This window comes from Cupressus sempervirens, chromosome 8, assembly GCF_028749045.1.
Source record: "Cupressus sempervirens isolate cs-2001-9-10 chromosome 8, ASM2874904v1, whole genome shotgun sequence".
In the NCBI taxonomy this organism is placed as follows: Eukaryota; Viridiplantae; Streptophyta; class Pinopsida; order Cupressales; family Cupressaceae; genus Cupressus; species Cupressus sempervirens.
In genome coordinates, this window is record NC_143125.1 from 797,569,217 (window position 1) to 797,641,305 (window position 72,089).

Here is a 72,089-nt window from a genome sequence, read left to right on the forward strand (position 1 = left end):
ATCCATGGTGGGTGCTATGGCACTATCGAAAAATCTCTTTTCCTCACTGTTAGCAACATAGCGCCCAAATGAAAAGTGTTACTGCGGCGACATCAGTTGTTAGGTGGGTCCCAAGTATGCTCCGTTGGATACCAGGGATGAATTTGTCAGACACATCAACAATGATAAATCTTTTCACTAGCTAAGGTATGACTATGCGAAATGTGAGTCCTGCTTCACTTGGTGAGCCGCAAACGAGGGTTGTCAGACAAGTCGGCACGTGGCCAGTTTCTATTGGTAAGTCAGATCCATCTTGCTTGCCATCAGATCAGTCTAGATCAACGATGGGCACTATCTCGCTATGGAAAGCTGCAAGAATTTTAACCATAGCAACATAGCACCTAGGCGACACGTGGCACGGATGATGTAATGGGCCCACCATTCTCCAAAGCAATATTATGGCTCGTCCTCAGTGGCAGTTTTCAAGTGGGTCACAGTACAATGGCAATTTTTCATTGGTCCATTTAGCTAGCTCAGTGTGTGGTTGTACAATTTTGCTTACGACCTTAGATCTAAGGAAATCGATGGTAGGGGCTATCTCGCTATGGAGAACTACGAGGATGTTATCCATAGCGACATAGCGCCCTTTCGCCATGTGGATCAGTGGGACTAGGCCTCGCCAAGATGGATATGCCAGGATGTGCCAAGTGGTTGCCAAGTGGATTCATGGATCAGAAACCTTATTCAAGAAAGCGTAGATCTTCCATGATCGTTGATCTCATGGAGATCAACGATGGGCACTATCTCGCTATGGAAAGCTGTGAGAATTTTAACCATAGCGACATAGTGCCTCAGCAATATGTAGCAAGGTGGGGCCGAGTGTTATGAAACTACAAGGATGGTACCAGTTCAGGCTGAGTCAGGCGCCAGGTGTGCTGAAGTGTTTCGTGGGCCCAGAGGTTTTAAGGAGATAGCACAGTATTACGACGAGTCTTCACGATCATTGGATCAAAGAAGATCAACGGTGGGTGCTATCTCACTATGGGAAAGTGCTCAGAGGATATGCATAGCGAAATAGCACCTAAATGACACGTGTCTGAGTGGGTCCAGTGGAGGCAGTAATAGTTTGATGTGCTAGCAGTTAATGTGACTATCGCGGTTAGCGTTGCAAGGTGGCACGGTTAGTAATGAAAGAGATGGTCAACTCAGGGAGACTTTGCAGGGTGGCGAAAAGATAAAAGACTATTGGTCCATGTGGTTCATCCCGGTGCTAAGATAGGTTTACTCACTGACTTTGTTGATTCATGCACCAAAAAGTGATAAGAAGTCAGGGTTTTTTATGCGATCTGATCTCTGTAATCAATCCCAACCACCAAAAGTGAATGTGAATCATGCAGGAACACTCCACCTCCAATCCAATCTATCTACCCAGTCAGAGTGGCTTAATGGCATCATTTTTGTCTTCTCAAGGCATTATTTGACACAGAGGATCAGATATCATTGCGTCTGGATCTGTACCCAGATCAAATTTTCTTCTGGATCCCCATGATTGTTCTCTACAAGACTTCAATGTAGTGGTTGTAGAATAACTACAATTAGAGGACATCTCAGTTATGCCTGCACTATAAAGGAAAATTTTGTAGATTTTGTTCAAGTCGATCTTTCTCTGTTGTTCTCTACTGTTGCTCTGCAATTCCAGTGTAAAAATCCCTTTGCCTCTGAATTGCATGATTTCTGCCTTATCTCCTTCAGCCATTGGTGTGAAGTGCAAGAACTCTTTGCCTCCACTAGTGTTTTGCAGAAATCTGTAATCTGCATGACTGTATCCCCTTGGCCTATGAATGATAATATAAGTGAATCTCTCTTCCTTGTGTCGTTCATCTTGGTCTTCTGATCTGCATGTGATTATTAGATTAAAGCAAGTCTGAATGTGTATATCCTTAGTTTCATTCTGGTTCAATAGTGCATATATGGGCAGAGATTGGTCTAAACACTCTATTTTGGTGCATCACCTCTTTAGATTAGACTAGGTAGATTTTCTTTCATGCTCTCCTTCTCCCTTTTCATCTCCAAGAGTAGTTAGGTGTGCCCTGATAGTAAGAGGAAGCCGGCCTTCTCCAGAGACTCAACCTCACAATTCAAGTCCCACAGCTTGGAGGTTGTTTCCATGTTTCACTAGGTTGTCCTCATGCATAAGCTTTGGACAAGGGTGCAAACCTAAGTGACAACAGTTTCCTCTCCATTGAGGATACCTTTGCTAATAACTGTGGTTCGACCCAACTATCTGAGTTGAGAGGTGGTATTCTACCTTGGCCCTTGATGTGTCAGGCACCCCTGAGTATGTAGATCAAGTGGTAGTGTGTCGCCAACAAAAGCTTCTGTGAGATTGTATTCACCACAACCTTGGTAGTTGATCTTAACCATGGAAAGTGTGGAGGCTAAAATGGTATCTAGATCATGGTAGGTGGTAGAGGAACTCGTTGTGGTGTGGCCAATTTCAATTCCAGGACAATGGTTGGTGTATGAAGCTTCGACCACATTAAAATAAGAAAAGGGTTCAAGATTAGCATGAATGGTTACCTCAATGCCAATATGAAAAAAAATTAATGCATAGATGGTATGTGGATGGAATGGCATTTATGGCATGAATCCAAGGTTGGCCAAGGAGGATGTTGTATGGAAGGTTAAGATCAACTATGTGACAAACTATTTCTTGAGTAGCTAGGCCAACTCTGAGAGGGAGCAAGATGGTTCCTTCAATAGTGCACTCCAAGTTGTCATATCCTTTGATGGTAATTACATGATTAATGATACCTGCATCAATGTATCATGCTTGTTTGATGAATTTTAAGGTACATAGATTTAAACTCAATCCATTGTCTATCATGACCCTTTTGACCGCAAAGTCAAAAACCATGATAACTATGCAAAATGGAAGTATATGATTAGGTTCAACTGCTAGGATGTCAGAGGTTTTGAAGGATAGTGCACATGATGTAGAAAGGTGGCTGACCAAGTTATGAAACTTAGTAGCATTTATGTTAGTGGGGATGCTTGACTCATGGAGAGTACTGTCAAGGATCTCTTGATAAAGTGGGCTTGTTCGTAAGAGATCTAGAATGGAAATCTAAGTTGGTGTGTTTCCAAGGTGCTCCAAGATATTATATTGTGGTCTTAATGGGGGTGATCCTAATGAAGGTTCTCTTGATGGAGGTGGCCTTGATGGTGTAGATACAGATGGGCCAGCTATATTGAGTCGAGCTCATCAAGTGGTAATCACACATTGGGTATTTGGGCCTTTGATGTTTATAACATTGATGGATGGCTCAATTTGTGATATGTAGTCAATAAGGTTTTTGTAGTCCAAGTATATCAATGTATAGTTTTGAGATTGATCTCGGTTATCACCTTGTTTTTTTTTAGCATTGTTTGGTTTGTTGGCAGGAGTATTTGTAGGTGCTTTCCTTGGGTTTGTGTTATAGGGAAGAAAAGCATTTTGATATATCATTAAACCTACATTGGGTGAGGCTTGTGTCCCCACTGTGATTTCTTTCTAGTAAATAAGGTCTTAGACATAGTCTTTGAGTTGCATGTACTTCAGGGTGGTATGCCCTTTGACATGATGGAATTTACAAAACTCATTATCCTTATACCAAGATGCTCTAGACTTATTGGGTTCCAAGGGTTGTGTTTGTGGATGTCTAATAAGATTATCCTTGGCTAGTTTCTCAAAGATGGCATCAAGAGGTTCCCTCAATGGAGTTTATGTATGGGGTTGTCTTTGTACGCGTGGTTTAGGTCCAACTAAAAGGGTAATAGCATTAGTCTGATTTTGATGGCTGGGTACTTGAACCTTGTGTGGGTTGTTTTACATAAGAGGTTGTTGATAGATTGGTGGATGTTGCTGGTAAGGTTATTGTTAACAAAATATGGTAGGTATGTTAGCTGGTGCCCCAACAATATGAACATGTCAAGTGTCAGTGATGCAATTGGTCACTGTGTTTTTATTCTTATTTCAATACCATGGTTTGTCATTGCTTGGGCCTCAGTCTTGGGTGTTTTCCTTATAAATTATGATGACACCATCTTTGATGATCCCTTGCTCAAGTCCCATCCCTTTTTTCTTAATGTCCTTGTATGTTTGTAAACATTTCATAACCATGTGATAGGCAAGACTAGGATGTCCATTGTTAATGAACATTTTGACAAGGTGACATTCTGGGATGGTACATGAGATCCTAGTTGTGAGGGTTTGCCAACATTGTAAGTATTCTACAATGCTTTCTCTTCCTTTTTTCTTGGTATGAACTAGGTCTGTGATAGATAAATCAATCTTGATGAGATGAGCATATTGAGCCACAAAGACTTTAGAAAGATCAACAAAGGTTTTAATGGTACCTTGGGGTATATGATAGAACCATTCAAGGGCTGGTCCCCCTAAGATTTTTGGAAAAATTCGCATGAGGAAACATCATTATAGGCCACTTCTTGGCAATGCATGTAGAATCCTTTGAGATGTGTGACTAGATCACTCTTCCCTCTAAGTTTATCAAACTTGGGGATCTCAAAGAGTTTAGGAAATGGTGTCATTGTGATGGTTTTGTCAAACGGTTATGGACAATCATTTTTTAACTTAAAAGTTTTAGATTCTATCCCATCTTTGAGGGCTTTGAGAGCATTTTTCATCTCTTCCCATTCAGATTTTATAAGCAGAGTAACGAGTGCCCTTGGTCCAAGTGCCCCCAATCTGGGATATGTAGCAGATGTTGAAGGTTGATATGGGAAACCCTAACTACCACATGGTGGTTGCGAAAAAATAGGTTGTATGACTGGTGGGATGGATGCTATGGGTTGTTGGAATGTAGTTTGTTCATATTATTGCATCTATCAGGTAAACTATGGATGGGGAGCGTAAGTATGAGGTTGTTGTCCTACTAGATAATTCTGAATGGATACCCAGGCATACTGTTAGCATAATGATTGCAGCTGAAAAGATGGTAATGTTGGCAATACCTGGGTCATGCTTTGGGAATGTATACATTTCCCAGTATAGGTTGGTTGTTCTCCTGGTTGAGAGAACAACTGAGTATTAATAGGGACAAGGTAATTAATGTGGGGAAGAGTTTTCATAGAAAGATATTATAGTGGAGGGGCGATTTGACTATTGCCTAAGGGTGGCACAGAAAAATAGTTGGTCATGGATGGTAGCAAGTAGACTTGAGGAGTGAAGGATGAGAGTGACTAAGGTATGGGTGTAGCGCAAAAGGGGAGGCTAGTGGCAGGCCCTTGTGCCATACCAACACTCCAAGGCCCTAAAGTAAATGAGGCCAAAGTAATTTGGCTCGTAACAAATGGATTGATAGTGATGTTGGGTGGGATGGAAGATGAGGTATTTGACCCTAGTGGAGGCATTCTGATAGTGAATGGATTGGATGTGTTTTGAGATGGAAGGGAGAATGCAGTATTGTTGGGTGTCAAAGGGGGATTTGTGAAGTGGGGAGATGGGTGGTAGAAGTAGATGTAGATGATACACTTGGGGTTGGTTTAGATTTGGTGTGTACTAAGGTTTAAGTGAGGATGGGATGTGTGTTTTTTGGAATGGGAGTAGTCACTTGGGTTAAGGGTATATTTGGGTTTGTTGGTTTTGTCTGTGGTGGTTGGTACCCACTATTGGGTGAAGAGAAAGTATTATGAGGGACAAAGGACCCTAAGGATGGTGGTTTCCACCCAAATAGAGGATGGGTAGGATCTGTAATGTTGGTAGGTGGTGGGCATCCAAACTCAAAGGCACCAACATTGTCCCTTAAAAAAATTTCCATGATGTTTTCCTTATTTCGATCTATGATGGCATTAATAATGGTTGCATGACTAGGTTGATTCATGAAAGCATCAATATCTATGGAAGAACCTATCTCTTTAGGGGTTTGTGGTGGTGGATTTGGTGGTGTCGTGGAAACTATGGGCTATAGTTGAGCTTGAGCTATGCTATTGCTATGACTAGGATCCATCTCCTTCTTTTTCTATGTGTTCTTACTTGGTGGTGGCATGAAAGGATAACTTCTCTAAGGATAAAATGTGAAAAGGATGATGATAAATTTATGTGAAAAAGTGGTTTTCCTAAGTGTGACTAGGGTGGATTGATTTCCTAAAATGCAAAGAGGGGTGGGTGCAAGTGTGTTTAAGTATACCTTAGGTACCTAAATGAGATGGCAATAAGTGAAGGAGATTGTCTTTCCCTTAAGTATGATCTTAAAAATGTGATGGTGATATCAAACCCTAAGGTAGCCTTATGTCTATTTTTGGGGGACAAAGAAGGATCAAGTGTGTAGCCTAACCTTTGGCTCAAGGTGATGTAAGACATAAGTGACAACCGATCTTAGACAATGCTTAGTTTCAAGGATAACTATGATGGTGAGATGAGTGGAAATTTTCTTTAGGGAAACAAATCCTAATGAAGTAATGCTAAAATGTTTCTAAGTGGATAAATAGTGGAGGGTTTTTGAAAACCTAAGGTTGATGTCAAAATGGAAGGAGGTGACTCTATCTTAAATGCTTGAATGGGGTAGTGGTTTTATGTGAAGGACTAAACCTATGAGGAGATAAGTGCATAAGTGTGTGTGGAAAAAGAAGGACCTAATCAGAGTGCATAACACTAGAGTTGTTTATAAGGCTATGGTTGACACCTTGTCCGAGAGTTAGGTTCTGAATTTTGTAATCCCACTTAGTTTGTAATGCAATGTCTACACCACCTTTCTCAATTTGGTTGAGTTTGGAAATCCTTGGGTTGGGGGTATATTTCTTATGTTCTACTTCTATTTCCTTATAAACTAGTATTTGTGGAAGTTTATCTTTTTTGAACTTGGTCTTGGTTTGGCCTGACATGAGATAACTCTAGGAGATTTGATTGCAACTATGGGGTTTTATAGGCAGTGACTACGCTGAGTATACTTTTCAACCTTGGGTTGGAAACATAAATCTATTGAGGAATAGCTAAGTTTCCAGAAATGGTAAAGTAGTGAAGTGGGGTAAACTAAGCATTAGAATTTGTTGTGAATGAACTTTCTAACAATCCTTTTGAACCAAGGTAGGGAGGAACTATTTTTGAAGACAAATGTGTTATTTTTGGTCAAGTAGGATAGCTAACAAGGATAATTCTGAAAAAGGTAAAGCTTTAAACCAATGAGGCAAAAGTTGTTGTGAATGGACTTGCTAACAACTATTTTTGAAACAACAAGGAGGGGATCTTTTGAAGACAAAATTTATTATTTTCGGTAAAGTAGGATAGATAACAAGGATAGTTTTGAAAAAGGTAAAGCTTTGAACCAATGAGGATAAAAAAAAATCGAATGGACTTGCTAAGAACTATTTTTTGAAACAATGAGGGAATCTTTTTGTCGTGATGGATTATGAACAAATGGTTTCTCAAAGGACAAAGCAACTTTGAGAAAGACAAACAAGTGATCCCTTTAGCAAAAGGATTTGATAGTAACCATTGAATTGTGTATGTTTTTATAAATGTTTTTCACGAGTCTTGAGCACAAATAAGACACTTCAAACACACTCTTTATCCCTAAGGTCAATTTTTTTGGTTGCAATATGCTATTCAACAGACCACAACTTGGTGTCTCTTGATTCTAGTGCAATATGTCCCTCTAATTGAAGAGGTGAGTCAATACAAGAGTCGATCAACAAAGGATACACATCAAAGAATCTTCAAGGCATGGAAAATAGAAGTTGCCCTTCTATGGGAACAACGACCCTTGGAGATGAAACCCAAGTGGTCTTATGCCTCTACCAGGAGAGCACAATGGATAAAATTGAGAATTTTTGACTAAAAAATGGTTGTAAATGGGTTTGTGGAGTCTCGCCAAATAGTTGTTACATGTGATCCGCTTAAGAATCTATTCAGACATGTTGAAATTGTGGGAACATTTTCCTACCTCAGGCTACCCCTAGAAACACACTACCCGAACTTGGGTGATAGAGTAACAAAGTTTACCTCTCCCATCATTTATATACTAGCTAGAATTTTTATCGGTTTGAGCTTCTCACCAAAGGGGACATGCTTCCTAGAGGTGAATGAACTCATTAGAAACACTCCTAGGTTGTTGTGGATGATCTTGCTAACAACTTTCGGTACATGTGTCATGAACTTTAAGGTCTTAAGATGCAAAAAAAGAGAGAAGACCAAGATGTGCTAGAGCACACAATCTGAAAACATGCAAGACACTTGATTCATTCCTATTTGGATGCTTAAGTGTGTCCTAAAAAACTAGTTTTTGAAGACACACATGAGCTTAGCATTCAATAGTTCATTCCAACTTTATAGTGATGGTCAAAAAAAGGAAATTGAGTCAACTAAAGGTAAATCGCATGTGAAAGCTTTGAAAAGGAGGGAATAAGAACAAATTTATCCTTAAGGCATTCAAGATTTTATGAGTTCATTTTAAGCACTAAAATTGAGGTGTTCGCACATAATGTTCATTTGCACCTTTAAATGAAGTGTTCATTGCATTGGTTCAATTTTAAGTACTTGACATTCAAGAGTGGATTTGTTTAATTAAACTATCCAAGCATTCTAAAATATAGGCATGCATTCCACAAAAAAGCGAAAATTATTTATTTTAGAGCATTGAGAGATGCATTTTCTAGAAAATACTTAAGGAAGCCTGCAAAAACTTGTTAGTGTTCCACTCCAATAGATACCTACAGAAACAAAGTGAAACTAGTGATCCTGCGGGTCTAAAATGTGTTCTCGCAGTGTGGGAATGAAGCTGAGAGGTAGCGAGATTGTTGTGACGAGAACTGGTGAAACCATAGAAAAATGGGCCACAAGAAAAAAATCACAGAGCAATCTTGCAAAAAGGTGATCTCATAGGTCTTTCTGGGAGCATTCCCACCAATGTATTTGCCTGCAGGTTCGACAGAGGAGTGAAGAATTGGGTAATCCTGGTCAACAAGAAAGTTCAAGTGTTCTCCCAGGTTTGTAGGAGCAATTTCACAGGTAAAGACAGGCATTCCCATGGGAATAGAATCAGCGGCATAAGAGAGGTGCTATAATGACACATTGTAGTTTGTTTCAGAGTAGGGAGCGACCCCGCCTTCATGGGAATGCATTCCCACGAGTTTAGGTAGTGATCCTGCAGCTATGGATTAGCAATTTCACATTCGTGGGATCACGAACAAAATGTGTGAAAACGTTTCCTAAGTGGAATTTTCTTTTGTCGCTAGGAGTGTGATTCCTAAAAAGAGATTTTGGTGCCTGCAAAAAATATTAAAAAACCACTTGCATATACAAACAATTACACAAAATGTCAGTTCGTTGGTTCAAACATTAACAAGCAAAAGTGAGATTGTAGTGACCTGAATGTGGGGTCCCATCGAGCATGCCAAAATGTATCACCTAATTTAGTAGTGCCATATTGAATACTAACTAATAAACAAAAGAATTCACCCAATTAAACAGTTAACACTTATGATAGGAACAATGTTATCACCAAGAAGGAAAGCAAACCCAGAATGGTAGGCTCTGTATGGATGTAGATATGTCCCTCATGGATAGAGGATGTATGCTCACGTTGTGCTCAAGCTTCCAAAGGATGGGGGTTTTTACCAAGTGTGTAGATGGGTGGAGGTTTCAACAATGGAGGTTTGGATGTATTTCAGCATGGTGATGGTGCAAAATGGCTATGATGGAGTAGTTAGTGGAGCATTATAAGGTTGCATAAAAGTGGACTGATGGATTGTGAAGGGGAAGGGCTTTATTTATAGGCTAAGGGGTAGAGAAATGGAGGTTCAAGATGCAAAAATGGAAGAATGGTGAGGGAGGGCTAAGATGCTTTGAAAGGGAAGCACATGGATTGTGCTTGTTTGGAGCAACTAGGGGAGTGACACTTGTCACAAGGAGGATGAGTGAGAGGGGATGAGATAAGGGTTTGTCAAAGGGAGTAATGAGGGAGGTTGAGTATGTAAGAGGGATGTAAGAGTCATAAAGAGGGATGTAAGATGCATTAATGGCATGTAAGAGCCATTAATGCTCTTAGATGGGGATGGAAGAAGATAATGATGATATTTTGACTTTGGTTTGGGTTAGCAAGTCTTAACCCTTGCTTAAATTTGTCCACATGTTTAGGAGGGGGATTAGGATTAGCTTAGGAAGGGGGTTAGGGGCAAGTGGCTTAGCTTTGATGGGATGGGTTAGTTAGGAGGCTAAGTGAGGTTAGTATGGGTGAATGGGTTGGATTAGGGATAAAGGTAGGTCTTAGGGATGTTTTAGGGGTTTGGATATTTTATTAAATAATTTATTAATAAGATGGGGATATGGGATTAAATTAAATAGATTTGATAATTTATTTAATTTAATAGAGGAATAGGGATTTAATTGATAATTTGATTTTGGGTTATCATTTGATTTTATCAATTGGACTATAGTTAATTACATAAATAAATAAACTAGGGGATGATGATTAATTAATTAAATAATAAATATTTAATCGATAATGTCCTAGGAGATGACTAAATACGATTACCTAGTGATGTAATCAAATTTAAGTGTCTACACCAGCAATCTCTTCCATTCTCTGTGTGTGTGTGTGTGTGTGCGCGCGCGCACATGCACGCTCGCACGCGTGTGAGTAAAAAAAGAGGTATTGTAAATTTGTAGAGGGGTAATTCAACAAATAAGTAAGAAAAATTAGAGAAAAATGCATTGATTTCTGGAGGACAAAATCACTTCCTAGGGAGAGTGGAGATTTTATAATGAATTTTCAATTGTTCCTTCTCCAAAGTCAAAAGTTATTTCACATGGAGAAATCTAATTTTCTTTTTGATTCCTTGCATATTCTTCTATTTTTTATTTTATTTTGTGGGAAGGATAAATGACAAAACTCAGAGGAGCAAGTTTGTCAAGATCAACCTTGATAAAGAATGGGTAGACAAGATTTTAAATAGAATTAAATCAAAATTTACCTCTTCTTTCTTTGAATGTAGGAAAAAAAACATGACATGAATAACATGTCATCATCCACATAAGGAATAGTGTGCAGATATACTATCAATGACACTTGCATGCTTCCATACTTAATGGCACAAACTATTAGTTCTTTGTGTCAAATTCTCATAAACCAAATCACACTACTACAGAAAAAGGAAAGAAGTTTTTTCATATGGAATAGATGTTTTCCAAACCCCAAACCAATGTCTATGATGTCCCATTCCAAAAATGGCTCTTCAACTTCAACAACAAGACAAGAATCATAAATTGAAAGCCATGTTTTTGAAGCTCATGAAATATATATTTAATTTTTGTAAAACATTACGAAAATAAGCAATCTTGTTATAACTCTTCCATTTCATTATGCCACCAAGTGAGTTTTAGAAATCATGGAGTTCATATTATTAAACATGAGCCCACTAGTAATAAAGCTCCCTTTCATAATGTGAGGCTTAGGCTTCTAAATATGAGTCACCTATTATATTAGCACTTGTGAATCTTAGGCTTAGGCTTATAAATATTAGTAATTTTTTTTTAAAAGTATCATTTGTGAATCTAATATTTATTCTGTGCATATGTCAAATTAGTAAACATTAATTTAATGATATATCAATGAATTTTTCATTATATGAATTCAACATGACATTGTTTTCCATTGTCCAATATAAAGTGAATTATATTTATTGCTAGGTACAAGATTATGAAACAATCCTAAATGTGAGACTAATAGTTTTTATATTTTTGAACTGTCACTATGCAATAAGAACTTTGTGAAGAATTGTATCGCAGTGGCCTATTGTAGCCAATGTTTGAAGAATACACTCGTGAAGAGGAGCTTTTTTTAGATATAAAAAATCTCTTTTTACATATATGTGTGTGCACAACCCCAAGGCTTTCATGGAGAAATATGAGTTGTGAAAGGGTAGGAAAAACATGGTAAGAAAGAAGTATCTCCATCCATGAAAAAATAATTCAAGAATTCATGTTGGAGAACGAAAAGGTAAATGATTGTGTGAATCAAGAGAAGAGTGTGGTGGTAATTACAATACATAATAATTGACAAGCTCATTGTGTAAGATTAGTAATGACATTGTCGAGATATGAATTCATAGATCAAGAAATAGACTGCATATGCCATTTCATCACAAGACTTGAATTAAGCATACATTCTAGTATGTGCATGTGAATTAATCATTCCTCTTTCAAGAGAACCTAAGTTGAAATCCATTGAGATTGTAAGTTGAATAGTTTGGTCATTCCTAATATCAAAATGGATAATGCCTTGTTGCTAGAAAGGCATCCATAGGCCCGAGGATGATATTATCCCAGTTTTTGCATGGTGTTTCTCTACTATCAGTGAAATGCTCATAGCCTAGTTAGAGTTACTTGCATTATATGTATTTTCTCAACCTTCTATTTTTTAGTTAGTTTTCTTGTGGAAATGAAGACATTGAAGTCATTTCTAGGTCGAAAACTATTCTTTTGTCAAGAAATGACTTTTTGATTTTTCACTTAGTATGATTCTATAGATCATCGACACACTAACTCATATAGGTATCTATTGTTTAGTTCTTTGAAGATATAATGAATGATGCCACTTCTGTCTAATGAGATGTGTAATCAATCTAATTAAATGATGTAAGATTTAGTAGGAAAACAATGTCAAACAATATCCTACGTCATAAACAATATGAGAAAAGGCACTTCTTTAGTGCACATAACATAGAGGAAAGTCTAATCATGTACATTGTAAAGATAATAAAATGCCCAATTTGAGTGAGAAAAAGGAGATTTGTGTCCTTGGGTAACTTCCCCTAGTGCATGAGATTTGTGAAAAGACCAAGAATTTATGCATTTGGGATGACTTGGTGAACTATAATTATAGGAAATATTGCAATAGTCAATCTTTCATTTTGAACCCTTATTTGTGAATAAATTTGATGGTTTGTTTGCGATAGATTCAATCTTCACAACTCACTTTTATTTGTCCCTGCACTAACAAGCAAATCTTTTTATATTGTGGGTTATTATCTTCCTTATGTAAATGCCTCCAATTTGTCATGTTCTAAAAATAATGTAACAAATTAGAAATAATGTATTTATAAATATTGAGACATTAATGTGGTGTGGGAATATACCCAATTTTGTTTAAGAAGAAAACTAAACCTTCTATTTCTCTTGTTCTTGCTCATTGTAGTTGTAAAAAGAGAATGTTGGTTATATGAGATTGCCTTCTATTCTTTTCATTTTTGGAGATTGTTGTTCTTGTGTGGCCATGTCAATTGATTTTAAAATGTAGGAGAGCTAAGTTCTTTTAGTATGTTTTGTTGCCTTTTTTTGGTAAGTTTTCTTACAAAAAACGGGCAAGTTTCACAACCAATATGGTTATGATTATTTGACTTTACCCATATTGGTTATGAATCAATCACCTTTAGGATGTGTTAGAGATGTTAAAGTGGTCATTATAGAAGACACCCAATGTTGAGCAATCAAGGTTCTTTGAGTTCGTCATATTCAATTTTAACGTAAGTCATTTCCATTTTTTTCTTGATGTTTCTTGCTCTCTTCTTCTTCTTTTGCTTTTGTTTTTTCTTTTGTGCTTGTTCTTTCACGAACACCGTTTGGTAATGTTGCCTTTTAACTGTTGTTGTATTTTGAGTCCCTTAGGCCCATTTTTGGTCTCTTGTTGGACATTAACAAATTATCTTATCTTATCTTATCTATATTGGAATTCAATGAAATATGTCAATTATTATTTATTTCTAAATCCTTAGCAGGTAGTAATGTGTAATGGAAATGCACTTTTTTTTCAAGGATGCAAAGTAGACCTTCATTGCCTCCTTTTTGTAGATTTGACTCATAGAATCTAAAATGTAGCTATTGATTTTTGTTAGTAACCATTAGTTTTTAAAGAAGGAATTCATATAATTTTAATAGAGTAAATACTGTAGAAGTACTTGAGCATACCCAAGGTTTCTATTTGAGAGCTAGTACAAGCAAGGTTTTTCTTTTTTCCTTATATTATTGCATATGACATTTCTCTTTTTAAATTGTCTGTTAGTAATTTTTTGTAGATATTGCAATATATGTTAGGAATTCCATTTTTACAAGCATTTAAGTGATATAACTTATAAATGAAGTAGACCTTTTTATTGTGAATCAATGTAAATCTTCTTTTTTTTTGTTCATTTATGTGTGCTTTATTCCTTTGTGATATTGGTTATATTTGCATGTAACTACTATTTGTTTCTCTAAACCTAACATGTTGGTCGTACTTTTCCTTGCTATTTTGAGATCAATTGCAGACAAACCACTTTTTTTCTTCCTTATAATGTTGTGTGGATTCTTGTTCATTTTGGAATAGTGATCAAAAGAGAATGGTGCTTCTATTGAAGGCCTTGTATGTTTTTTACTTGAGAGATTGCAATAAAGGTGCGATCATATTGTTTCATTTTACCAATATCAATCATTGCCTACTTGAGTGAAAAGCCTTGTGATTTGTACATAGTGAAAGCCCATGTCATTGATAGAGGAATTTTCCTACGGCTCCCTTGGGTTATGGGTTGTACTCATATAATTTTTGGGTTTGTTTCATCTCATAACATACCATTATAATTGTCAAATGTTATAGTCACATATGTTGGTAACTATGGTGGTTTTAATCTTGTATAGTAGACAATATCTTTGACCTCTCCAAGTGAGCCATTTACAAGACCAATTGTGATCAACAGGTTTGTTTTATAAGACCAATTGAGATCTACTTAGTAGTACTTGTTAGGATAGTTGCTCATCATTATCGATATTACCTAGTTGTGTTGTGTGTCTAGTGCAATGCTCAATACAATAGGTACATTTAGTTGTTGCAACCTTTTTGTTGGGAATAGGTGTATTGATTGGTTGAAACCTTCTTGTTCAGTTGTCATTAAGTGCTTGTTCATACGTGTCATTAATAATTTCCAATTCGACTAATTTGGTTATGTATTATGCATATTTTGTAAGGTTTCTTGAAATTGTAGTTGTGTTCGATCACCAGCCTCTTGTTTGTAAATTGTTTGTAATGTTACAATTGTATTAAATTTGTTGGGGTAGTTCATTAGTTTCCATAACCTAGAATTAAAAGATAGTGGATAAAAGAACGATGTAAATTGTACACTGGAAATAGGGAATCACTAGTCTAAGTGTGTCAATTAGGGAATACCAAATACCTTTTGAACACCACCAAAAATGTTTATAAGACTTAATTAAAATAGTACAATATCCAAAAAAATGTTAAATAAGAGTTGAAGAAAGAGAAATTGGAGAGCATTAGATAGCAACCACATAAATATTCCCTAACAATTAGAGGGCTTCATTGAAATAAAAGAACAAAAAATTAAATATTTTCTCTAAATATTAAATGACAAATACATAGTGCTCTATGTATGAATGTTATGTACCTTTGCTACTTTAAAATAGTAAATACAAACCCTTTCTATAGAAAAAGCCAACAAAGACAATAATCAATACATTAAATGGCCAATTAACACTTTACATTGTAAAAATAGACAAAAACAATTGAAAATCAAATTTGAATCTCATTCAAATGAATATGTTGCCTACCTTATTGTGTGTCAGTGTTCTCAAGTTTGTGGTTCTTTCAAACACTTGATCCCTATATTTATAGGTAGGAATTCAACACAAGACATATTCATGCCTAGTTTTTTAGACAAATTTTAAAAATTCAAAAAAATAGACAAACTTTTTTATATTATCATTTTATATATAGTTTTCATAATTTTCTCAACTAATACCAAGCTTTTTAAATTATTTATTTTAGAATTCTTTATCATGAATATTTATTATTCTAGAGATTCAGGAATATTTTTAGTTTTAATTTTAATGTTAGTATTTTCAATTAATAAAATAGATTTTTTTATTTATTCTTTAAATTGTAACAAAATTTTCTTTGTTTTATTTTAAGAATAAAATGATTAGCAATGTATTTATTTAAGTTTTAATATAACAAGTGTTTTTGAAACTATTAAATAAATGTATAGAAGATTTTTTTTCTTTTTGGTAATACAATTTTTTTATTATTACTATGGAAATTTTAGAATATTATTATTATTTATTTAAATTTTAATATTGTGAATTAAAAAAAATGATAATTTTAATTTATTTTTTGAATTAATACAAAACAAAGAACACAATTTTATTTAGTTTTATTGTCAAAATAATAAGATATATTTTATATTTTCTCAATTATTATAATATTTTACTATCATTATAAAAAAAAAGTTAAGAATATTATTATTATTTGATTGGTAACATTATTATTGATTTTTTTTTTGAAATGTTGCTCCCGCTCACGCATTCCCTGCTTCCGCCCACGGTTTCTCCTACGTCTGGACTTGTGGCTCATGGGCCTGTTCTGGCACCTGTTCTAGGGCCTTCTGCCTCCTCCCAGTCCTCCTTGGCTGTCGTTGTGTCTGCTTGCGCTGTTGTGCCTATTTTGCTGGACGGGTCTGTCTCGAGGGTTGGTTTAGGGCCTCCTATCAGCTCTCCCTTGGTGGCTTGTTCTAATGGCGATGGCTCTGGGATGACTTCTCTTGCACTTTTCGGGGGTAGGACTACTTCCTATGCCGACGTGGCAGCCTTTGAAGCGAGTCTTCATGGTGCTGCTCACGTTGGTTTTAGGCCTTCTCGCCATCGTAAGGTTGTTCCTGTATGTGTTTCTAAACCCATCATGATCCTTTTAGACATTGATACCACTGCAAATATTCTTAATATGGAAAAGGAGTTCTCTTCCCTTGCTGCCATTTTTGGTTTTCGGGGTTTTTGACCCCTCTGGCTGATCTCCATGCTTGGATCTCCAAGCACTAGGAACCTATTTTAGACCATGGTGTTTAGATTTTTCCTAATGCAAGAGGTTTCTTCATTGTTAAGTTTGCTAGTCCTAAGGACCGGAAGTCCATCTTGTGTCATAACTATTTTTCATGGCAAGACAGATATCCACTTATGGCCAAACCATGGCATATGAATTTTGATCTGCTCTCTGAATCCTTTAACAAAGTTCCTATCTGGGTCCGGCTTCCGAACCTCCCAATGCATCTCTGGATAGACTATGTTTTGGAAACTATCAGGAATCTCTCGGTGAATTTTTATATGTCGACTCAGCCACTTTCGATGTTCTCCATTCGATGTGTGCTCGAATTCTTGTTGAGATGGACGTCTCAAAAGGCCTTCCAAAAAAGATTTGTTTGGCCTATCCACAGGGCTCTTGGACTCAAATGTTGGATTACAAAGGTATCCCCTTCCACTGCAGAAAATGGCATATGACAGGACGCATTGCTGCTTCTTGTGTTGTTCAAAAGTCTAACCCAAGGCGTCCACCCTCCTGGTGGGCTGGGGTCTCCCCTGAACACTACATGGTGCTTAAGCCCTCGAACATGTCTTCGGTTATTTCCTCAGAGGCTGAGGATGATCCACATGTTGTTGACATCCTAGAGCTTGAGGTGGCAATGGATGTCAGGCCTTCTCCTCTTGTTGATTCGATGCCAGTGGTTGCTAAGGTTGGCAGGTTTTCGGGTCTAGCCTCTGGCCCCTCTCCTAGCCCTGCCCCTGTCTCAGCTGTTGCTCTAGTGGGAGACCAGCCCTCCTCTCCTAGGGAGTTTTTTGCTGGTCCTGCTCCCCTTGGCTTCCACTCTTCTGTTTCTTCTAGGGATTGGATTGGTGCGGTGGCTAGGGTGGAGGATGGTTGGATCGAGGTAAAAAGAAAAAAGATTAAGCCCTTCATCCCGCCTTTTGATATGTATCTCTAGTTTAGCAAGGGAGACTCCAAATCAAAGGGAGTATCTTTAGCTCCCTTTCTGTGCCTGGCCTTTTTGGAAGTAGGTCCTTTCTTCGGATCTTTGCTTCCTTTCTTGGTTCCAGCTGGTGATAGGTTTCTCTGTCACCTCGGTCTTACCCTTTTGGGGGGGAGACCTGTTCCTCTTTGGTTAGCCGTAGTTTTGTTTCTGTGATCATTGGATATCTATAGCGGTGTACAAGGTTTCAGGCACCCTTCAAAACCTGTTTTCCTTAATCAAAAACATTATTATTATTGATTGAACCATTGGGATCAAATTTGGGGGACCCCATCCCCTTGGTAGAACATTACATCTCCATTTTTATATTGATTGTCCATTGTGCAATACACAAAAGCATATTATGCTCTATATTCACACCAAATCAGACCCCATCTCTAGACCATCAACAACAAAGCCTAATATCTCCTTATATCCAACTCCTTTATCACTTTGATCTCCTTATGTCTCAAATCAACTCCCTTATCACTCCAATTGCCTTATATCTCCCGATAACTTCCTTATTGCTCCAATGTCCTTTATCTCTCTCACCTCTCATCGTTGACATCTAAGAGTGCAATTTGAGAGGTGTGTAGGATTTGCGGAATAGAGAATCATGTGGTTGCAACTCCCCAAACAATCACCGTGGTGGATAAGCTAGCAATAGGTCCATCAACATCAAAGAAATCACCCTACTCAGTAGGCATGAACAATGGGCATACACAATGAGGCACACAGTCAAGTAATTGCACACCAACCATCATCACAGGTGGAGGGCACACATGAGGATTTGAAACAAAGACCTCATACTACCAAGGCTCATGACATTACTGTCACGCTGCGGGGTCATCCCCAATTTAAAAATATTATTATTATTTATTTTAATTTTGATATTTTTAATAAAAAATAGATAACAAGATCTTTTATATTATAGTCAAAGTAAAAATAATAATTGTATTTTTTAATTAACACAAATCTTTTAAATTTATTAGTATAGAGATTTAAGAATATTATTATTAATAATTTTATGTCAGTTCTTAATTAATAAAATAAATGATGTTTATTAAGCCGAGAGGCTTTCTATAGTGGCAGCAATCTTCAATATAAACATTTTTCATTTTGAAAAAAATTCGACGTTCATTTACATGTCAAAAAAAAAAATAGAAATAGACTAAATATAATTATAATTAAAATCGTGAAAATTACAAAGAGGAAATGGAAGTAAAAATGAGGTAGATCAAGAGTCTCGAATCATTTCCTTGCGCCTCTTAGACTCACATAAATATGCGATGATGAAAATTATAGGATTATGAAAATAGGCACCTCGATAAGGATATCTCTCAGCTTATTATATATATATTATAAGCTAGTTTTATTACAAAATAGAAAGGTTGAGAAAATATTTATTTAATGTTTAATATAAGAAGTATTTTTAAATTTATTAAATTAATTTTTTTTTGTATATTTAATTAATAAAAAAGATAATTTCTATTGATTATTTTACTTTAAAAAATAGATAACAAATAACACAAAACCAACAAGAGACTCTCCAATCAACACATTAGCTCACGAGGGTTGTAATGATGGGCTAACATCATCAAACTCTTAACTCGTGCTAGGGAAGGGTGATATTACACATGGTCCATCAAATTCTTGACCTTCTCCTACATCAAGTTGCAATAATTTTCTTTAGAACCATATAAACTCACCAGTTATCCAATTGACAAGATGGTACTACTATAAGTGACTAGGCAATTGATAACATAATGCTCAAAAGAGAAAGAGGAACTTGGGACCTCAATTCTCAATCACAATGGGAGATGAAGTTGTTGAAATGTGCCCATGTTTGTAGGCAACCAAAATATCAATGAATGAGCTACATTTCTATTATTTGGCACTTTAGCCAACAAAATTGGATTATGATCACTACAATAGAATTAGAGTGGTGGCTAGTGTGAAATTCCAACACAAGGTGCATCTTGAAGATTTCGAGGCCAACATATCAATGATTACAAGATCAAAAGGAGAATGTTTTCCACAATACCACTCAACATGATTGGAGCGTAAAAAAACACTCAAGTATTAGATCAAGTGGAAGAAGATATGAATGTGATCCAAACTAGATATGTAATGGAAAGGGAGAAGACCATCTATCATATGATTGGTCCAAGAAGGAAGAAATTGAATCTTATTTGATATGTGCATGGGTTCTAAAATTCACAAAATGGCAGGTTGGGTATCAAATTAGCAAACTGAAGACAGCTAAACATAGCCTAACTTATAAATTGATGGGGCATTAGCCATTGTAGGATGATAGACCAAGGTCACCATCAAGAGTGAAAATTGAAGGAGAGATTCCATTAGGGTGTGTTGAACAAGAAAAAAGAAAAGGTATTGAAGTGCAAACAAGAAAGAGGCCCAATTTGCACCATCAAAAACCCCCAACAGAAAAGACAAAGATTGACAACAACTCTATCGTCACCTAGTTAAACTCCAAACTTAGAGGAGAAGTTGAAACAAGAGAAGAATGAAATGGGAAGATTAGATGACTAGGTGGGTACAAGATAGAGAGAGCATCAAGGCTTGCCAACAATTTGACTAAGGAGGATATAGAGAACAAGAGGTTGTCAAAGAGGAAAGCCTTGGGGCCATATTAGAACAAGCAATAATGGAGATAGAATTTCATTTGGTAGAAGAAAATAATAATGAAATAATGGTATAGGGACAGAAATAATTGTCAATCCATGATCAACATGCTACTATTCTGGATCGGTTAAGACAAAGACTGGAGAGAGAATTCATGAGAAGGAAATTGAACCAACATTAGAATTATAGGAAAATCTTGAAATGAGTCAACAGGGTAGAAAAATAAGGCAAGGCCAAAAAGTCTGCAAATTGCAAAGTTAATCAAAGATGAATTTGAATCTAAGACTTTAGAGATCATAATACATACAATCGACAAAACTAAGGACTAATTTTTTGTAGAAGAGTACAATGTGATAGAATTTGATCTAGGACATGTCTCTAGGGATGGGTCATTAAATAATTCAATGACTACCCAAGCAATGAAGGGAAGATGAGGAAGTTGGAAGGAAACTACCAAAAGGCAAAAAGCAAGAACATGGCTTTTATCTAAGTATCTAGGTAATGTATCCCATCTGGTGAGGGAAGAAAGTCAAGCCTTTGTTCCTCCTATAATTCTTCTAGATGGCTCAACATAAGGTATTAAGAGAATGAGGCAAAATTCTCCAAGTGTTGAATCTTGAATAGAATGTATCCTGAAAAGGCATACAAATTTATTGATTAGAATGAAAGAGCACTAACCATCCTCTCAAGGATCTAATGCATTGATGAGTCATAGGATGATGATTGTATTTATCAAGATGAAGTGATCTCACACCTATAATCTTTAACAAAAACTCCCAAGAAAATGTTGGTTGATGGTAGAGTGCTTAGAGAAGAAGCATATGATTCTACTTGTTGGTGCAAAACAATATTCATGGCGACATAAATATTAAAAAAATTCAATGAGGAATATGCTCAATTGAGAAAAGTTGTCAAGAATATTTTGTAAAGAATCTCCATTACAATTGCAACCTTATTAAGATTGAGATTGATTGAGAATATGATACAACTATAAATAACATAAGAAGCAAAAATAGTGTTCTTTCAAATAAAAAATTTCACGAAGTATGACTTTGAGAACTTTCCCATATTCTTGAATGTTATGCACATGACTCAAAACCTCAAATCTAGATTGGTAGCTTTAGCAGGTGTGAACAATAAATTACTATTCTAGAGTCCAAGCATGATAGTGTAGATGAGTTGGATTTAGTATTGTCTAGATTTCATACATTTAGGGGACATAATCAAGTATAGCATGTTAGTGTAGATGAGTTGGATGTAGTATTGTCTAGAGCTCATACATTTAGGGGACATAATCAAGTATAGGCTATTCTTGCAAAGGAGCATTTAATGCATAGGGTTCATTCGTGTTGCCCTACTCTCTTATTGAATGAGGCATTTGTTACCCCACTAAGGGAGTGGTTTTTCTTGATTGGTCCATGTGCACCCATGCATTAATTATAGATCATCTTTCTTTGCCCTAACCCTAATTAAGACTAAGGTGACACAATCTAGGTTTGGTGATTTCTTAATGTATCTTAGAGCTTGCATATTACATGTTCCCTCACTTAGAATAAATTTATTTGAGTCCTTAGATAAATGTGATGGGTAATATTGTATGGTTAAGTTGGCTAGCTCATGCCTTTTGTTCTTAGGTAAGTCCTAAGTGGAAAATTGGTTATGAGCCTTAACCTAGATGCTTTATCTCTTTGATGCACATTGTTCATTTTGATGGCACTTGTTGGTAGATAGAAATCCTTTGCACAACCCTTGAAAATTGCACTAGCTTTGCCTAATTGTGAAATTTGGAAAAACAAAGTTTAATAGATTCCACCTCATCAACATTCATCTTTCAAATTCTTAGGATTGAAATAAAGTTCCTAGAGCAACTCTCATTTACTTTTTGTATATTTGTGAAAATAAAAAAGTACTCTTGTTGCATTACCATTTAAAAATTCCATAGCCACTATTGTTTGAAGCTGACTTGAGGAACATAATGTAAGTCCCCTCATATGAATATATCACATTTATCATTCAACTTCTCCAACCTAGAAGGAACTTGAAAATTACCCCTATGATCTTTGTGTAATCTTAGCATATAGGAGAGGATAAGATGAAACACGTCAATAGGTCTCAATGGGCTTATTTGGGATGTAAGCTTCATTCAAATGATGAGTACATTTAAATAGTTATGATGATGACGAGTACATTTAAATATTAAAACCCATTTGTATGTTCATACAGGTATCAATTTGGTGCTTAAGAGCAAATAAACCAAAATAAACCTTCGTCCAAGCCAATTTACCAAGGTTCAAGCCCCCAAAGGCAAGTTTAGGCCAAGCTCAACACTCTAAGGTGACTTTGACAAACAAGATCCCCTACATGTGGCTACTTAGCCAGAGGAAGCTTCTAGTTTAAATTAATACTTACCAGTATCTTTGTAATCCGTTATAATAAAGACAGAGATTCCAACATCTATATAATAATATATGCTTTGATGTTTCCATTTAATAAAACCTATCTACACTGTCTAAATTGTAGGAAATCAAATCAACAGTAGTAAAAATGTAAGATATTAAACTAGCAGGAATGCTAAAACACATTCTAGTTGTAAATAATAGTCGTAACAGTTTGTGATACCGAAAGTTTCTGTAGAGAGCTCACCCACAGTCTAGCAGTGAACTGGTGTGACCTCCATAAGGAATGTCAATATCAACACCAATCCACCCTCACTTATACACGAACATCTTGTTGCAAAACATCATGTATGTATTGTTGATGACAAAATGAGAGAACATTAACAGAGGGTAGTCTTTGCATCTATATATACAATAGCAAATTAGCCTAAAATATCAGCATAGCTGTATTTCAATTATTCAAATAAGCCAAGGTATATCAAATGAATCTTTGTTAAAACTGAAAAGAATCATTGCACCACCTGCATGCCTTTTGACTGTTTGTTAAAACCACTGTTTGAGATATGTGATCAATGATATCTACAATTGTCCTGTATAAGCTCAGCACAGCCCATGACTCTCAGTAATCTACTAGCTAAAAGAATGAATTCAACACCTTAAATGATCACAGATACACAGTATATCGTTGATTAACAACTTCTGTAATATGTCTGAAAGCAATATTGAATAAGCTAGTCATCCGGTTGCCAGAAGCCTGAATGTTATGAGGGATGATAATCCAATCAACAACCAACTCGCAAAAGCCAATGAAGCTGAAATTTGGTACCTGCGACAATCCGTTTGTGCACAATACCCTAGATCGTTATCAAACAAAACAGCTACTCCTGCTGTAGAGCATGCTGCTGCAAATGAAAGTGTAGCTGTAACCTGTGGTGTGGCAAAATTGACAAAATAGAATTCTTAATACAGCTCGATATGATGGTAATTTTGTTTCCAATACTGAAAGCATGTTAATAAAGAAAAGGATTGGAAGCTCTATAAAAATGACCATGTTTGCATACCCAATCTCCCACCACAAACAGGCTAACCAGCACTGGATTCCGTAAGCCTCTTTTAATTAATAATGCATACGCATCAAGAGTTGCCAATCCGAAGCTCCACAAGAATTGTAAACCCATTGCAGCAACCAAATAACTGCAGGAATAAGAAAAATCCTTGTAAAAAAATCATTAATATCTGAAACAAACGAAAGCATCATGGTAAATTCTGACCAATGGTTTTTTGTGTAGCTCTGTTTTAAGCTTTCAATTTTCATTATGCATCCCCATGATTAATTTACCAATTATAAACCAAAATCCAACAATTGTGACCAAATTTGGTAGCAGAATATAAATCTGCATCCCGATATATTTAATATGTAATCACATAATCTTTATGGCAGGAAATAGGCCTTCTTGATTATATTTTTAATTTAAGAGAATTAAAATTAGGGATCCATGTTTATTCCATCTATAATCACTGACATTGCTTGTGACCTCTCTCAAACGTTCAAAAAATTTGTCAAATATCAACATTTGTTAAGAGGAGGATTCAGTACATTTTTATTTTTTCACTCAGGGTGCTGCATGAACATTACAAATAATATTTCTTTATATTCAAAGAGTGGAGATGATATTAATATTATGACAAGTTCTTGATGTGCTTGAAAGATTGAAGCTTCACAAGCCTTTACATTTCAGATAATCATTCAACTTTGTAATTTACCTCAAAGGCACGGATGGGCAGGAGCTAGACTCCCAGCAAGTAAATTTCATGCAAACTATTAACAAAAACAGGAAAAAGCTTCACAAAAGAGGGTGCAATGGAAAAAATGCCGCATCAAATTTTTCTAGATTAATGTTGGATCACCTCCTGATGCTCTCTAGCATCCTGATGATGTGTCACAGGGCATGCCCCAAAACATTTGCTCAAAAAAACTTATACAGTCAAATCTAGAACAAAAACAACAGAAGAATAGTACAACAACAGAAGAATAGTATTACCAATACCTTAGTAATTGCAGAAAGTTGTGGTTAGAAAAAATTTAAGATATAGACAATGCACCTTTAGGCATTTGCAACCAACAGAAGGTTTTACAACTGAGGCTGTCACACAAGATAGGATTTAAGCTTGACATTCCTAACACTAATAGGCTTAGTTACCACGTGTGCTCCTTCCAGTTCAAAGCTGGCACTCCGAGTCCAGCTCTTGAAGTATATACGCTATGATAATGATGCTATGATTACAAGTTCAGTTGTTATTGTTGTTTATATGATACTATGTGGCATGCTAATCATAATTCATGCTTCTAGGCTGCATACACACATACACACATATAGATAGATGTAATTTTTACATTATATTTGTAATTTTGTACTAAAGAACCAAACTTCATTTCATATTCTGACTATACCACAGAAACGTGTTCTCAACCCAAATCTGAACCAGAAACCTAATCAGTAACTTGGTAGGTACTAATGCTTTAGCAATGTGCCCCACCAACATTTCTAGAAGATTTTACATGTCCCCTAAATCAGGGATGGGGGGATGGGGACAAAACATCCTCCAGTCAACCCCTTGTGATGAGGCTCCAATTTCGGAGCATACCTGCGATCATACGAATAAAAGCTCACACATCATAAATCATAATAGTGATGTCCACAACTTGTATGTGATAAGTACTTGCTGAGTATTTTTTCATCAATTCAAAATTGCATAAATTGAAAAAAATGTTCAATACACAACTACACATCATTAATCATTCATGACATAGTTCATCATATTCAAGTGTTCATAGAGCTTATAATCGCTGCTTGTTGTCTACTTTAATTGTTTAGTCATAGATCATAATAAATCTTGCATATCATGGATTCATGATTATAGTAGCTAGAAAAGCCTTAAGACTCAAAGCATGTCACTGTGGCTGTAGGCTGCTACATATGCTGCAGCCTCTTCTCATTTGAAGAAAGGTCATACCCTCTCATGTAAGATTGGGCTCTACTTGACTACTAAGTTTTGGTATCACTTCTAGATATCCTGCAAGTTAAACTTTGATGTGGTTGATGCCTTTCATCTTGTTCCAACAATAATACCACACAACTTGTCATGTTTCTACGTCTAGGGTTGAGTGCATCAAAATTCTCAGTTTACAGGTGCCATATCAAAAAACAAGAATTTTAAATCTTACATAAACTTTAAAAAATAAAGATTATAAAATGTAAATCATAGTAGCTATAACATAATAGGGATGTGTTTATAAAAGAGCAATATAACCCTGGAATTAGGGAGAAGCAAAACAACAATCTGAAAATAAATATACACAGCAGGTCTATTGTTAATTTGTTAGATTACAATGTTATACATTGTAACCTGCTGCCAAGCATCAATTCCAAATGATAATGTTCAACATGACAAAGAAAAGGAGGGCAGAAGTTGTGAAAAAAAGTTTTTGAGTGCTTTAAAGTGGGACTGTCCCTAGCAAATTTGGGCAATTTGGAAGCAGCCCAAGCATCCATTCACCATTCCTAAGTTGTTAGGGCATGCATAGTGGAAACACAATAGCATATAAATTTTGCTATGAAAAATACTACAATCAGAACTTTCATAACAAGGCTGTCCCAAATCACTTGCCCCTCTCTATTATCATTTTCAGTGGTAGATTGCAGATCTAAACCATCAAAATCATTAAACCTTGGCTCAAAGTCAGCTACATGTGATGATAAATCGGATTTGATCTCAAAAAATAAAATCAGCACCACCACCGCCATCCTCCATGCATGCATTGTGCTCTAAAATTAAAAAAAAATCACAATCAATGGAAATTTGTCCCATGTAGGATAATCATCATACATGCGTGTCATCACATCCAGATCCTGTGTTAAATGGGCGATTGCTTTGTTCAAAGAAGACATGTTCACTGTGCTCCAAATAATTGGATGCCTCTGGAGATCTGAGAAATCACTCTCCAACTCCCTATTACTGTCATCATCATGGTCATTCCTCTGCATAGGCTTCATTTGAAAGTCAAACCAAACACCAACTATCATCATCCGAGTAAAATGTAGAATCATCATCACTGGCTGATTTGAAGAATTCATCATATCTGGTCTCAACACGCCCATCAAATGAATGTATATTGTATTTTGCAGAGTAACGAGAATCGCGCTGAAATCGCGTGAATCGCCAATTCAGCGATCAGATTCATGCACCCCGATTTTTTTGGAGTCGGAAATCGTGATCGGCGATTTCATCGGGTGATTCGCCTGAATCGCATGTATCGGCGATTCACTCAAAAAATCGCCTGAATCGCCATTAGAAATCGCCAAAAATCGGCTGGCAACAACATGCATGTTTAGTTGGAAATAATAAAAAAATCACTTATGTTTTTTGCTTTCTTTTTTACCTTTCCTCTTTGTTATAACCCTAAAGGGCCTTCTAATTGTTAAGCATGACTAGAAGAGAGGAGAAGAGAAAAGAAGAACCATAGGTTATAAAAAAAAAAAAAAAAAAAAACGACGACAAATAAAAAATGTTTAGAATGCATAACGGATGATGCCCAAGGGAAGGGAAAGACATAATCAGGTAGTAAAACATCAGCGGTTCCCAGAAAGAGTGTGGGATCAAAAGAAAATCACAAAAACATTGTGTTCCATATAGTTTTGTGTGGGTTTCAGAGTGCAAATTTGGTTTTGGCGATGGGGGCGCTGCCCCTCGACCCCGCCCTATATCGCGACAGGGAGCGCGCCCGGGGTGCTGCCCCAGGACCCCGCGAGGGCGCTGCCCCTCGACCCCGCTGGGGGCGTTGCCCCCTAGACCCCCAGTCGCTGCGGTTATCAGTCGTGGGAAGTCTCACCAGTTGATGAGACCTGAAGCTGTTGCAGGCATGGAGTGTCTGTGGTGGAGAGAACAATAGAGCAAGCCTTTCGAGAGGGGTGATATGCTTTGAAGCACTTGGAGTAGGTGTTGGATGTGAAGCTGTCTTATAAAAACTCTTTACCCCATGTGGTAAACACAAACTTCCATGTTTATATATGTTAAGTTTCAACTTCTATTTGATGATGTTGTAGTGTGTTTAAGTTATATTCAATAAAGGGTGCATGAAATAAGTCTTAAATTGTTAAAATCTCTACATTTAAAGGGTTTTTTCAAATTTGCCGATTCACCGGCGATTCACCCCTGATTCACGATTCGATTCGGTCGTGCCGATTCCGATTCTCGTTACTTTGGACTATTTTGACTATCCCAACTTTTGCACTGGTATTATCAACTTGATTTGATAGTTCCAAATGTGCAATCAAGGCTGGTGTTTTCTCACTTAAGTTGCACACATCATCATCCTTAGTAGCTGCATGCATAATTATAGAATCATCTTTTCAAGCTCTGAACATATTCCTCACGCTCCAAGACAAATCTCTCCATCATTGTTTACTGCATTAGTTTTCTCAATAGCCAAGAAAGGTTTCAGCTTTCTCTCACACTAATTGAATTTACTCATTTTATTTACCAAAACATTAGTAGTTTTAGAAACATCTTGTTCTTCCCTTAAAATAGCCAACATAGACATAACTAATTAGGAAATAGCATCACTAATAGATGGGACCATAAAAGTATTCATGGCTGCAATAACATCTTCATTGTATTCGTTCAGATTGTGAACAAGAAATAGTGAAACGGGTCCATAGATTAAATCATTAATTGCAAATTAGCATAAGATTGCTCAATCTGCTTTCTGCAAATATTTTGAGTACGGCAGTCCCAGATAAGTGATGACTTTTGATGTGCTCAATATCCTGGAAACTACCCAAATTAGTTGGATTACCTCATTCATTGTGTTATCTTCCCAGGGTCTTTAACTTCCTAGGGTCTTTAAGATGCTAAATTCTCGTAGGATCAAAGAATCAAATCTTCCTCACAATTTCACACATTAAAATCAACCCTCAATAAAATGCTAGTAGATAATGGCTTGCAATGCCAAAAACAAGAAAACTCCTCAAGCATCTAGCTTATAATGCAGGGATGCCCAGAATGTTCTATTTGCTGATCATTTGGAAACTCATTGCTGGTGAAACACTGGAAAAAAAACCTCACCAATTTGCAAACCTTAATCTTTGGATGCACTGTGAAATACCTATAAGAAATCTCCAACAAGTACAAACCAAAATAAATCTTCTAATACCACAGCTGAACTTCTTCAAGAGTACAAATCACAAAAAGATCAGAAATTCATATAATGAACTCAACATACAAAATGAGCTTTGCGTCCCAGATACTCCTTTTTAAAAATCAAATGCTTTAAACAAAACCCCCACTCTGGAGCATTGCTAGAGCAGACCTTCTTGGACATGTGAATTGCATCTTCCACTTAGAAGCCATCTACCGAACAGTACCTTTCTCAAGGTAAACAGAGGAATTAACCAAATACTAAATACTACGCAAGACAAACCACATTCAAATGCCTTAAACAAAACCCCCACTCGGAGCTCTGCTGGAGCAGACCTTCTTGGACTCTGAATTTAAATATTAATGCCGACAGTGGCAAATATATGGTAATAGGACAGAAGAAATTGCATAGTCCAATTGGGAATATGAGTGCATCTCTCTCATTAAGTAATACAAAACAGCTTGTGGCAGAAAAAGCCTTCAGGAAATTAATAAATAAAGCAGTATATCAGAGCTTCAATTCCTAGAAACCCAAAGATAAGTCAGGGAATGGACAGGAGGCTCACCAGAATGCTGTGTAACTTGAAAATTCCTCGCCAGTTACCATCACAACAACTGAAGCCGCAGCAAACAGAAACTGCCCTACACGGAGAAGAAGACCACCACATGTCCCTGGGATTCCAGGTAAGTTCTTCATTGCAATCCCAAGAGATTCTTTCTCAATTACAACACGTCTAATCAAATGCAGGAACAGATAATTACCAGCATCCAGAGTCTATCAAATTTAGAATAAACTTCTACTGACCGAACCAGCGTGATGAAGTGCAGAATTTTCTCTGATATGTGCATGTAATGTCCTCTCATGACCAAAACAGCAAAGTATCTCGCATAAAACATACAAGAATCTTAACAGTCTCAATATTACCCCAAAAAGTGTACTGCTAACTGAAAACATCATGTGACAACAAATCACACTTCCAACTAAGGAACATTCAATCTGCCTTTTGAGTGACTGCACATATTCACACGTGATGATTGCCCCGAGCCGATGATCAAGTGTATCTTAAACTGAATTAGTCATACCACAACAAGCAGAACACCTTCCTGCAACTCCAAGCAATCCAGTTTATGGCATATCAGACACATCAAACATTTGAGCGCAAAACTCTTTCAACAATGCTTATTACAGAACTTTCGAAAGCAAAACAAAGAGAAATATAATCGTGAATCACTCAAATATGCAAGGAAAACCCTACATTAGTTGCAATATTCCATTAAATACTGTTTTGCAATTAATTTACTAGTTTCACAACAAAATTAGCAATCTTCCACGGAACATATATATCATCGAGCTTACAGATAGATAAACAGGTATGCTTTTTTATACAGTCAACTACACCAAACAGTCTATGGCACAACAAGAATACAAAGCATTGCCGAAGAAACTGTTTTGAAAAAGGAAATAGCTATGCTGAGATCAAGTGTCGGCTGCTGTCTTGTTTTCCCTGAAGATTCTAGTCAATCAACAATAACACAGTTCGACACAAAAAGAACCTCCAACTCTCTCAATTCACACATTTTTAACAGCCACTCAAACAGAAATCCTGCCATGAATAGGTCAAATGTCCCCGAGAAACCCTAACTTGACAACAAACTTCCACTCTAACTTTGTTTTTCAGAGAAATCAACTGGTCTCAGCAAAAATACAACTGGATTGACAATATTCGTCTTACTTAGCAATCGCAAATTAAAATTTTTAGAAGATGCTTAAAAATCACAAAAAATCTCACTCTCACAGGTTGCAAATCTCTCAAAAACCCTAAATAAAATCCAGAAAATACATTACATTATAACTAACAGTGAGATGAATAGCCTCCAGAAGGTTGATACGGTAAATGCGTAAAAAATCCTCATGGCTATAAATCCTCATACTTTTAAAGCACGCCATTAAATATACCAGAACAGAGCCCATCCATATAATAAACTCGATTTATGTGAAAATCTGGGCTAAAAATTACAAATGCCTCTGCAACACCGAATCTCAGTCAAATTTCAGATAAACCAGTTAGACATATACCTCAGAGTCTAGCGAGCTTAGACTTGATGTCGGATTTATCATGGTCGCGCCAATATAGCTGTCAAAAGCATCGAATTCATCGCTGACAAAAAAGGCCTTGAAACCCTGAAATTTAATAACTTCAGCTGCTGACACGCGAACCTGAGAAAGAATACGGTTTTAAAAAATAGTTGGAAAACAGAAACTACGGCTACAGTTACGGAAACCGTATAATCTTACCAGTATTTATACCGACCAAAGTGCATGGATTTAGAGAGGACTCCATAGTGGGCAACCTCGATACAGCACCTGAATTGCACTATTTATTGTTATAATTTTTTTTGGAGGAGGTCTTTCACAAATAAGTTTTAGGTATCGAATACCTAAAAGCTAAGAATAAGGAGCATCCACACTGTCAAATTCACCCGGGGCACGATCTTGGCCTCATCCTTTATGATGTTTTCAAGCCTTACACTCAGCAAGACTGGATCCCTAGTGGGCTCTTTGTGAGCCATTCAACTTCACCAATAGACCAAGGGTTCATTGACATTGTTATAACTAGCACTTGCACTAGAAAGAGGTGCAAGAGGTACATCGATAGGAATTTAATTTGAAAGTATAATTGAACTTGCCCACGCTTGCCTGAGACCTCTTTATCTAAGAGCTAAGAATAAGGAGCATCCACACTGTCAAATTCACCCAGGGCACGATCCTGGCCTCATCCTTTATGATGTCTTCAAGCCTTGCACTTAGCAAGACTGGATCCTTGGTGGGCTCTTTGTGAGCCATTCAACTTCACCAATAGACCAAGGGTCCATTGACATTATTATAACTAGGACTTGCACTAGAAAGAGGTATAAGAGGTACACCGATAGGAATTTAATTTGAAAGTATAATTGAACTTTTGCATGACAAAATTATAGAAAGCAATCTACTAAATAGTAGCGTGAAATAGAGTTTGTGGCTTTTGCAAGTTCTTAAAAAGCACTATACTAAAATACATGAAAAAAATTTGTTTTATTCCTAATTATAAATCGTATCTATTTCAAAAGGTGAAATGTTATAATTTGTGAGTGAATATTTTTCATGAATTTAAGAAACAAAGTAATTTAACAATCAATACTTTAAAAGTGAGGGTAGAGCTCATTCTCTTAGTCTGACAAAATATTTTAAATGTAAAATGCAAAATCAATAAGGAACACAAGATCAATACTAAAACCAATCAATGCATACCAAAATTGATCACATAAGGTTGCAAAACATAAAAAACTAAGCTCATGTGCAATAGATTTCAAGAGTTAAAAGATAGTATCATTTATTCTATTGAAAGAAATACTAATAATTATAAAATAAAAGCTTAATGAACTATTGGTCCTCAGATACACCATTAGGGAGGTATACGGGAGAATGTATCAATCAATAAAGAACAAAACAAGTCAATTCTAACATGAATCGGGTTGTTTCCAAATCTAATGTTTGACTAGGTAAAAGGGGTTCCTTGGAGATCAATATCAAGAAGGTCATTCCGATCCAGGAAGTCCGCTAGGTCATACATACTCTCAGAGAAGTCCTCCAAGTCGCCCATCCTCTCTGAAGGGTACTGAGGGGTGTTAAAGTCTCCCATACACAACATGTTCTCAATCTTCAACAAGTCAGCAACTTCGTTGCCTCCTCCCATACTGAAAGGCGCCCATTATGAGTGTTGGGGACATATAAATTAAACAAGTTCCATTTATGAGTTTTAGAGACAAAGCCAACAACAATGAAATGGGGGTTTAGGAGGACCTCGCTACCCATGCCAATATCATGATTCCAAAGAGTTGTTATCCCCCCCAAAGAACCTGTCGCTACGCTATAAGAGAATTTTGCATCCAGCCAAATGTACTCATCCACTTTTGAAAACATTTGCATTGTCATTTTAACTTTCTACAAAAGAATCATGTCCACTTTCAATTCAATGATCTTTTGTTTGACTTCATACTGCTTTCTGGGGCTGTTAAGCCCTCTCACATTCCATGATATAATATTCATTTTTTCTGTATTTGTATCTCCTCCAAGGTCTTTTGTTTGTCTTGTGCTATATCTCTTACTGTCTGCTTCTGACAAAGGATCTTGGTTGGTGGTCTCCCAATTTTCATAGCCATTCCAACATTAGCCTTACTTGCTCCCCTTAATTTCCTTTTGGGTATGGTACATCCAGCATTACTATCCAGGGTGCAATCATCCTTGTTAGCATGGGCCTAGATAGGAGAATGCACTTCAACAATACCCGGGATGGAAACCACTAAGGTACCATTTAGATGAGGTGAACAATTCCCATTTTAAGAGGGCTTCTTGAGTGGTCTAAATTCCTAACCTTCTCTAGAAGATTCAAAAAACTATTCATTATTCATTGTTAAGCGACTTAGTTAACTCGATTTTGTCTAATGCATTTATTTTGAAAATCTTAGGCCATTGTTTTCTGTGAATGCGTATCTTATTAAGATCTAGAAGCTGCCACCTTTTTATTGTATGATGCTCTATCAAATCTCATTTCAAATCCAACTTATCGTATGATTATAAATACAATAATTGTTCTTACACAATTTATACTAATAAAACTTTATCAAACAATACACCTAAAAAAACCTTTCTTATGCTAAACAATAAAAAAAAAATTATTTACACCAAACAAAATTTGAAATCTAACGATAACATATAAAATGATTTTTAAATATTTCTCCATAAAAAATAATCATTTTAATCTATACAAATTTAAAAAAACAAAACTTCATAAAAATAGTAATTATAATTCATCATTTTAATCTACACAAATAAAAAAACAAAACTTGATAAAAATAGTAATTATAATTCACATAGTTTACAAACTACACAAGCTATATACAACAGTAAACCACCTATAACCTAGAAACTACCAAACGTAGCACGTGGGACCAAGCAAGTTGGTCAAATTTAGAATTAATTTCTATGAGAATAACCTTGATTCTTCCTTAAGCAACGATTTCTAAGGTTTTTTTCTTGTACGTCTGCAAATTAATATCGGTGAAATCTTCAAATGCAGCATTGTTCCAATTGCTAAGGTTTTTTTTTCCCTCTATGATTGGAAATTAATATGGCAAAGTCTTAAAATGCAGAGTTGTTCCAGTTTCTAAGGTTTTTTTTTAAATCTCTACAACTGGAAATTCATGCCTCTATAGACTTTCAATGCAGCACTATTCTAGTAACAAAGTGCATGGTTCTCAGAATGGTGCATTCCAACATAATTGTAGCTTCGGTACAAATCGGGAGTTAATCTACAGGGCATGGCGATGTACCATTCCATTAGCTTCTTTACATCTTTGCGTACACAAACCAAAGAATGCCCCGTTGAATGCGATCATTGCACCTTTTCGTTTCCTTTGAGCTCTTGTCCACCTCTATAACTCTATATTTATTGTCATTAAATGTCTACAGTGGAATTGTTCCGGCACTTAGAAAACCCTTGAGACACAGAAGCCCTTCCTCTGCACACTCTAAGGCTTCGTCCACACAACACATTGGGTGATTGTATATGGAAATCGGGATAAGCTTCTTTTCCATGATCAATGCTAGATCTAGCCAAGCCAATCCTCAACATGGTAGCCGCCTCCAATGCTCTACTTTGCCCCACTTTTGCTCTGATCTATGGGGAGACTCTGATTTAACCCACGGTCTAACTACTAACATGCACTAAGATCCTTTAGCTGGAGATCTCAATAATGGTTGTAAAGCTTTCAATAATTGCTTTATCCAATCCATGGGTCACTTCTCTGATCAAACCCTTTACATTATTTCAACCTCCACCAAACCGCACTCAACCCAACCTTCTTCTTACACTGTTCCCAAGAAGCAACATATGTATATTGAGAAGTTTTTTGACAACTATTTTTCCGATGTGAGACAATTTCTGGCTAGAGGCAACTCCAAAAGGAAAGCCTATCGGCTAATTATTGATATACAATAAATTATAGAAATGAAAGTCTGAATGTTTGGGCACTACATATACCTAGAATGGTTCAATAGTTAGTTGTTCCAATGAGTATGGGATTTGGTGGTCTAAAGGATTATTTTTCCAATGGTATGTTAACACTTGTACCATAAGGAGGTACAAGGGATGGGTTATATTTTAAAATAAAAAATGAAGAGATAGTATACACACAAGTAACCTCTTTGGAAGTTCACTAATTTGAGTCATTTTTATAAAATTTAGAATTAGCTAAATTTTAAAAGCATTGAAAAAGTAACTTGACATTCTTGAAATTGTCTTGAGCATTTTTATGTGTAACATGAATCGGTATATAAGTCATTCTTGTACATAATAGTATCTATTTTGAAAGAGCTCAAGTTGTTGTAGTGTTCCATTGTGCTTTTAATATGCCCTAAGAAAACCTAGCATTCAAATGCATGGGAAGGCATAAAAAATAGTTGTATTTGTAACTATAAATCCTCTCTTGTTTCATCTTCTTGATCATTAAAACAAAATTCTATAATTAATAAGCAACAAAATATTTCATGAATTAAAGAAAGGTGATTATTTAGTTTGTACTATTTTGTACAATAAATTATTATTTCTGTAGTGTGGTGACTTTGGTCATAGGGGTGGTGATATTATTATTTCAAATCCAATTTAGAAAAATAATAACCACCATTTTAGCAAAGTATTTGCATTTTCTTGTATTAGGGTTTTAATTTAATGGGTTGTAGACATGGCATCAAAATGTCGAGTCTAGACATTCAAAATTTCATATTCAATGCAACACATTGAAATTTAAGTGTAACAATAATAAAATAGAGAAATGCAAATTTTTTATTTCATTGTTCAACGGTTTCATTACAAACAAAGGTTGAAATGATACAAAATAAAATGATTTGAACAACATAAGTTTCTTACACCTACATTTATTCTCATTTAACATATATAGTTTCTTACCATAGTTCCACAATCACATAACTCACCTCGATAAAAAAGAGTAATAATTGTATGTTATCATTACTCTTTCATTACATTTGTTTGTGCCATAGGCAATAGTTGCACTATTTCATTTTATAAACTATAGTTGTATTTAGTTATTCAAAAATCGTGTACTTTCTTTCCTCCACTTGTATGCAGTCACACGTGTTCTTTGTTTGTGCTGCCCCTCAATAGTTGTACTATTTCATTTTATAAATTATAGTTGTATTTAGTTATTCAAAAATCTTTCACCTTCTTTCCTACAATTTTAAAATAATTGTATCAATTAAAATAGAATTTTAAAAATTATTATATTTAGATATTGAAGTAGTAAATAATAAATTGATTAAGAATGTATTAAAAAAAAAAAATGATTAGTAAACAACCAAAGCCTTATATTATATTAGATAAGCAAAAAGATTACAAGATTCTTCGTTCTGATGAGCACTAGTAGGAGAGAACAGAGTAAGAAAAATTGCAGTCTAGCCCAGGATTGAAGTACTTTATTATACAAATAATAAAAGGGGCATACCTGAGTGAGAGAAAAGATCAAAATATCATTATAATACTTAGGTGAAAAGCAAGGTAGCGATAATCCGTGAGAAGAAAGGATCCATGAGCACCAGATAATATACATTCCTTGGGGAGGAGCAAGAGACCTGCTGAGAAGAAAATAATAGCAACAAAACTAATAGCCAAAAGGGTTAAGCATTAATCAAATAAAAGGACAGAAGCGTAAACCTAATTAGGATAAACTTGTTAGGAGATAAAGGCATCCAAATTCTTTGTCTAATAAATGAGAAGTACCTTATGTCAATGGGTTAGTGAATAGTTCTAGATTGAATTATTAATGACCCCAGGCTGATTAAGTTTTATCCAGTTTAAGATTTGTATTGATGTAATTATGCCTATTATTATTCTTTACTAATTTTGAAATTTAACTTTATTAATGATTTTGTTGCTAATAGCTATTTTAATATGATATTTATTAAAAAATCCATATAAGCCTCAGCAACGCTTTGAAATTTAAGAATTGATTATCGATAACGAAGTGATAGATGAGCATGCCAGAGCCGAATTTATCCCTCTCATCTGTTGTGTTAAGATTCTAAATTAATGAATTACAAGTGAATGTAAACTAAATGAATCTTTAAGTATATAAATAAAGTAGGAGCAAGATTTGACCTGGTTATTTACTCAAATTTGATGACCATATATAGGCATAAAGGATGATTCCATACAAAGGACTGATCCTAGGCCCAGTGATTTCAAAATGAATTTACATAAGATAAAGGTATACTATTAATATGAATAGAATTTTACATAAGTAAACAAGCCATAATCCGTCAAATTCTGAGAAAGCCCTAGACTATATATATTCTACTTGTTGCCTAGGTAAAATGCAACAAGTCAACACCAACTATAACCCTAGACTATATAGGGCAATGTAGTAGGACAAAACCTAATATAGCCTTAAACTTATATATCTAGGATTCAAGCCCAATGGTACATAGAGAGAGGGAGAAATAGCTATAGTAGAGAAAAGACATAAGGCATGCTCATAATCTTGACTAATCTTCTTGAGTCTGCTTCCTGAATACCATAATGATCTTTGAGGCTTCCTGGATGTTTTTAGCCCTAGAGCCAGGTGAGAAATCATAGATATTCCTCATTTTGCTTGATTTGTAAAAGTTGAGGAGGCAAAACTCAACAACTTTCAGGTTAGAGAAGTCCAAATCTGGGTGAATATACACGTCGAAGGTCTACAGATAAGTTGTGAGTCACTCCCTTGTTGGGTCCTCTTTAATGCCTCTCCATTGTAGGAGGAATTGCACACTAGCCTCCATCCTTGGCCATTCTCAGAAGAAAAGAATGTTATCTCAGACTACCAAGCAAGGGTGCTTAGGGACAATAGCAATTTCAAAGCTACTTGATTGGTGAGCCATGTAGGCTTCTGGCAGTGAGATTTTGAGTTTTTCATCAATGCTAAAGACCACTTCTTCTACACCTACTAACTAGCTCGAATCAAATAGATTATAACAAATTCTGATAATATCCCATTTCTCTACTCTAGCCCTAGCTAGGCATCCAATCCATGATCCTAGGATGTCACTGTTAGTGCTTCATGAAGAGTCATAGTTGAAACCACCTTCCCCCAAAACCCTACTGACTTCTACCCTACTCATGTCATCTATGGGCTTGAGTAACTGGCTCCATTTTTTGGGTTTAACTAAACCACAAAAGGCCATGGTTCTATTTTTAGATGCATGATACAAACAAATATTGGTATCCATTCAATTGGGGGTGACATAGAACCTAATTCAGACAAGGTGAGGAGAATATGGAGCATAGTAAATCCGGCCCACATTTATAAAATAACAAAAGGGAAGCATCTAGAGAGTCAGGTGGTGACACCATCTCCATGCTACTAGATGATTATTCCTCCACTCTAGATCATAATTAATATGATGCCAATAGTCACGATATCTCTGAGAAGTAGATTCAATTTTGCGGAGATATATGAGCCAAGATTTGCACCAATAGGGATAATCATAAATCCAAGTGTCGAGGGAGATTGTATGAAGGGACTATATCTTATGATAATTATCCTTTACTAATTATGATTAAATATCAATATGTTTTCTCCATCTATACCTTTATTTGCTGAATTGTCTGCTTCAATATTGCCTTCTCTAAATATACGTGTAAATCTAATTTCTTCAAGTTCTTCCAATAATCTTATGGTTTTTTTTAGTCTGGAATTTAATATCCAATTAGGATTTCTTCCTTTCCTAAGTGCATTTAGGACAATTTGAGAGTCTCCTTCGATTATAACTTTTTTGATTTTTAATTTAATACAAAGTTTTATTCCTTCTTCTACTGCTTCTAGTTCTGCCATATTGTTAGAGAGTATTCCTAGAGGCTTTGCTCTTTTTGTGAGCTAGTTTCTTCATTCATCTTTGATTATACATCCTACTCCTTTAGTTCCAAGGTTACCTCTAGAAGCTTTGTCAAAGTTGAGTTTCTTCCAACCTTTTGGTGGAGGTTCCCATTTGCATTCTTTTCTAGCTACACTATTACTTTTTTATATAACTAAGGGGTGGGTTGATTAGATGTTTCCAATTTTTTATTATTTTAGTATCTCATTCTAAGAAGGAGCCTTCTTTCTTTGGTGTTTTCCTGAGATGACAGTTGATGACTTCTACAATGCTAGCCTCAATTTTGTTGTAAATAGTTGGAAGATTCAATTCTTCATTCATAAAGATTCCTCTATTTCTTTCCTTCCATATTTCCCAAACTAAGATTGCAAAAGTGATATTCCAGAGCTTTCCATTAACTTTCTTGTTTGCTATCTTTGACCATCCTATCAAATGGTCTTCCCATTTTTTTTGGTAGAGGAGCTATGCAATTTAATTTTGATTTGAGCCATAACCAACATTCCTTTGCAAATTTGCATTGGTAAAGAAGATAATTCACAGTTTCTGATTCTTCTTTGCAAAGAGTGCATCTTGATGGACCTTCAAATCCCATCTTCCTAATTCTATCTGTTGTTAGGATTCTTTTTCGGAAGGTTGTCCATAGAAAGATACCTACCTTGAGAAGATCTACTGAATCCCAACAGAGATTTATTGGGATATTTATTGCTTCCCATCTTTGTGAATTTATAATTTGATTGTAACCCTCCTTAACTTTATAGATACCATCTTTAGTAGCTGCCCATATTAGTTTGTCCTCTCTATGTTTGAAGTTAATCCAACACTCTCGGAGGATATCTTATAGGATCTCGTATCTACCTGATTGAGACCACAATTTGCTAAGGATTTCCACTTCCAAGTTGTTTCCTCATTAGATTGGTCCAATTGAATGTAATCTACTACCTTAGTACCCCAGATTGTTTGTAAATGACTTTTTGCATTATAGGTTAAATCTAAAAGGTCAATAGGGGGAAATCCATTCTAGGAATCTTCCCAAAAAAGAGCTTTATCCCCTTTTCCTATATCCCATGTTGTGTATTTGGTTATTAGGGGATGACATTTTAATAAGAATTTCCATGCTACTAAACCTCTTGGAGGGTTCCTGGTTCTAAATAGTGATGTACTATCTAATGCATTCATATATTTGTTATACAGAATTCTAGCCCATTTGCTATCCCTTTCTTGATACAATCTCCATATTTGTTTTGCTCCTAGTGCTTCATTCTACCAATCAAGATTTTTTTATTCCTAGTCCTTCTACTTCTTTTGGCTTGCATATTTTTTTCCATCTTATTAATGTTACCTTCTTCTTGTCTTCTATATCATTCTAGAAGAAGTTTCTCAACTTCTTTTCAATTTTCTGATTCATATTCTTAGGTAATTGTGAACATGATAGTTGATAAGTAGGTATAGTTGATAGAACAAATCTGATTTTGGTTACTTTACCAGCTTTGGTCAGCCATTTTCCTTTCCAGGCTTCTATCCGATAATCTTTTTTATCCAATGCTTGCTCCCAGCCTTGATTATTTTTATTTCTTTTATCCAGATATATTCCTAGATATTTACATGGGAAGGTACCCTTCTTATATCCTAGTGCATTACATATATATTCTTTACTATCTACTATTATATTTAAGAAAAAGATTTCAGATTTTTCTGCATTGATTTTTTGGCTTGATGCTTTTGTATAAGTGTTTAGAAATGTTTTAATATAGTCTATCTCTATTTTAGTGCTTGCTCTAGCTAGAATTGTATCATCAATGAATTACTGATGTGTGGTATTAGCCACATTTTTAGTGACCTTTATACCTTTAATTTTGTTTTGAAGATGTGCTAATTTGATTGATCTCCCAAAAGTTGCTGCCATGATGATGAATAAAAAGGGAGAGATAGGATCACCTTGTCGGAGCCCCCTAGATATACTAAAAATTCCTTCTAGAGTTCCATTAATAAGAAGTAAGATTTTAGGGGTTGAGATGCATTGGAAAATGATGTTGATCCATTGATTCAAGAATTTGAAGGCTTCGAGTGTTTTACATAGGAATCTCCAGTCTACTTTATCATATGCTTTTTGTATGTCAAGTTTTAATAACATGCATGCTTCTTTATTCTTTGATGTTGAATGAATTATTTCTTGAATGATTGATATACCATCTAGAATAGATCTCCCTAGTACAAATCCTATTTGTTCTTCTGATATTAGTTTTGAGAGATATTTTTTAAGTTGGTTAGCTAGAGCTTTTGAGAAAATTTTATAGATAGTATTGTAGAGTGCAATAGGTCTGAACTCACTTGGTACTTTAGCCTTATTTTTCTTAGGAATTAGAGTTAGGAATGTGTGATTAATTTCTGCTAGGAGTGTTCCCCCATTCCTTAATGCTTCAATTTCTTTCCATAGGTCTACTCCTATTATTTCCCAACATTTTTGGAAGAAGAATGGTTGGAATAGTGATTTATCTAGATTAATATTAAAGAGACTTGTTTTGATTTCTTCCAATGTGAATGGTTTATTGAGAACTTTATTATCGTCTGTTGTAATAACCTTTGGTATTGCTTTCAACATTTTCTCTTGTTCTATTATGTTGGAAGTTTCATAATTATTAAGGATATATTTGAAATAATCAACAAAAATTTCTGCTACTATATCTGGATTATCTATTAACTAACCTTGTGAGTTCTTGAATTTTGCTATGTTATTATGGGCTCTATGCTATAGGGTAGTGGTATGAAAGAATTTTGTATTGCGATCTCCTTCTGCCAGCCATTTCTCCCTAGATTTTTGCTTCCAATACACCTCTTCTTTAGCTAAAATTTCTGCTTGCTTTAGTAGGTATTCTTTTTCTAGTTGATATTTTTTGTTATTCATACATTTTTTGATAACTTATTTATTTAATTTTTCCATTTTTTCTTTTATATCTAACTTTTCTTTAAATATGTTTTTGGATTGCACTTTATTCCATTTTAATATATTTTTTCTTTTATTGTTTTTAATTTGGATACGAAGCAGAACATTTTTGAGCCCTAAAATTGCTCCTCTTGCCACCAATTTTTAATCTTATTCATGAAATTTTTGTCCATAAACCACATTTTCTCACATTTAAAAGGGTTTCTGCTTGGTTTGGAAGGTTTCTTGATTTCGATATGTACCGAGAAATAATTTGATCCTACCAATTGTAGAATTTCTACATTGATTTGTCTTTCCAAATTACTTAGTTCTCCTTTAAAGAAGAATCTATCCAATCTTTTTGCTATGTAGCTAAAGTCTTTTCTTCTATTATTCCATGTGTATATTCCATTTTTTGTTGGAATATCTATAAGAGAATTTCTTTCTGTCCAACCTCTGAAATCTTCTGTGGCTCTTAATATTGTTTGAATCCCTCCACTTTTTTCATCTCTTTTTAATTTTGCATCAAAATCTCCTCCAATGATCATATTCTCATTCTATAATGTGCTAAGAACTATGTTGATCTCATTCCATACCACTAATTTGTCTATTGTTTGTATGCACCCATAGACATTTATTACAACTATCTGGAGATCATTTTTTGTGCTTGAGACTTTGCTACCCATCCAATTCGAATTAGAGGATATAATTTCTAGATTGATTTTTGTTGGTTCCATATTATTCCTAGACCTCCTGAAGCACCATTCAATATGTTGAATTCTGATTTCCATGTTCTTAATTTCTATCCTAACTTATTGCCTTCTTCTTTGTTTAGTTTTGTTTCTTGAATTAATAGAATATTTATGTCAAATAATGTTAAATTATGTTTCAACAAGCATTCCTTACTAGGGACATTTAGGCCCCTAGCATTCCGTGTGGTGATTCTCATTATTCCTTGGGAAGGTTCTTCCCCTTCCTGCCTTGTAGAATTTATATAATCTTAGTTTGTTCCTTTGCTTGTCCTACTACCTCCCTGAGCTCTTTGAGTAATTTTCATCCCCATTTTTGTTTTTTGTTTTTCACAATTAGGTGTCTTCAACCCTTCCTGATTAATGGCTATACCCATTTTCTCTAAATTTAGTTGATTTCTTACTCTTGCTACAATTTTTGATTCTTCTATTTCCTAATCTTCTTCTGTTAAAAGTTCTTTAATTAGTTGGTTATTTATTGGTTCTTCTTTTGCTTCTAAATTTTCTCCTTCACCTTCCATTCTATCTTTTCCTGATCTTTCCTCCCAAATGGGATTTTCTATCATGGTTCTAAAATCTTCCCATGTTGGGTATTCTTCTCTCTGATCATCCTGTTCTTCTCCTACTTGCTTGTTTATTCCATGTTTAGTTATGTTTCTATGTATATTTTTTCTATTTTTGTCGACATCAAAACCTCTTTCTCACCTCTTTCTTCTACCCTTCTCAACTCTTCTTCATCCAAATCAAACATGTCCTTCCCATTTCTTGGTGTCTACCAAAATTTGTAAATTCTCTTCTTTGATTTTTTTTCGAATGGTGACATTATTCCATTGAGCTGATTTTGTTGATGGGATATTAAAGGTCTAATCATTTTTCTCCAATGATTCTTCTCAAGTTTCCTTATATGATTTTTTTCTTGAATCACTTCTTCCTCGGATTCCATTTCTATGTGGGCCTCTATCTCTAACTGTTTGTTGCAATTTTCTCCATTTTGTTTCGTATTTATTTCTTCTTCCATTGATTTTAATTTTATATTACCTCCTTTTCCTATTTCCTTTTCTAAATCTGACTTCAAGGCAACCTTACCTTTACGTTCTTTATGTCTAATATATGCTATGATTAATTGGTCTTCCAAGTTGTTCTGTAGGAGCAAAACCTAATGGGAAAGCATATTTAATTTTTAACATTGATATCTATCTCTTCTAGTGTTTCCTTTTCCATTCTACAGTCTACATAGTTTCTATTTTTTCTATTGAATGTTGGAAATCCTTATTTGTCCTCCATCTATGTTTTATTTCTTCTTCTTTTCCAACATTTTCCTTTTGATCTTCTTTAGCTATCTTTGATTCCTTCAGGTCTTGATTTCCTTTATTCTCTGATGTTCTTTTATCCCTATTTTCTTCTTCTTTTTCCTCCCTTTTCTTGTTATTCCTTAATATTTTCTTTAGGTTATTCTTGATGTTTATATTATTAAATTTTGTTCCTATGATTTTATTAATTTCCCCTGTATATTAAGTAAAGGTTAATCTATATATAGATCTGTTTTTTAAATGATTTTTCTATTTATGGATTCACTTTGATATGTTTTTACTAAGAATCTTATTTTACTTGTTTTAAATTTATTAACTTCAAATCCTATTAAAGTTCCTAGAGATTGTCCTATTCTTCTTATTATGTTGATATCGTTTAATTCTGATGGAATGTTTTCACATTCCATCCATTTAATTACCTATTTTTTGTTTATTATAGTATTCATTAAAATTGGGTTGCCATGCTAAAAAAAAATATGATGCCCTTTGTAAAAACAACTGGACAATTCTAATAATTCATTCCTAAATTTAATATCCTAAGACTACAAATACCAATATTGATTTGTATGAGGAGTAATATTACTTAGCTTTGCTATGTAGATTTTTGCTAGGTTTCATTCTAGATTGTTTTTGTATTTTGCCAGACTATTCCAAATTGCATGGATACCTAGATCTAAACATTCCTACCATTTTTCTTCACCGTGTTTGTTGCAAATGATGATTGTTTCAATTTTTTCAATGTTGGCTATGGTACTATGATTAGGGTTTGTAGCTTTGCTTCTTTTGTTTGAGTCAGACTACTTTTTCTGATGGGAAAGAATATGTGTCAACACTACAGATGTCTTTATTTCCTTTTGAGTAGGTTTATCAATAACTTTTTTTTGTATCAATACAAATGGTTTATGCTTTTCTACTAGGACAGATGATTGAGACAGATGTGGTTTCAACGAACCTAGAAGTTATTAGGTTCTAAGATCTAGATAGGTTGAGATTTTTGAGTACTTTGAAATCTTTGTTTTAATGATGACTGGTTATGATTTTCTTCTCTGCTATTATATTTGGTTTTTTTGAAGAAGACCTCTCGATTCTTCAAGTGTGGATCCAGTCCTTTGGTCTTGGTATTGTTTTTGAGATTTATTTTTTTCCACCATACTTTCTACTTTTTCTATTTTGGACTATCTTCCACCCATGTTCGTTGTTGCAATTCTGATATTTGTGAATGGTTTCATTTTGTTCTGTGTGAAGCCATATTAGGGTTTCAAAACCGTTTGCCCTTTCTAATGGTTTGATGATTTGTTGTTTTTTTTGAACTGTTGAGAGTACTTCAAATTGATTTTTGACTTGTAGACCACTCCCTCCTATCATTTGTTGTTGGTTTGCATTGTAGATTGTGGGAGGCCTGCATTTAGGATTAATCACATTTCTTTCTTTTTTCAACTTTTTTGTCATTTTCACTAGGTAGAGCTTTTCCTAAATAAGACTAAATCTTATCATTGGAATATTAATATTAAGAATGTATTAAAATTGCTTTAAGTGAGAATTTAATATTATAATTTTTTAAGAAATATTTTATTCTTCTTATTTTCTTTTATTTCATATTAAAATTATTTATGGAATATTTCATCTTTACAAATTTTTGAAAAAAAATACCAAGTGTTGTTGTTTAGAATTGAAAATAATAACAAAAATTAAGAATAAATGGAAAATAAAAATTCAAATGAACTCATTTTCTCATTTCCAAATTAGACAAAAACAAATACCTAGTACAAGGTTAATATCCACATAATGCCCATGATTTGAACAAGGGGCATTATGCATTTCACCTATAATTTAAAATACTTTTCTTCTTTTGGGATCCCTTTGGCTTAGGTTTTATTCATATAATGACATGTGCATATAAATGTAAAAAGGAGGGGCTATTACACAAATTAGTACTTGTGCAATAGGTCTCATGAGGAAGAGGAAATTATGTGGAAAGATGTATTAAAATAGTGTAAAATAATAGGGGTTGTTGCTTTTATGATTTTAAAGAATACACTTTAAAATCTTGTGAAAAATAAGGAACTCCTACATTTTGAGATTTTCATATGAGTAGTTATGTAAGAAGAAAACTATATATATGTGTCTCTTCCTTTTAAATTTTAGACTTAAGCTTGTACCTTTGGTTTGAGGTTAAAAGTTATTCTTTCTTGCTTTCTAAATTTTTGCAATCATACATTGTTCATCTACAAATTTTACCTTTGAAGTATTCAACTAATTTCTATTATAATATGTTAACTTCTAGTCTTACCATGTGAATTTCATTCATTAATAATCAACATATTTTACAGATGGCGAGAACATTCATGGAGTCTAACTTCTATTTGTTGACATTGAAGAAGAGCAAACACTTGGCTTCCATGGGGAACTTATGCCATGATGACTAGCTGAGCTATTTTAGATTGATGAGGAGGAGTTTGTGTGCTTTTTTTGTATGTTGTTTGGCAAGGATTTCATCAGTGAAGAATTTTTTCCTACAACTAATGTGGAGATTTCATCCTTGTTTTGTGCTTGGGCTTTCTGATTGGCTCAAAGCAAATAAGAAGTGTCATAGATGGTTGAAATGTCTATGGAGCTAAAATAGTGATTGGGGGTTATGCAATGGATGGATATGATAGAGATTGGTGTAGGTTTCTATACAGTAAGAGGGCATTAGATTTAGGTTGAGGGTATGGCTATAAATAGCTTCCAGTCATCCATGGTCTTTATCACTTCAACTCCCATAGTACAGAGGATTGGTGAAGCTAGGATGACCTAGATGGAATTGTTGATTTTAATGGAAGTGGGAGGCAGATTAACATAGAATAACTGATAAGAGGAGGAGGAAGAGGAAACATACACCAAGCAAGATTTGGGAATGTGAGGTAGGGGACATGCCAAGGGAGGTGCCGACATCAGTGATGAGATTGTTGGAAATTGTTGGATACAATTGATTTATTGTGTGTTGTCTTTGATGTTACACAAATGTTATATCAGTTGATAGTCAATTCATGCCGAGCTTACTTGGTCAGTAAAGATAGTTTTCCTAGTCTACCGAGCCTTCCTAAGTTTACTCTGTACAGAAGGCAGTATCTATTGAGCTCATTTGGGCGTCGAAGGAAATTATGCAGAAAAGAGTGTTAACTGAGCTCACTCAGTTAACGAAGGGAAAGTTGAACAAAGTCAGTGTTAACCGAGTTCACTTGGTTACCAAAGGGATTTTGTTAAATTTTACAACGTTAACCGAGCTTCTGTTGGTTAACACAGGAAATCACTTTAGAATCAGTTTCTACTAAGTTGGGTTGGCTATCAAAAGATTTTCTTATTTTGGCATATAAATCTTAATTATTTTAACTATTGATTCTAGCTGACTGAGGTGATGAATATTGGTTATTCTAATTTGTATTTGAGCTGACTTGACAATCTGGAAGGTATAAGTAAAAGGTCAAGTTGTGATTTCCAAAGTGAGTGATATGCAATTTGAATAAGTTGAAAAGAGACAAGAAGAGAGGAAGCAAACTTGAAGGATAAGCATGTATCCTTGTGGAGCATAAAAGTGTTATTTGATTAGGAAGGATCAAGTATGAACAAGAATAGAGATCTATAATTAGCAATTTAGTTGCATCACAATTAGGTCATTTCATTTTTAACTCTCTAACCATTGTAGCAGTGATCTAAAATCTCTTAGTAGAGTTGGTTTAACAACAATTTGTAAATCCTTTAACAAGGTGGCAATTCCGTTGAATTGTTTCAAGACCTTTTGCAATGCCACTCCTAACAGGGTGATTAAATCCTTTAATAGGTCACACCTAATAGTGTGTTTTGTAACCTTTGACAGGGTTGGCTCCTAACAAGGCTCACTTCAGAAGAGTGAAAAATAGTAACTAGTTACATTTGGTATTTTTTCCCAAATTGGGTTTCCACATTAAACACTGGTGTCTTATGTGTTCATGTTATTTCTTTCATGCTTGCAAGTAATTACTAATAACATCTTAAGATATGCTATATTAATTCACACTCTGCATTTACCAAGTTACAACAATTTATGTATGCTTATCAAGTATCAATAGTAATCAATTTTATTAGTCTAGATTTTATTTGACATCTAAGGGATCTATGATTTATTTAGTAGTAATTGATTAACCCCTCCCCTCTTAGTTACTCCTCTTATATTTCCAACAATTGGTATCCGAGCTTTTGGTGCTTGCAGAGAAGGTGTCAAGGACCTAAGCTAAAGATCAAGATGTCTTATAAGAGAGAGATTCCAAAGTTGAACAAAGACAACTTTGCAGCATGGCAAGGGCTTATGCTGCTTCAATTGGCTACCATCAGTGATTTAGGATGCAAATATCTTGATGAAGATTATAAAAATGCCTCTCGAACATTATCAGTTGAAGATATTACTGAGAAAAAGAACCATAACATCATGATGATTGACATTGCATCTACTCTCAGTTATGCTAAATTTGATGAGGTCAAAGACTGTAAAACTACTTTTGATCTGTGGAACAAACTAAAAGAAATATATGAAGGAGATGACAATGTAAGAAGAGACAAAGTAGAAATATTTAGAGGACAATTTGATCAAATGAGAATGAGAGAAGATGAAAATGTTGCAAAATATGTGGAAAGAATCAAGGCTAGTGTTAGTGCAATCAGAGCATCTGGAGGAGAAATCAAAGAAGAAACTATTGTAAGTAAAATTCTTATAACTTTGCTTCCCATCTATGCAATCAGAGTATCTGTTATTCAAGAAAAGAGATGTGATCCAAATAACAAGATAGGCTTGGATGCACTAGTAGGAAGATTGACAGCTTTTGAACTAGACAACTTTGACAACTATGTTCCTTCTTCCAAGAATATTGAGTTTGCATTTGAAGCTAAACTCTCAATCAAAGATAACAGTAAGAAAATAAAAATATCAATTAGAAAGTGAGGAAGAAATTGAAAAAAGTTCAGATAGTGATCTTGAAATTGTCGAAGCTCTACTTGCAAAGAAATATTTGAGGAGCAGAGGAAAGTACAAGGGTAAAATCCCTCTAATATGTTTTTCTTGTGAAGAAATTGGTCATATTGCTGCTAGGTGTCCAAATAAAGGAGGAAAGGAAGAGACAAAAAGCCACAATTACAAAGACAAGAAATAATTCAAAGGTCACAAATCCTACAAAGGAAAAGGTAAGAAAACTTTTTTTATGGCTAAAGATTCTGATAACACTGAAGATGAAATAGTGTATTTTGTTGTAAAAGATGAATCTAATGATGAAGGAGATAAGATGGAACTTGCTTCTCATGTTAGCAAAAATGACACATGGATCATAAATAGTGGATGCTTTCACCATATGACTAGAGACAAAACTAAGTTTGAACATTTTCAACACTATGATGGAGGTAGTGTAAGGTTTGGAAACAATGAACCTTGTTACACAAAAGGAGAAGGTCATATCTCATTAACCAATGAAATTGTATGTGACAATGCCTACCAAGTTGAAGGACTAAACCATAATTTACTGAGTGTGGCACAACTAAACAACATTGGATTCAAGGTAGAATTCATGAATGGCAATGCAAGAAAACTGGATAACCAAGGAAATATGATTGGATCAGACAGACAAACAAAAGGTAACCTATTTTATCTTGATCTTGGTGATTGTTCATGCTTCATTGCTCAAGTAGAAGAAAGCTGGCTATGGCATAGAAGACTATGTCATGTAAACTTTGATAATATGGTCAAGATTAGCAAACTCAGAAGAGTAAGAGGTCTTCCTAATTTGAAGAAACCTGATGTTGGATTATGCAAGAATTGCCAAATTGGTAAAATGGGAAAGACTAGTTTTAAAAGCAAAAAATATCAGTCAAAAGATGTCTTGGAAATTGTGCATACTAATTTGTGTGGACCCATTGGAATAGAAACTTATAGTGGAGAAAAGCTTTTCATTCTTTTTGTTGATGATTATTCTAGAATGATGATCGTTATGTATCTGAAAGAAAAATTAGAAGTTTTTGAGAAATTCAAATGGTATCTAGCTAGAGTAGAAAAAGAAACTAGAAAAGATTGAAATGCTTAAGTTTAGATAGAGGTGGTGAATTCATCTCAAATGAATTCAAAAATTTCTACATTGAAAGAGGACTAAAAAAAAAAGTACTAGCCCTTGGTACTCCTAAGTAGAATGGAATAGCTAAAAGAAGAAACAGATCCATCATGGATTGTGCAAGGACACTAATGATTGAGAAGATGTTGCTATCAAATAATGGAAGGAAGCTATCAGCATTGCAGTTCATACTTTGAATTGAGTTCAGTTGTAGAAGGACTCAAACAAAAATCCCTATGAACTATGGTATGGCTACAAACCCAATGCAAGTTACTTGAGAGTATTTGGCAACAAATGTTATATATTGAAAGAATTTAGAAAAGGAAAATTTGATGTAAAAGGTGATGAAGGTATATTTTTAGGATATTCCTATAGAAGTAAAGTATATAAATGTCTGAACTTGTCCACTCACAAAATCATAGAAAGTGCACATGTGAGAATTGATGAGTTTGTAGAAAAGACTAAAGAAGAAAGAAAAAAGGAGCCAGAAGATTACAGAAGATTTGTCTATTGTGAACTTAATACATTACCAAACACATTTGACAAAAAAGAGACTTCATCTCCTGAGCTGTCCAAATCTCCAATAGTTACCAAGTTGCAAGAAGTCCAAACTGAGTCACAGGGACCCGAGTCACATTTAGAGGCTACTGCATTAGTGCATACCGAGTTTGAAGAATTTGAGCCATAGATAGAAGGACCCAAGCCTGAAGTTGAGATTCAAAATGAAGGTAGTACAATTCATTCAAAAGTCAAAGAACCTCTATTGGCTAAATATGTTAGAAGGCATCATGCACTTGATCAGATCATTGGAGACAAATCAGATGGAACAATGACAAGAAGCAAACTAAAAGGCACATGTTTACTTGCTCAATTTGAACCTAGAAGTGTCAATGATGCATTGGAAAATGAAAGTTTGATTGAGGCTATGAATGAAAAAATAGAACAGATAGAAAAGAATAAAACTTGGAATCTTGTACCTAGGCCCAAAGATAAAAATGTGAATGGTACAAAATGGTATTCAAAAATAAGTTGAATGAAGATGGAAAGGTGTCAAGAAACAAAGCAAGGTTGGTATGTAAAGGTTATTCTCAAGAAGAAGGTATTGGTTATGGTGAAAATTTTTCCCCTGTTGCAAGATTAGAAGGTTTTAGGACTTTACTAGCTTATGCAACTCATAGAGGATTCAAAATATATCAGATGGATGTTAAATTTGCATTCTTGAATGGAATTCTTGATAAGGAAGTGTACTTTGAAAAGCTAGAAGGTTTTGTTGATCTAGACAAAAGGGATATGGTTTGCAAATTACACAAAGATCTATATGGTCTAAAACAAGCTCATAGAGCCTGGTATGAAAGACTACATAACTATTTGACGTAGATTAGTTTTCAAAGAACAAATGACAACAGTAGTCTATACATCAAGGAAGGACTAGATAGGAAGATTGTGTTGGCAGAAATATTTTTGGATGATATTCTATTCATAAGAAATGATGACTTATGTATAGCATTTTTAGAAAAAATGAATAAAGAATTTGAAATGTCCATGTTTGGTGAAACAAAATTCTTTGTTGGATTGTAGATACAACATAATAGAAATGGTATCTATATCACTCAATCTATATCAAAGAAATACTCAAGAAATTTGGAATGGAGGATTCAAAACCAATTGGAACCCCCATGTGTACTAGACTTAAGCTTACCATAGATGATGACTCCAAAGAAGTAGATTAGGCCTTATAAAGATAAATGATTAGGAAATTATAGTATGTGGTACATAGAATGCCTGATATTGCCTTAGCAGTTGGGATAGTGGCAAGATTCCTAGCAAAACCCAGAGAAAACCACATGATGGCAATAAAAAGAATCTTGAGATATTTGAAAGGTACTAAAGACTATGGCTTGTGGTAAAAACTTAGAGGAAACCTTGGCTTAAAAGTATATACTGATGTTGCTTAGGCAGGAAATCTTGATGACAAAAAAAGGACTAGTCGTAGAGCATTCTTTCTTGGTAAAAGACTGGTATCTTGGACAAGCAAGAAGCAAAACTGCACATCTCAATCCACAATAGAAGTAGAATATATAGCAACAATAGTGAATTGCTCTAACATTATTTTTTTCAAACAGTTGTTGGAAGGAATGAAGGTTGAAATCAAAGAGCCAATAATGATGTATTGTGATTACACCAATGCAATCAACATATCAAAGAATCCAGTGATGCATTCCAAAACAAAACACATTGCTATAAAATATCACTTTGTAAGAGAATTAGTGCAAGACAAAGAAATCAGATTGGAATATGTGCATACAAAAGAACAAATTGTAGATATATTCACAAAGCCATTACCTAAGGATGCATTTTTGTATCTAAGAGGTAAGCTAGGGGTCATTCCCCTATCTAAAGCTCACTGAATAAAGATTTAGTGATGCATTAATAGAAACTAAGTTGAAGATCAATTAGTTGATGTAGTATCAGCAAATACATATTATAGATGAATCTATACTCAAGGTACATTGATACTAATCAAAATTGTCTTTGGCATGTGTTATCGAAGAGGGAGAAGTTTACTATCATATTTTTTAAAAATTTTGTAGAGGGAGAAGTTAAGTAGTTCCTTCATAGAGGGAGAATACTACAAGAGAAGTTTTCTACATAAAATCATAGAGGGAGAAAGTTTTTGATAGAGGGAGTCTTTTTCTCAAAATTTCATTGGGCTATGACATGTTGTGTTGCCATTAATGCCAAAGAGGGAGATTGTTGGATACAATTGATTAATTGTGTGTTATCTTTGATGTTATAAAAATATTAGTTGACAGTCAGTGCATGCTAAGCTTACTTGGTCAATGAAGATAGTTTTCCTAGTCTACCAAGTGTTCCTAAGTTTACTCTATACAAAAGGTAGTATCTACCGAGCTCACTCAGGCGTCAAACGAAGTTATGCAGAAAAGAGTGTTAATCGAGCTCACTCGGTTAATGAAGGGGAAGTTGAACAGAGTCAATGTTAACTAAGTTCACTTGGTTACCAAAGGATTCTATAAAATTCATAATGTTAATTGAGCTTCTATTGGTTAACACAGGAAATCACTTTAGAATCAATTTCTATCGAGCTAGGTTGGCTACCAAAGGATTTTCTTGTTTTGGCATGGAAAGCTTAATTATTTTACCTATTGATTCTAGTTGACTGAGATGATGAATATTGGTTATTCTAATATGTATTTGAGCTGACTTGACTATCTAGAAGGTATAAGTAAAAGGTCAAGTTGTGATTTCAAAGTGAGTGATATGCAAGTTGAATAAGTTGAAAAGAGATAAGAAAAGAGGAACCAAACTAGAAGGATAAGTATGTATCCTTGTGGAGCAGAAAAATGTTTTTCAATCAAGAAGGATCAAGTATGAACCATAATAGATATATGTAATTAGAAATTTAGTTGCATCACAATTAGGTCATTTCATTGTTACTCTCTAACCATTGTAGCAGCGATCTAAAATCTCTTAGCAAAGTTGGTTTAATAGCCATCTGTAAATCCTCTAACAAGGTGGCAATTCCATTGAATTGTTTCAAGACCTTTTGCAAGGCCACTTCTAATAGGGTGATTAAATTTTTTAATAGGGTCACACCTAACAGTGTGTTGTTTAACCTTTAATAGGGTTGGCTCCTAATAGGGCTCACTTTAGAAGAGTGAAAAATAATAACTAGTTACATTTGGTGGTTTTTCCCAAATTGGGTTTGCACGTTAAATCCTAGTGTTCATGTTATTTATTTCATGCTATCAAGTAATTATTGATAAAATCTTAAGATCTACTAAAGTAATTCACACTTTTCATTTACCAAGTTACAATAATTTTTGTATGCTTACCGAGTATCAGCAGTAATCAGTTTTATCAGTCTAGATTTTATTTGACATCTAAGGGATCTAGGATTTATTTAGTAGTAACTAGTTCACCCCTCCCCTCTCAATTAATCCTCTTATATTTCCAATAGGAAACTAAAATTGGAACAATTTTTATGTTGTCATTGATGTCAAACCTTATTGGTAAGACAATTGCAATCTAAGTAGAGTGCCATATCAAGATGATCGATGAAGAGGATTTGAGAAGAAACCATAATAAAAGGACCTAGAGGAAAGGTTGAGTTATGAGGAACTATAATGGGAACTTGATTAGTTAGACCTTGACAAGATAATCTAATTATTTGATCATAACCTAAGTAGAGAAGACAATTGTATTGAAGCCTAGAAGGAGTGATCAGAGAAAGATCAAATGCATAGACTTAACCAAGAAGAAGAGCAAAAGATTAAGGAACTAAACGTTTATGCCGAGTGATGCTAGAGTTCATTGAGCAATACAATAAGCCAAGAAAAATAAAGTGTTGACCAATCATCAATATCAACTGAGTATTAAAAAAGTGTGTTGAGTAAGAACAGTTAGTATCAATCAATAAATTCAGTAATAACTAAGTGTCAGAACCTAGTGTTAGCCAAGTGACAACATTTGATAGATTATGAGGAAATATTGATTTCCAATTGACACAATTGAATTCTTAGAATATGGAAAGTGTGTTGAAGATAAGGATGGATGACTAGGAGAATTTAATACATAACAAGCCATGTTTGAAAGTTTCTATGCATAGATTTAAGGAGAAGTTTCTAGAAGAGAAAGGAGGAAACACAATGATGGAAGGATTTGATGAATCTGACCAAAACTTAAGATCTACGATGATGTTTAAGTGGAAAAAAATTATAATTAGCTATTTAAGGAGGCACAAGGATTAACATTGTAGAGGTTGGAGTAGTTGTTGATTCTAATTGATTAGTGAACTTAAGCATAAGGCTAAACAATGAGGTCTTGAGGTGAAGAGTGATTGCTTGAAGGATTCCCAAATGAATTAGTGATGGAGATGTTAATGGAGGCCAGTCAATGTGTCAATTGTTGAACCAAATTTGTGATCTGTATTTGCAAAGTGAGTTGTACTTATTAGATCAACCTACTATTACTCTCTAACCATTGTATTAGTAATTAAAATCCTTTAATCAAAATTGACCTAACGGTCATTTGTAAACCCTTTAATCAAGGTGGAATTCTAATGGAATGTTATAAAGTCCTCTAAGAAGGCCACTCCTAATAGGGTGATTAAATCCTTTAACAAGGTCAGATTTAATAGTGGTTTGTGTAGCCTTTAATAGGGGTGGCTCCTTACATAGCTCACTTCAGAAGAGTAAAAATTGGTAGCATGTTACTGGTGGTTTTTTCCAAATTGGGTTTCCTTGTTAAATCATAGAGTCATACTTGTGTGGATGTTATATGAGATGTTTTACTAATAGTGTTTTGCATTCTACAAGTTTGTTACTATTAGGACAATGGACTGCAGGTTTTATGTTGTTGAATATTTGTTATAGAGATTGAGCTACTAAATGTTTAGATCTAAAGTATTTGAAATGTTTAAACTTTCAATTGGTAAATCTGAACTTGAGGATAACTCATTCACACACCACCTCATCTCAATTATTCTATATCATTCTAACAATTAGTATCAGAGCATTGGTGCTTGTCAAGAAAAGTTTGAAGGTGCTTGAAGCTAAAGATCAAGATGTACAAAAAGGAGGTACCAATACTGAACAAGGAGAACTTCCCTATATGATAGATTCTGATGAAGTTGCATCTGGTAGGAATTGGAGATGGTGTAACACACTATGTGGAACATGCATATGTGGAGATACCAAGACCTTTGATGCTCAAAAAATGAAAGAGAAATAAGAACACAATTAGGCTATGTTGGATATTGCATCATCCTTAAGCTATATGAAGTTTGATGACTAAGAAAATGTGGGAGAAACTACATACTATCTATGGGGGAGACTCAAATATTTGAAGAGAAAAATAAAAAAGCTCATGAGTCAAATTTGATGAGATGAGAATGATAGAAGGTGAAACCATTGCTTAATACTGTGGATGAGTTAAAGAAGTGGTGAATGCTATAAGAGGATCAAATGGAAAGATTGATCATGAAACTATGATTAGCAAGATATTGAGAACCCTACTTCCTATTTATGCTATTAGATTCTATGCAATACAAGAACTAAGATGTACCCTTAGTAATAATCTAACTCTAGAAGGATTAGTTGCTAGCCTTACTAATTTTGAATTGTTAAAATTTAATAATTTTACTTCTACTACTATTGAATCTACTTTCAAACCTCAATTGATTCTTAATTAGAAAGCAAAAGGAAAGCATGTGAATAGTGATAGTGATATCTCTAATGATGATCTTGATAAGCTCCAAGCATTCATGGCTAGAAGACTTCCAAGAGGCAAAGAAAAATACAAACGTAAACTTCATATAATATGTTTTTCATGTAAAAAATTTGGTTGTATCGCTGCAATATGTCCTAACAGAGAAGACAAGGATGATATAAGGGAAATCAAGTATAAAGTTAAAAGAGATGATAGAGAAAATAGAAGAAACAAGGACTACAAAGAAAAAGGTAAGAAATATTATTATATTTTTGAAGAAGAAACTAAAAATGAGTCTAATGGTAATGATGAAGAAGTTGTCTATGTTGCTATAAAAGATAATTTTGATGAAGATGAGAAGCCTCCATTAATTGCATATGTGAGTAAAGGCTATAGAAGGATAACTGATAGTCATTTCTCACTTCAAATGATTGGTGATAAAAATAAGTTTGAAACCATGGAACAATATAAAGGTAGTTTTGTCAAGTTTGGGAATGATGCACCATATCTTATGGAAGGTAAAGGATCAATACATTTGATTGATAAGATCAAGTGTGACAATGTTTATTGGGTTGAAGGACCTAACTATAATTTGTTGAGTGTTTCACGATCAAACAAATCAAGGTATAGAGTTAAATTTTATCATAGGAAGGCCAAGATATTTGGTGCTACTGGTGAATTAATTATAAGTGGAGAACAAGCAAGAGGTACCTTGTTCAATCTAGATTTATCTGATGTCACATGCTTGTTTGCACAATATAATGATATATGGTTATGGCATAAGAGGTTGTGTCTTGTGAACTTTGATAATTTAGTAAGAATTAGTAAGATGAGAAGAGTAAGAGGATTATCAAGATTGAAGAAACCTGATAATGCTATGTGTAAACAATGTCAGTTGGGAAAAATGACAAAGTCTAGTTTCAAGAGAAATACATATTCATCTAATGATATTTTGGAATTGGTTTAGACTAACCTTTGTGGACCTATTGGAGTGCTAAGATATTGTGGAGATACATATTTCACCCTATTTGTTGATGACTACTGTAGAATGATGTTCGTGATGTTTCCTAAAGAAACATTTGATGTTTTTTCAGTTGTTTAAGTGGTATTTGGCAAGAGTTGAAAAGGAAACAGGTAGGATTTTGAAGTGCTTGAGATTTGATAGAGGACGAGAGTTTATTTCTAAAGAACTCAACATATTTTGCAATGATAGAGGAATCAAGAGACAAATGTCAACACCTAGAACCCCTCCCTAGAATAGAATAGCTAAAAGAAAATAGATTAATCATGGATTGTGCTAGAAAACTGATGATGGAGAAGAATGTGTCACAAAAATATTGGAGAGAATTTGTAAGTAAATTAGTCTATACTATGAACCAAGTATAAGTCACAAAAGGTAAAAATGTTACACCCTTTGAGTTATAGTATGGGTATACACCTAAATGTGAATTATTTTAAAGTCTTTGGAAGAAAATTTATATATTAAAGGACAATAGAAATGAAAAACTTGATGCTAAAAGTGATGAAGGCACATTTATAGGAAATTCCACTAAAAGTAATGTTTAGAAGTTTTTGAATTTTGACACTAACAAAGTTGTGGAAAGTGCAAATGTGAAAGTTGATGAATATGCAAAAAATAATGAAGTTGAATGCAAGATAGTTCACCTAAATATTACAACACATACATATATGTCAATGAAGGTGTGCCTTGCACCTTACTTGAGCCATAAAACAAGGCTATCAAGCAACAACAAACTATGAATGTTGAGTTGCAACATCATGCTGTCGAGCAATAGATTATAGGTGTCAAGTGTTAACAAGATGATGTTGAGATACAAGAAGAAGTTGTCAAACACCAAGAAGCCAATGATGAGCAACTAGAATTAGAAGCAGAACTATAAAATGAACTTGAAATTAATTTTTAAGATGAACCTGAAGAAGAAGAAAGAAGAAAAGATCCTACACTAGCAAAATATGTGAGAAGATATCATGCACCTAAATAAATCATTGGAAATAAGGACTCTAGAGTTATGACAAGGAAAATAGTAAGAAGTGATACATGTTTACTTAGTGAGTTTGAGCCTAAATCAATAAAATATGCTTTGGATATTGAAGATTGGTTTCAAGCAATTAATGAAAAAATTGAACAAATAAAGAAGAAAAAATTCTAGATGCTGGTACCTAGACCAAAGGACAAGAATGTTATTGGAACAAAGTGGGTATTCAGAAACAAGTTGAATGAAAAAGGAGAAGTCACAAGGAATAAAGCTAGATGGGTATGCAAATGATACACACAAGAAGAAGGAATTGATTATGGAGAAATATTTGCCCTAGTTGCAAGGTTGGAAGGAGTTAGAAATCTACTTGTATATTCTTCTTAAAAAGGATTTAAAGTATATCATATGGATGTCAAATCTACATTTTTGAATGGAATACTAGAAGAAGAGGTTTACATTGAACAACCAAAAGGATTTGTTGATCCCAAAAAAAAAAACATGGTATGTAAACTTCACAAAGCACTATATGGATTCAAACAAGCTCCTAGAGCATGGTATGAAAGGTTGCACAATTATTTGGTAAAGATTAGTTTTTTAATAACTAATGATAATATTAATTTGTACCTAAAAATTGAAGGTGATAAAGGGATATTTTTAGCTAAAACATTTGTTGATGATATCATGATTGGAGAACAAGATGTGTTATGAAAATCTTTTGCTAATGAGATGCATAAGAAATTTGAAATCTCTATGTTTGGGAAAATCAAATTTCTTGTTGGCTTACAAGTATATCAGATGAAGAAAGGTATCTACATTACATAATCAAAATACATCAAGGAGATACTAAAAAAATTTGGGATGGAAGATTTAAGACTAGTCAACACACGTATGGCTACTAGAAATAAAATTTCTAATAATGATGATTCTATTGATATGAACCATACATTGTATAGATCAATGATTGGGAAACTACAATATGTTGTTCACATTAAACTAGATATTGCACTAGTAGTTGGAATTGTTGCAAGATTTTATGCAAATCTTAAGGAGAATCATATGACGACAGTGAAAAGCTATTTGAAAGGAACTAAGGACTATGGCCTATATTACAAGAAGAATGAAAAGTTTGAACTAAAAGTGTACATAGATGTTGATTAGGCATGCAATGTTGATGACAAAAAGAGTAAAAGTGGTAGAGATTTCTTTCAAGGAAAGAGACTAGTTTCATGGACAAGTAAGAAGTAGAACTACATTTCATAATTAACAACATAAGTTGAATATGTAGCAGGAACAATAAATTGTTCTAACATTGTGTGGATCAAGCAATTGTTGAAAGGAATGAAGGAAGAGATCATTGATCCTATTGCTATCTACTATGATAACACAAGTGCTATAAATATATCAAAGAACCCTGTGACGCACATAAAAACTAATCATATTACTATCAAGTATCATTACATGAGAGAGTTAATTCAAGAAAAAGAAGTAAGATTGGCATATGTGAACACCAAGGAGAAGGTAGATGATATTTTTACTAAGTCTATACCAAAGGATGCACATGAGTATCTAAGAGGTAAATTAGGGGTGATTACTAATTCCCCTAACTGAGACTAGCTAAGCAAAGATGGAGCTCTACATCAAATGTGTTGATTAGAAAATTTTATAAGATGATGCTTAAAGTTATAATTTAGGAGCTACCTAAAGTACTGAGGAGAAAATAATGGAATGTTATTCAGTCATAGGAATAGATGATAGATGGTGAATGAGATTCCAAAGTACTGACATGAAGATTTATGCATGGTAAAGATGTATGAGGAAGGTGAAGTATCTTTGGCATTCTTGTCAAAGAGGGAGATAATATACAATTACCATATGGAGAATTTATTAACTAAGAAAAATTAGTGAATGGTGTTTCCAACAATATAAGAGGATTGATTGATCTTGTGATCTAATATGATAGAGGGAGTCTATGTGTTACATATCAGATCTGCATGGATGATAATCAAAATGAAACTAAAAGGGAGGTTTTTGGATGATAAGGTGAGAATTAGAATGAAACTAAGGATATTAATGAAGATAAGATATTGAATATAGAGGGAGATGCTCAAAGAAAATTATATGTTTTGGATTGCATGGTAACTAGAGGTATTGGCATCAATGCCAAAGAGGGAGATTGTTAGAAACTATAATTGGAATAATTGTTATGTTGTCATTGATGTCAAATATTATTGGTAATACATTTGCTATATGATTGGAGTTTCATATCAAGATGATTGATGAAGAGGCTTGCAGAGGAAGCCATAACAAAAAGACCTAGAGGGAAGGTTGAGTTATGAGGAACTACTATTGACACTTGATTTGTTAGACCTTGACAAGATAATGTGATTGTTTAATCATAACCTAAGTATAGAAAATAGTTGTACTAAATCCTAAAAGGAGTGATCAAAGAAATATTAGATGCATAGGCTTGATTGAGAAAAAGAGAAAAAGAGCAAAAGATTAAGGAACTAGAAGTTTATGTCAAGTGTTGCAAGAGCTAACCAAGTAATAGTATAAGCCAAGAAAAACATAGTGTTGACCAAGCATCAGTATCAACCTAGTATCAACAAATGTGCCAAGAAAGAATAGTTAGTATCAACCGAGTAATTTAGTGATGACCAAGTGTCAAAACCCAGTGATGGTCAAGTGACAACATTTGACAGATTATGAGGAAATATTTATTTCTAGATGACATAATTGAATTCTTGGAATATGGAAAGCATGTTGAAGATAAGGATGGATGACCTAGAGTATTTAATACTTAACAAAGTGTGTTTGGAAGTTTCTATGCATGGATTCAAGGAGAAGTTTGGAGAAATCTCTAGAAGAGAAAGGATGAGATGAAATTATGGAAGGATTTGATGAATTTGACTAAACCATAAGATCTATGGTGATGTCTAAGTGACAAAAGATCATAGTTACCTATTTAAGGAGGCACAAGGACTAACTTAGTAAAGGTTGGAGTAGTTGTTGATTCTATTGATTGGTGAACTTAAATAGAAGGTTGAATAATGAAGTGTTGAGGTGGAGAGTGATTTCTTAAAGGATTGCCAAGTGAATCAATGATGAAGATGTTAATGGAGGCTAGTTAATGAGTTAGTCATTGGACCAAATTTATGATCTATATTTGCAAAGTAAGTTGTACTTATCATATCAACCTACTGTTACTCTCTAACCATTGTATTAGTAATTGAAATCATTTAATCAAGGTTGACCTAAAAATCATTTGTAAACCCTTTAATCAACATGTCATTCTAATGGAATGTTTTAAAGTCCTCTAACAAGGCCACTCTTAACAGGGTGATTAAATCATTTAACAATGTCACGTTTGTAGAGATCATGTTTCCATAATCCATAGAATTTTTGAAATATTTCTAGATTTAATAGTGTTACTATTTTTGCATCAATGTTTCAGATCACACTCTATGATCCATCATTGGGATGAAGAAAGATGGAGAACCATCTTTCTTCATCTTAATGATGGATCGTAGAGTGTGATCCAAAATGTTGATCCAAAAACTATAATACAATTAAATCCAAAAATATTTTAAGAAGGTCACATTTAATAGTGTGTTATGTAACCTTTAATAGGGTTGGCTCCTAACAAAGCTCACTTTTTAAGAGTGAAAATTGGTAGCACATTACAGGTGGTTTTTTCCAAATTGGGTTTCCATGATAAGTCCTGGTGTCATTGTGTGAATTGTTGGAAATATAAGAGGAGTAATTGAGAGGGGAGGGGTGAATAAGTTACTACAAAAATAAATCCCAAGATCCTTTAGATGTCAGTACAAAATAAACTCTAAAAACTAAACTCTACTAATGCTCGACAAACACATTGAAAATGTTGTAACTGTTAGAATTCTTTAGAATAACTGAGAGTGGGGGGGGGGGGGGAGGGGGTGAATCAGTTATTCAAGGTCCAAATTCCCTATTAATACCTTTTTACTACTTTTAATGAATCCATATGCTTTTCATCCATCCAAACTTAAATCAATCATATAAGCAAGTTACAATAAATCAATATGCAAAAACATCCAAAATCAACACATGACACAATGATTTACGTGGAAACGCAATTTGAGAAAACCACCAGTAACATGCTACTTGATTCTCACTCTTCTGGAGTGATGCCTTGTTAAAAGCCTACTCTGTTAAAGGCTTACAACACACTGTTAAATGTGACCTTGTTAGAGGATTTCACCAAACTGTTAGGAATGGGCCTGGTTAAAGGTCTTTAGAACATTCACTTGGAATGTCACCCTGTGAAAGGATTTATCTTATGGCTATTAAACCAACCTAAGTCCATAGAATTTAAACTTACTATTACAATTGCTAGAAAGTAACGATAATGGTCTTTTGATCTGATATAACTTAAAACATACTTTGCAGATTTCAGATCTCACTTTCAATTCAATCCTTATGCTTGGCTTCAATAACTCCAGCTTTGTCTGCTTGTCTTCCTCTCAAGCTTCATCTCCTTGAGTCTTCTTACTCATTTTTCCAATGAAATCATCCTTGTGGTCGTCTATCCAAACAAAGTTCCTGTTCTTTCTTCTCCTTAGTACCTTCTTCAGTACTTCATGCTTTTACGCTTGACCACTTCCCTCTCTCTCTCTCTTTTATTAACTTATGTCTTCTTAAATGGAGATCTGATTTGCATTTTCCGCTTAATTCTCCCTCTCCAATTTTAGGGTTTCAAAATGGATTAGGTAGAATACAATGTATCTACCCCATATCTTGTTTACTTCTAGAAACTTTGCCAGTTGTATCCTTAAAAATGTTCTACATGGTGTTCTGTGCCACCAGCTCATCATTCTTATCTTCCTTTTAATTCACAAATTTCTAGATAACAACCTTGTTGGCTTAGATCTAGTGAATCTTCGATTTCCAAAATAATGCAACAACTCGGCATTATTGAGTTACTGGTGCTCGACACCTCTGTGTTACTCGACACCTATACCTGCTCGACACTTGGTTCTGCTCGGCATTTGATAAACTTTGTGTCACTCAGCATTACTCAACATCTGAACTTGCTTGGCATCTAAAGTTTACTCGGCATCTGAACTTGCTCAGCATCTGAAGTTTACTCGACATCTGAACTTGCTTGGCATTTGAAGTTTACTCGGCATCTGAATTTTACTTGGCATTAACTAGGAATTTTCTCGGCTCTTACTAGCTTGCTTGACTCCTTCTCTCTAATGAACTTAGTTGAGCTTTACAAAAAACTTAGCTAAAACCTTAAATCTTTGATATGTTCTAGTGTGCCCATTCTTTGTATCTTATAGAATGTCATCAAATACATTTTTTCATCAATGGCTTAGCTAATCCTTGTACTTCATTACAACATCATAACTTCAACCTTTCTCTAGGTGTTCTAGTTACATCTTATTGATTGCCTCCTCCTTGAAAATCAACTAATTGATAGTATTTGGATCACTAAAGCAATTGTCATTCCTACAAGTAGCAAGTTTGACATCAATGACAAAACAATGATTGAGGACATTCTTTACCAGTTCTATATATTATGCTAACAACTTTTCTTATGATTATTTCAATCATTTCCAACAATCTCCCTCTTTGGCATTGATGGCAAACCAAACTAATCAATTAATCAACTTAGTTACCACCAAGATTGTATACGTTGTCTTGCTATATTTTTACTACTGATCTCATATATCTCCCTCTTTCTTTGTATTGATCAGATTTCTGCATATTTCTCCCTCTTTGACATAAATGCCAAAGATGTAGCATCTTTATTATGCAAAATATAAGCTTTGGCTTGTTGTTGATTTTCTCCCTCTGTCACCATGCTTGTGACTGATTTGGAGTTTTTGCTCCTGCTGTCATCCTTTACATCAACCTGTTAATATTTCAATGATTTATTCCTGTTGATACAGGATAGCTTCCTTGTTGCTTTAAACTGCTTGAGTTAGGGGTATGACCCCCAACTTGCCTCTAAGATATTCATAGGCATCCTTGGGCAATGGTTTGGTGAAGATATCTGTAGTTTGTTCCTTTGTGTGAATGTATTCCAACTTTACTTGTTTGTCTTCTACCAATTCTCTGACATAATGATACTTGATTGCAATATGCTTAGTTTTTGCATGCATCACTGGATTTTTGGATATGTTTATAGCACTTGTATTATCACAATACAATATCACAGGTTTTGTTACCTCTTCTTTCATTCCTTCCAATAGATGTGTGAGCCACACAATGTTTGTGCAATTGATTGCGGCTGCCACATATTCTGACTCTGCAGTGGACTGAGATATACATGTTTGTTTCTTGCTAGTCCAGGTGACCAGCCTTTTGCCTAGAAATAATGCACCTCCACTTGTGCTTTTTCTATCATCAATGTTTCCTCCCCAGTCTGCATCTGTATATGCATTGAGCTCAAATTTTCCATTCTTTTTGTAGTATAGACCAAAGTCATCAGTTCCTTTAAGATATCTCATTATTCTTTTTACTGCTATGAGATGATTTTCTTTAGGATTAGAAGAGAACCTAGCCACTATTCCAATTGCTAATGCTATGTCTGGTCTACTATGTACAATATATTGTAGTTTTCCAATCATGGATCTATACATTGTTTGATTGACTTTAGCTGACTCATCATTTTTGGACAGCTTATTTCTCATTGCCATTGGTGTGCTGACTGGTTTGGATTCCTCCAATCCAAATGTTTTAAGAATTTTTTTGATGTATTTTGATTGTGTAACAAATATTCCATGTTTGAGTTGATGTACTTGCAATCCAACAAAAAATTTGATTTCTCCAAACATAGACATCTCAAATTCATGTTTCATTTTGTCAGCAAAGCCTTTGCAAAGTACTTCCTTACCACCAAACACTATGTCATCCACAAAGATTTCAGATACAATAATGTCGTTACCTTCTTCTACTTTGATGTACATGTTGCTATTATCATCAATTCTTTCAAATCCAATTTGCACTAGATACTTGTGAAGTCTCTCATACCATGCTCTTGGTGCTTGTTTCAAACCATAGAGTGCTTTATGTAGCTTACACACCATATCCCTGTTGTTTTCATCAACAAATCCTTATGGTTGTTCAATGTAGACTTCTTCTTCTAGTATACCATTTAAGAAAGTAGATTTTACATCCATCTGATAGACTTTAAAATCTTTGTAGGCAACATATGCAAGTAAAGTTCTTACTTCTTCCATTCTAGCAACAGGAGTAAATGTTTCCCCATAGTCTATTCCTTCTTCTTGAGCATAACCCTTGCATACTAGTCTAGCTTTGTTTCTGGTAATCTCACCATTCTCATCTAGTTTATTTCTGAATACCCATTTTGTGCCAATCACATTCTTGTCAGTTGGTCTGGGAACCAAACTCTAGGTTTTGTTTTTTCCTATTTGATCAATTTCTTCTTCCATAGCTTTATACCGATCATCATCTTGTAATGCACCATAAACTGTCTTAGGTTCAGATTTGCTGATCAGACATGATTCATGTCTTAGTCTGTTCCTTGTCATTGGTCTTGCATCTTTATCACCAATTATTTGTTCAGCAAGGTGATGTGTTTTTACATATTTGGATAACCTTGGCTCTGTCCTTGTTCCCATGTTTGATCTTTTGAATTCAGGATCACTATGCACTTCATTGTCATTTTGTTCTTCATCATGTGTACTGTCTTCATAATCAAATTGTGCATTTTCTTCCTTTTGCAACTCAGCTTCTGAATGCAACTTGGCATTCACTGGTTGTGACTTGGCTGAAACTGATACTTGTTGATTTTCAACTTGATTGACATCATCCTCATCAACAGTCATTCCTTCATAAGAATACACAAAGGTTCTGTACTCTTCCATTTTTTGTGGTTCTCCAGCTTGAACTTCTGTGTGCTCATCAAAATTTACATTTGTACTTTCCACAATTTTGTTAGTGTTAATATTCAAACACTTATATGCCTTACTTCTAGTGGAGTAACCAAGAAATATACCTTCATCACTTTTTGCATCAAATTTTCCATTTCTAACATCTTTAAGGATAAAACATTTGCAACCAAACACTTTGAAATGTTTTACATTGGGTGAGTAACCATACTATAATTCAAAAGGTGTTGTATTTGTACCTTTCTTGACTTGTACTCAATTTAGTGTATGAACAGCTACACTTATCGCTTCTCTCTAGTATTTTAGAGCAACAGTCTTTTCCATCATTAGTGTTCTGGCACAGTCAATCACAGATCTGTTTCTTCTTTCAGCAATTCCATTCTGTGGGGGAGTTCTAGGGGCTGACGTTTGTCTTTTGATTCCTTTATCATTACAGAATATCTCGAATTCTTTTGATGTAAATTCACCACCTCTATCTGATCTTAGGCATTTCAAGCTTTTTCCAATTTCTTTTTCAACTCTAGCCACATACCACTTAAACATTTGAAAAGCATCAGATTTTTGTTTTAAGAACATAACAGTCATCATCCTGGAATAATCATCAACAAATAGCATTATGTATTTATCTCCTCTATAGCTTTGTATTTCCATTGGACCACATAGGTCAATGTGAACTAACTCAAGTATCTCTTTAGATGTATAGTTTTTGCTTTTGAAACTTGACTTTGTCATCTTTCCTAGTTGACATTGTTTACACATGATATTATCAGGCTTCTTCAATTTTGGTAAACCTCTGACTTTCTTCATTTTACTGATGTTGACTAGATTGTCAAAGTTGAAATGACATAATCTTCTATGCCATAACCATTCATCATCAAACTTTGCAAATAGACAATAAACATCATCCATATCAAGGTAAAACAAATTACTCTTTGTTTGATCTCCTTTTCCTATCAGTTTACCATCAATATCATATATTTTTGCAGTTTTCTTTCCAAATTCCACTTTGCAACCTATATTGCCTAACTGTGAGACACTCAGTAAATTGTAGTTTAATCCTTCAACATAGTATGCATTGTCACATGAAATTTGTTCTGTGAGCTTAATGGAACCTTTTCCTTTGATTTGACATGGAGCATCATTACCAAATCTAACACTATTTCCATCATACTGAGTAAAGTTAACAAACTTACTTTTGTCTCCTGTCATGTGATGTGAGAATCCACTGTCTATGATCCATCTGTCATTATTTTTAATACATGTTACCAATGCTGTGGTCTCTTCTTCATTAGATTGGTCCTTCATGGCTACATAAACAACTTCATCATCATTTTCATCAGAATTTTCTTCAACAATATAACACTTCTTACCTTTTTCTTTGTAATCTTGTCATCATCTCTTTTGTTCTTGTATTTGTTGCCTTCCTTGGAATCCTTTTTCTGTGGACACCTTGCAGCAATATGACCTACTTCATTGCAATTGAAACAAATGATAGGCATCTTACCTTTGAATTTTCCTTTGCCCCTGTGAAATCTTCTAGCAAGCAATGCTTCCAATTGTTTCACATCTTCCTCATCAGTGCTACTATCACTGGATACATACTTCATTTTTCTTCCTTTCTTTGATTTCACCTGTTCAGCATCTTTCAGTGATAACTTGGCGTTAAAAGCAGATTCAACATTTTCAGGTCTGTAGTTGTCAAAGTTAGATAACTCAAATGTAGTGAGTCTACCGATTATACCTTCAAAACTTAGATTATTTCCTGGTATACATCTTAGCTCTTGTATTGCTGATACTCTAATAGCATAGATAGGGAGAAAGGTTCTTAAGAACTTACTATTAATAGTATCTTCATCCAGTTGACCACTTAAGCATCTTATTGCACTTACCACTTCCTTTATTCTTGGACCATATTGTGCAGCATTCTCATTTTCTTCCATTTTCATGTCATCAAACTTTCCTCTGAGACTTTCTCTTTTTGCTCTTTGTACATTTTGATCTCCTCCATAGATGTCTGATTGGGCTTTCTACATTTTGAATGCAGTGTCACATCCTTTGATATCATCAAATTCAACATAGCTGAGTGCATAGGCAATTTCCAACATTGTCTGATTGTGTTCTTGCTTGTTTTTCATGTCTTCTGCAGTAGGAGCACCTGTTGGATCTACATGTTTAGTGACAATTGAATTTTGGGCATAATCTCCTATGGATCCAAGATGTAGCTTCATCAAACTTTTCCATGCAACAAAGTTGTCTTTGTTGAGCTTGGGAAATTCTCTCTTTGACATTTTGATCTTTTTTGCTTGTAGTCCCTTTAAATTGAATCAGCAGTCAGGCTCTAATACCAATTGTTAGAATTCTTTAGAATAACTAAGAAGGGGGGGGGGGGGGCGTGAATCAGTTATTCAAGGTCCAAATCCCCTATTAATACCTTTTTACTACTTTTAATGAATCCCTACACTTTTCATCCATCCAAACTTAAATCAATCATATAAGCAAGTTATAGTAAATGAATATGCAAAAACATCCAAAATCAACACATGACACAATGATTTACGTGGAAACCCAATTTGGGAAAAACCACCAGTAACATGCTACTTGATTCTCACTCTTCTGGAGTGATGCCCTGTTAAAGGCTTACAACACACTGTTAAATGTGACCTTGTTAGAGGATTTCACCAAACTGTTAGATATGGGCCTAGTTAAAGGTCTTTAGAACATTCACTTGGAATGTCACCCTGTTAAAGGATTTATCTTATAGCTATTAAACCAACCTAAGTCCATAGGATTTAAACTTATTGTTACAATTACTAGAAAGTAACAATAATGGTCTTTTGATCTGATATAACTTACAATATACTTTGCAGATTTCAGATCTCACTTTCAATTCAATCCTTATGCTTGGCTTCAATCACTCCAGCTCTGTCTACTTGTCTTCCTCTCAAGCTTTGTCTCCTTGAGTCTTCTTACTCATTCTGCCAATGTAATCATCCTTGTGGTCGTCTGTCCAAACAGAGTTCCTGTTCTTTCTTCTCCTTAGTACCTTCTTGAGTACTTCATGCTTTTACGCTTGACCACTTTCCTCTCTCTCTCTCTCTTTTATTAACTTATGTCTTCTTAAATAGAGATCTGATTTTCCTTTGCCGCTCAATTTTCCCTCTCCAATTTTAGGGTTTCAAAATGGATTAGGTAGAATACAATGTATCTACCCCATATCTTGTTTACTTCTAGAAACTTGCTCGGCATCTGAAGTTTACTCGACATCTGAACTTGCTCGACATCTGAAGTTTACTCAACATCTAAATTTTACTTGGCATTAACTAGGAATTTGCTCGGCTCTTACTAGCTTTCTCGGCTCCTTCTTTCTAATGAACTTAGTTGAGCTTTACAAAAGACATAGCTAAAACCTTAAATCTTTGATATGTTCTAGTGTGCCCATTCTTTGTATCTTATAATATGTCATCAAATACACTTTTTCATCAATGGCTTAGCTGATCCTTGTACTTCATTACAACATCATAACTTCAACCTTTCTCTAGGTGTTCTAGTTACATCTTATTGATTGCCTCCTCCTTGACAATCAACTAATTGATAGTATTTGGATCACTAAAGCAATTGTCATTCTTGCAAGTAGCAAGTTTGACATCAATGACAAAACAATGATTGAGGTCATTCTTTACCAGTTCCATATATTATGCTAACAACTTTTCTTATGATCATTTCAATCATTTCCAACAGTAACTTTTTAAATACTGAGAATGCTCGATAAACATTTAACATGAAAATCTTGAGATGTTATATGTGATTATTTATTACTTTAACTTAGTTGCAAATACATAAAATAAATAGCATGGACACATTTGACACCAAGATTTAACATAAAAACCCAATTTGGGAAAAACCACCAATTGCAACTAGTTACTATTTTTCACTCTTTCGAAGTGAGTATTGTTAGGAGCCAACCCTATTAAAGGTTATAAAACACACTGTTATGTGTAACTCTATTAGATGATTTAATCATCCTATTAGGAGTGGCCTTGTTAGAGGTCTTTAGACACTTCGATATAAATGCCACCTTGTTAGAGGATTTACAAATAACTATTCAAGGTCAACTCTATTAAGAAATTTAGATCACTACTACAATGGTTCGAGGTAACAATGGCATGACCTAATCTGGATGCAACTAAATTATTGATTAGAGATCTTAATTTTGTCTTTTACTTGATCCTTCTTGATCGAATATATGTTTTTAGCATCTCAAGGATATTCTTCTTATCCTTCTTGATTCACTTCCTTTTAGCATCATCATATCTTTAATTATCTTCCATGCCTTTCACACTTCACACACTTTCTAATCCTCAACTTGACCTTTTTATTTATATCTTTCATATTGTCAAGTCAGCTCAAATACAAATTAGAATAACTAATATTCATCTTCTTAGTTGGCTAGAACCAATAGATAAATCAATTGAACTCAATATGCCAAAACAAGAAAATTCTTTGTTAGTCGACCCTAGTTAGTAGATACGAACTTAGAAACAATTTTCCTATGTTAACCAAGTGATTTCGATCAAGAATACTCACATAGTTCCTTTGGTAACCAAGTGAGCTTAGTTAACACTAGTTCCATCCAAAATTTCCTTTATTAACCAAGTGAGCTTTGTTAACACTCATCTTCTATAAATTTTCCTTTGATGCCCACGTGACTCGATAGGTACTACCTTCTAAACTAGATAAGCTTTGGAATGATTGGTAACCATAGAAAATTGCCTTCAATGCCCAAGTGATCTTAGCATACACTGACTGATAATGATATGACATTTTGTGTAACATCAAAGACAATACATAATTAATCAATTATTTCAACAATCTCCCTCTTTGGCATTGATGGCAACACAACATGTCATACCACAATGAAATTTTGGAGCAAAAATAAAGTAAGGAACATATCCTTAGTTTTATTTTGATTCTTTTCCATGAGAGCTCCCTCTATCAGTGTGAACTCTTTCTATCTTTAGTTTCTCCCTCTGTTAGAAAACTTCTATTTGCTAGATCTTTTGCCAAGTTCATTCTCCCTCTTTGACAATTCTTTCTATGAAAAAAAACTTCTCCACAATATTTCTATGAGATATGACAATAAAATTCTCCCTCTTTGACATCTCATGCCAAAGAAAATGTTCAGTTAATATCAACATACCTCAAGTACTGATTCATTTGCAATATACCCTTGTAAATACTACACCAACTAATCGATCTTCAATAATGCTTTGGTTGATGCATCACTAAACTTTATTTAGTGAGCTTTAGATAGGGGAATGACCCCTAGCTTACCTCTAAATATAAAAATGCATCCTTAGATAATGGCTTAACCACCTCCTATGTTTTATAAGTTTAGTGGTTGTATCAAGCATTAAAAGGTCAATCTTTTGGTGCAATGACAACTCTAGCTTGTAACAAGATTAATCAATTGTTTCAATAGTAGATATTATCTAAGATGTTTTATTGGTAATGTTTTACATTTTGCAAGTTTGTTACTATTAGGATAGTGGACTACAAGTTTTATGTTGCTAAATATTTTCTATAGAGACTGAGCTACTAAATGTTTAGATCTCAAGTATTTGAAGTGTTTAAAAGTCCAATTGGTACATTTAGATATGAGGATAACTGATTCACCTCCCACCCCTCTCAATTATTTTAAATCATTCTAATAGGGAGGTATTCCAATCAAGGTGGAGACAAAAGGAGTGATGGTGAATGAAACTAGGGAGATGCTCAAAAGATGGGGGCACAATTTTCCTTAGGAGAGTTTATGTGTCTCTATTCTTAGATTGGGTTTGTGGGGTGGTGTTGGTTGATAGGGTTGCAGGATAGTTGTTG

General features: G+C 34.6%; 1 protein-coding gene across 5 annotated transcripts; it reads right to left on the reverse strand.

The window, feature by feature from the left end:
• Positions 1–23,011: 23,011 nt before the first annotated feature.
• Positions 23,012–31,303, reverse strand: LOC149544807 (CASP-like protein 5B1). 5 transcript variants are annotated; one of them, XM_089795380.1, is made up of 6 exons: positions 31,114–31,299; positions 29,603–30,140; positions 23,900–24,032; positions 23,665–23,765; positions 23,360–23,428; positions 23,012–23,172 (listed from the first exon to the last, which is right to left on the reverse strand). In XM_089795380.1, exons 2-6 carry the CDS (start codon positions 29,731–29,733, stop codon positions 23,151–23,153), a joined length of 456 nt encoding a protein of 151 aa, XP_089651506.1. In that variant the 5' UTR covers positions 29,734–30,140; positions 31,114–31,299; the 3' UTR covers positions 23,012–23,150. The 5 variants fall into 5 exon arrangements, with proteins under 5 accessions (XP_089651506.1, XP_089651508.1, XP_089651503.1 ...); XM_089795382.1 differs by lacking the exon at positions 23,012–23,172 and having other exon boundaries at positions 23,261–23,428; positions 29,603–29,708; positions 29,799–30,140; positions 31,114–31,303; XM_089795377.1 differs by lacking the exon at positions 23,012–23,172 and having other exon boundaries at positions 23,261–23,428.
• Between the last annotated feature and the right edge of the window lie 40,786 nt (positions 31,304–72,089).

What these genes read in the sequence shown, in the direction of transcription:
- LOC149544807 (XM_089795377.1), bottom strand. Translation starts at nt 29,733, where the DNA reads ATGAAGAACTTACCTGGAATCCCAGGGACATGTGGTGGTCTTCTTCTC. An exon ending in TCAAGTTACACAGCATTCTG is followed by an intron (nt 24,033 to 29,602) that starts GTGAGCCTCCTG and finishes TTATTCCTGCAG; the next exon opens with TTATTTGGTTGCTGCAATGG. An exon ending in GCACAAACGGATTGTCGCAG is followed by an intron (nt 23,429 to 23,664) that starts GTACCAAATTTC and finishes GAGCTTATACAG; the next exon opens with GACAATTGTAGATATCATTG.